The 54,092-nt window shown below is 60.5% G+C and overlaps 7 protein-coding genes across 14 annotated transcripts; 5 read left to right on the forward strand and 2 right to left on the reverse strand.

Annotated features, from left to right (window-relative positions):
* Positions 1-6,433: 6,433 nt before the first annotated feature.
* On the forward strand, positions 6,434-11,719 carry EIF5A (eukaryotic translation initiation factor 5A). Of its 3 annotated transcripts, none has more exons than XM_087867547.1 (6): positions 6,434-6,517; positions 9,030-9,215; positions 10,333-10,437; positions 10,623-10,754; positions 10,837-10,910; positions 11,066-11,719. In XM_087867547.1, exons 1-5 carry the CDS (start codon positions 6,449-6,451, stop codon positions 10,897-10,899), a joined length of 555 nt encoding a protein of 184 aa, XP_087723673.1. In that variant the 5' UTR covers positions 6,434-6,448; the 3' UTR covers positions 10,900-10,910; positions 11,066-11,719. The 3 variants fall into 3 exon arrangements, with proteins under 3 accessions (XP_087723673.1, XP_045653347.1, XP_045653348.1); XM_045797391.2 differs by lacking the exon at positions 6,434-6,517 and adding an exon at positions 7,005-7,168; XM_045797392.2 differs by lacking the exon at positions 6,434-6,517 and adding an exon at positions 7,417-7,538.
* Positions 11,355-14,654, reverse strand: GPS2 (G protein pathway suppressor 2). Of its 2 annotated transcripts, none has more exons than XM_045797388.2 (11): positions 14,520-14,654; positions 14,155-14,317; positions 13,694-13,803; positions 13,505-13,617; positions 13,290-13,369; positions 13,116-13,198; positions 12,761-12,914; positions 12,594-12,683; positions 12,441-12,485; positions 12,258-12,353; positions 11,355-12,072 (listed from the first exon to the last, which is right to left on the reverse strand). In XM_045797388.2, the coding sequence occupies exons 2-11, from the start codon at positions 14,246-14,248 to the stop codon at positions 11,729-11,731; spliced, it is 1,209 nt and encodes a 402-aa protein (XP_045653344.1). In that variant the 5' UTR covers positions 14,249-14,317; positions 14,520-14,654; the 3' UTR covers positions 11,355-11,728. The 2 variants fall into 2 exon arrangements, with proteins under 2 accessions (XP_045653344.1, XP_045653345.1); XM_045797389.2 differs by having other exon boundaries at positions 11,891-12,072; positions 12,441-12,520.
* Positions 14,655-14,774: 120 nt separating this feature from the next.
* On the reverse strand, positions 14,775-26,010 carry NEURL4 (neuralized E3 ubiquitin protein ligase 4). 3 transcript variants are annotated; one of them, XM_045797385.2, is made up of 29 exons: positions 25,549-26,010; positions 24,368-24,812; positions 24,080-24,145; positions 23,629-23,927; positions 23,350-23,461; positions 23,179-23,267; positions 22,575-22,647; positions 22,226-22,490; positions 21,802-21,983; positions 21,413-21,498; positions 21,131-21,293; positions 20,842-21,040; positions 20,677-20,753; positions 20,506-20,584; positions 19,969-20,138; positions 19,744-19,875; positions 19,236-19,381; positions 18,916-19,140; positions 18,722-18,820; positions 18,475-18,636; positions 18,130-18,294; positions 17,496-17,654; positions 16,974-17,153; positions 16,778-16,865; positions 16,587-16,694; positions 16,299-16,443; positions 16,049-16,161; positions 15,803-15,968; positions 14,775-15,437 (listed from the first exon to the last, which is right to left on the reverse strand). In XM_045797385.2, exons 1-29 carry the CDS (start codon positions 25,828-25,830, stop codon positions 15,233-15,235), a joined length of 4,680 nt encoding a protein of 1,559 aa, XP_045653341.1. In that variant the 5' UTR covers positions 25,831-26,010; the 3' UTR covers positions 14,775-15,232. The 3 variants fall into 3 exon arrangements, with proteins under 3 accessions (XP_045653341.1, XP_087723668.1, XP_087723669.1); XM_087867542.1 differs by having other exon boundaries at positions 19,963-20,138; XM_087867543.1 differs by having other exon boundaries at positions 19,963-20,138; positions 21,135-21,309.
* A 93-nt stretch (positions 26,011-26,103) lies between these two features.
* Positions 26,104-30,149, forward strand: LOC123792156 (uncharacterized). Of its 3 annotated transcripts, none has more exons than XM_045797387.2 (9): positions 26,104-27,483; positions 27,849-27,956; positions 28,085-28,156; positions 28,382-28,470; positions 28,568-28,819; positions 29,098-29,262; positions 29,354-29,485; positions 29,733-29,876; positions 30,010-30,149. In XM_045797387.2, the coding sequence occupies exons 1-9, from the start codon at positions 26,987-26,989 to the stop codon at positions 30,066-30,068; spliced, it is 1,518 nt and encodes a 505-aa protein (XP_045653343.1). In that variant the 5' UTR covers positions 26,104-26,986; the 3' UTR covers positions 30,069-30,149. The 3 variants fall into 3 exon arrangements, with proteins under 3 accessions (XP_045653343.1, XP_087723672.1, XP_087723670.1); XM_087867546.1 differs by having other exon boundaries at positions 28,568-28,812; positions 29,052-29,262; XM_087867544.1 differs by having other exon boundaries at positions 27,342-27,956.
* Positions 30,150-30,549: 400 nt separating this feature from the next.
* Positions 30,550-42,362, forward strand: ACAP1 (ArfGAP with coiled-coil, ankyrin repeat and PH domains 1). Its single transcript, XM_045797386.2, has 23 exons — positions 30,550-30,675; positions 30,790-30,897; positions 31,466-31,523; positions 35,431-35,550; positions 35,738-35,791; positions 35,885-35,943; positions 36,178-36,361; positions 36,500-36,544; positions 36,665-36,760; positions 36,891-36,965; positions 37,039-37,148; positions 38,137-38,188; positions 38,281-38,381; positions 38,710-38,833; positions 38,935-39,146; positions 39,583-39,652; positions 39,775-39,869; positions 39,977-40,146; positions 40,670-40,842; positions 41,247-41,356; positions 41,441-41,551; positions 41,904-41,953; positions 42,176-42,362. The coding sequence occupies exons 2-23, from the start codon at positions 30,845-30,847 to the stop codon at positions 42,274-42,276; spliced, it is 2,223 nt and encodes a 740-aa protein (XP_045653342.2). The 5' UTR covers positions 30,550-30,675; positions 30,790-30,844; the 3' UTR covers positions 42,277-42,362.
* Positions 42,363-42,497: 135 nt separating this feature from the next.
* Positions 42,498-45,846, forward strand: KCTD11 (potassium channel tetramerization domain containing 11). Its single transcript, XM_045797390.2, has one exon. The coding sequence runs from the start codon at positions 43,656-43,658 to the stop codon at positions 44,541-44,543; it is 888 nt and encodes a 295-aa protein (XP_045653346.1). The 5' UTR covers positions 42,498-43,655; the 3' UTR covers positions 44,544-45,846.
* A 30-nt stretch (positions 45,847-45,876) lies between these two features.
* Positions 45,877-48,163, forward strand: TMEM95 (transmembrane protein 95). The gene is made up of 6 exons (XM_087867548.1): positions 45,877-46,306; positions 46,511-46,567; positions 46,790-46,870; positions 46,973-46,993; positions 47,149-47,242; positions 47,375-48,163. Exons 1-6 carry the CDS (start codon positions 46,138-46,140, stop codon positions 47,670-47,672), a joined length of 720 nt encoding a protein of 239 aa, XP_087723674.1. The 5' UTR covers positions 45,877-46,137; the 3' UTR covers positions 47,673-48,163.
* Positions 48,164-54,092: the final 5,929 nt, after the last annotated feature.

A 54,092-nucleotide genomic window follows, 5' to 3' on the forward strand; every position in this document is an offset into this window, starting at 1 on the left:
GTGAGAGCAGGGCCCAGAGCCCCAGCCCGAAGGGTTCCCCATTTGCCCAACCTCAGGGTTCATTTGGAGTGTTTGACTTTTATGCAAGCCCTTGAGGGTAGAAGGAAGAATACAATAGTCCCTGCCCAGACCCCCCCCCCCAGGAATAAATTCTCATTGTGAAATGCTTGTACCCCCAGGGAGCCCCACCTTGACCCCCAACCCTTCCCTGTTTTCTTTCTATCTGGGAACTCCTTCTATTCATTGACTTAATTTACCACACGGAATCAGTTCATGGCGCTCTCAGATGGATCTTTTAAAAGGCATAGCACAAAGTTTGTAGGAAAATACAGTCAAACATGAACAGCAGCTGTCTCTGGGTATTGGGTGTATGGTTCATCTGTTTCTTATTTTCCACAATGTTTTTGCAAAAGAGTTCTATTTTCATAATAACGAGAATTTGACAGAATTTTTTTTAAAAAGATTTTATTTATTCATTTGACAGAGAGACAGCCAGCGAGAGAGGGAACACAAGCAGGGGGAGTGGGAGAGGAAGAAGCAGGCTCATAACAGAGGAGCCTGATGTGGGGCTCGATCCCAGAACGCCGGGATCACGCCCTGAGCCGAAGGCAGACGCTTAAGGACTGAGCCACCCAGGCGGCCCGACAGAATTTTTTTTCATCATTCTCTTGACACACCTGGAGCCCCTTCCCTTTCGGTGAGGGACAAGTTGTCCTGAAAAAAGGTTTGTCCTCAAACCCAGTCCCACCCACCTTCCCAGGCTAGCTTGGCTTGAGACTAACATGCACACCCCATCGACTCCGAGCTGGCTTCCCGAGAACCTCCGGATCCCAGAATCTTTTTTTAAAGATTTTATTTATTTATTTATTTATTTATTTATTTATTTATTTATTTATTTAAGAGAGAGAGAGAGCACAAGCAGGGGGAGTGGCAGGCAGAGGGAGAAGGAGAAGCAAGCTGCCCGCTGAGCAGGGAGCCCGACACGGGACTCGATCCCAGGACCCTGAGATCAAGACTTGAGCTGAAGTCATACCCTTAACCGGCTGAGCCACCCAGGTGCCCCAGCATCCCAGAATCTTAAGAGTATTTCCCAACCCCTGCATTTTCCTGCAGGAATGGCTGGGCTGATACGTTCTGTCCCCCAGCCACACAGACCGAAGGCACCGTTGACCTACTCTTCGAGTTCGTTTTCTTCATTCGGTTCGCCACTAAATTCCATCAGTGAGATCTCCCGGACGGCCCCGGTGCTCATCTTTTCCTCCCGGCCTCGCCACCAGTGCCTGGATCCGGGTCTTCTTTCTCGCTCACTTGAGCTACTATTAGAGATCTCCGCCAGTCTTTCACCTCCGGTCCAGCTCCATTCCCCGCCCCCCCCCCCAATATAGAATAGGTTGATTTTTCAGAGCAGTTTTAGATGCACGGCCAAAGGGCGCAGAAGCTGTGGATAGTTCCCACACACCTCCCGTCCCCGCACACAAGTGGGACATTTGCTACGGTTGATGAAGCTACCCTGACACGTCGTGATCACCCAGAGCCTGTGGTTTACGGCCCGGCTCACCCTCGGTGTAAGTTCTCGGGGTTTGGACGAACGTGGGAAACATGCATCCGCCCTTATAGGAGCACACGGAGTAGCCCCGTGCTCTGAACGCTCTCCGTGTGTGCGCTCCCTAGACCACAGCGCCATCAGTGACAGGCATTGCCTCTCCCTTAGCTGCGGAGGAAAGAGCCCCCTCCTCTGCAGGGATTCGACACTCCATGATCTCGTCTGGGCCTCTCTTCCCCCGCTCCACTTTGCTTTGCGATCTCTGGCCTCCACCCCGAACCACTAACATGACTCTTCCTGTCTTCACTCTGCACGTTTTTCCTTCCACGTTTGCCCTCCCTGCTCCCCTTTTCTGGACTGCTCTTTACTCTTTTAATTTAATTTAATTTTGAAGATTTTATTTATTAGTTTGACAGAGAGAGAGAGCACAAGCAGGGGGAGTGGCAGGCAGAGGGAGAAGGAGAAGCAAGCTGCCCGCTGAGCAGGGAGCCCGACGCAGGACTCAATCCCAGGACCCTGGGATCGTGACCTGAGCCAAAGGCAGATGCTTAATGACGGAGCCACCCAGGCACCCCAGGAATGCCCTTTACTGTTATTTCTACCTTTCCCCCCAGATTCCACCCATGTTTTAAGGTCCAGTTACTAAAACACTGCTTTCTCAGGAACTCCTAGACCAAACCCTCATTGCTTGCTATCTGAGCCACGTGACCGCTTCCTACGGTCCTTCTCACCTCCAGTCCCTTACTCCTTCAGCCCATCTCTGTCTTGGGCTATCTTGATCGAACACGACTCTGTATACATCAGAACCACCTTCCCTATCCAGCAGTACTGTGCTGCTCAAAGTTTAGCAACCGGGTCAGGGTACAGGGACCCCTGGATCAGCACACAGCACCTGCCAGTTTCCATGGTTTGAGTACTTCCATCACGGCCACGTTCAAACTACCGGCAAGACAGTATTGAACGTGTAGTTAGGAAGAGACATGCACAGGGGCGCCTGGGTGGCTCAGTTGGTGAAGCGTCTGCCTTCGGCTCAGGTCATGATCCCGGGGTCCTGGGATTGAGCCCCACGTCGGGCTCCCTGCTTAGCGGGGAGTCTGCCTCTCCCTCTCCCTCTGCCTGCCGCTATGCCTGCATGTGCTCTCTCTGTCTCTCTGTCAAATAAATAAATAAAATCTTAAAAAAGAAAAAAAGGAAGAGATATGCGCAATTGGTTCTTATAAACCTATACAAGCAGCCTTCACCACACCATCGGCTCCCATCGAAAACTTCCCTGTTGCTCCTTAACGTTCTCCTCATGCTACTGTACAACTCCTCTATATATTTAAAATTATTTCAAAATAGAAGGTTTAGAAAGTCTCCCAGAGTAGATGTAAACTCCTTTGGCAAACTTCTTTCTCAGCAGAACATAGGTGCCGTCCAAATGATTACCCTCTGAGAAAGAAATGAGACAATAACGAGCAGGATTGCCAGGACAGCATCCAACACCATGGGAAGTCTACAGAAAGGTCGCTGGAGAGTTCTTCCCGAATGTCTGACTTTCAATCTTGGTGAGTGGGTGTAACCCCAGAAGGTGGGAAAGAAGTGGGAATTGCCATTAAGGTGGGATCTGACCGACTGGATTCAAATCAGTTCTCAAGAAGGCAGCTTCTGTGGGAACTGAAGGGGGACACTCTGTATGTAAACCATACAAAGAAAAAAAATAATTTTCAGGGGAGTTCTGGCCCAGGATTATCACTGTCCCAGGATTCTTTTTCTTCTCCTTCTCCTTTTAAAGATTTTATTTATTGGGGCACCTGAGTGGCTCAGTCGTTTAAGAGTCTGCTTTCCCTGGGTCATGGCCCCGGGGTCCTGGGATCGAGCCCTGCATCGGGCTCTCTGCTCAGTGGGGAGCCTGCTTTTCTCGCTCCCTCTGCTTGCTGCTCTTCCTGCTTGTGCTCTCTCTCTCTCTCTCAATTTGAGAGAGCAATCAAGTTGGGGCAAGAGAGGGAGAGGGAGAGGATCTCAAGCAGACTCCCCGCCGAGCCTGGAGCCCGACCCTGAGATCCATCTCACAATCCTGAGATCCTAAGCCTGAGCCAAAATCAAGAGTCAGATGCTTAACCAGCTGAGCCACCCAGGCGCCCCTACAGGATTCTTTTTGATGTGGAGACAGACTGGCCTCTTTCACACTGAAGACAAACGCACTGTGCTCTTCGGGCCGCATGGTCTTAGTCATGAGGTACATGCAGTTAATTCCCTTGCCCGATTTCAAGGTTCCTTGACTCGATTTTGTCTTTCCACTTGTATTTTCTTATAGAAAAGAAAGGAGAGAGGGACTGGCCAAAAGCAATGTTCTATTGCCCTTCGCCATTTTGATCCATTTATAGATGAGTTGATATCGCCACTCTCGTGTCATTCTATCATGAGTCTGGTTACCTTGGGCACGTGCACCTTTACGCGACAGTAAACGGATCTTTACGGTGTACCAGATATTTGCCAGGCAGAATTTTGGGAGCTGTGAACACAGTAATGAGCAAAACAGACGGGTTCCCAACCCCATACAGGTTTTATTCTAATGGAGGAAGGCCAGACGTTACCAAAGCCACGACACAAATGGATATCAACAGTATGTGGCCAAGGCTGTAATGTTTGCTACGGGAACACAGAACACGAGATGCCGACTTAGGCTGGTAGGTCAGGAAAGGTTTCCCTCAAGAAGTGACTTGACTGGCAACATAACAGGTTAAGGCTTATGGCGCTGAGGACTCCGCCCTGGATCGTGGGGACCCCACGTGCAACGCTAGGAAGGTTCTCCCAGGGACTATCTCATCGCTCTACAATCCTGTACAGTATTTTGCCTTTTTCTTTCTCTGAGTGTGTATAACTCAGTCTTCTATCAAGATGATTTGTGCCTTTTCCAGTTTGAATGGGAGTTCTTAGGGGTTGTCATCACCCGGCGTCCTCCATGATATGGTTTACATATCATGGAACTTGCGCCTGAGGTCAGCTAGGATGCTTCGCCAGCGTCCCAGGGAAACGAACCAATGAAGACGGCCACACTATGCTCAGAAGGTAGTATTGCCGTGCAAACATGATAGTACTTTTTTTTCAAGTAACAGCTTTATTGGGATACAATTTGCATACCATACAATTCGATTATTTATTTATTTATTTATTTATTTATTTATTTATTTATTTTTTAAAGATTTTATTTATTTATGTGACAGAGAGACAGCCAGCGAGAGAGGGAACACAGGCAGGGGGAGTGGGAGAGGAAGAAGCAGGCTCCCAGCGGAGGAGCCCGATGTGGGACTCGATCCCAGAAAGCCGGGATCACGCCCTGAGCCGAAGGCAGACGCTCAACGACTGCGCCACCCAGGCGCCCCCAATTCGATTATTTAAAGCGTGTAATTCAGTGTTTTTTAGTATCTGAAGAATGCAACCTTTGTTCCAATCAATGTTGGAACATTCTCATCACCCTAAAAGTCATCCTCTGCCCCTTTCCCTGTACCCATTAGCCGCCACCCTCCGTCTCCCCATTTCCCTCTAACCTCTCAACACTAGGCAAAACTCCATGTCCATTGGGGCGCCTGGGTGGCTCAGTGAAGTGTCTGCCTTTGGCTCAGGTCATGATCCCAGGATCCTGGGATCGAGTCCTGCATCGGGCTCCCTGCTCAGTGGGGGGCCTGCTTCTCCCTCTCCTTTTGCTGCTCCCCCTCCTTGTGCTCTCTCACTGTCAAATAAACCTTAAAAAAAAAATAAAACTCCATGCGCATTAACCCCACTGTCCATTCCCCTCACCCACCCCAGTGCCTGGCAGCCACCAATCTACTTTTTGCTTCAATGCATTTACTTATTCTGGATATTCCATATCAATCAAATTGTAGGATATTTCATGTCATTCAAGTCATAGGATATGTGACCTTTAGTGTCTGGCTTCTTTCCCTTAGCATGATATTTTTGAAGTTCATCCAGTCGAAGCACATATTCGTACTTCCTTTTTTGGGATTGAATAATATTCCATGACATATACAGATCCACATTTGATTTGTTGATGGGTATGTGGGTTGTTTCCATCTTTTGGCCAGCGTGAATAGTGCCGCTGTAAATACTGTCCTGCCAAGATTTGAGTACCTGTCTGTAATGATTTGGGGGCTTACACCTAGGAGTGGAGTTGTTGGGTCGTGGGGACAATACATCTGTGGGGAGAGCAGGTTTGGGCTTTACACAATGCGCCCAGGCAGTTGGGGGTTTTCGTTTTTGTTTTTTTTAAAGGAAAAGGTAGAAATTTCAGACAGTGGAGTGGAGGGAACGGGGAGTGATGGTAAAACAAACTCCGTTAACTTTTAGTTCAAGCTGGTGTTTGCAGTTCACATGGACCACGTCATGGGATGCCTCCAAGCCCAGGTATTGGGCGGCTCGTCTTTTTCTACAGCACTGTTGGAAACCTGCAAACCGGAGGGAGGAGACTACAAAGTGTTGGGGAAAGCGGCAGCTTTCTTCCCTACAAGGAGGGCCGGGGAAGTGCATCCCGAGGCACAGGTCGTCTCCTGCTTCATGGTCCTCTGCCATGACTTCGGGAACGCCAGTGGAATTTAACGCGCCACTCGTCTTTACAGAGTTCGTTCTAAGGGTGCTCGAAGACAACTGATTTGGAGACGGCAGAGAGCAGCCGGGGGTGGGGGGAGAAAGGCCACGGAAAGCTCCCGGGCGCTCAGGGGTACGGCCGCCTCTCCGGCCGCCCCAGGGAGGCAGCCGGACCGAGCGCTTCGACAAGATGGTGGCCGCCAGGCGGCCGCTCTAGCTCGCGGCTGGAACTCTATGGCACAGCCGAAGCCGGCCGCGCAGAGCGGTGAAGCTGAGATGGGCGGTAACCCGACCACACTAGCGCGCTAGGAAGTGTGAGCGGAAAGAGCACTCCCGCGCATGTGTGGAAGGGGGGGGATGGGCTTTGAGACGAGGGGCCCACCCCGCAGTCCAAGTTTTCTGAAACGTGTGAGTCGTTTAAGTCCAGTTAAAGCCGAGGTGGGGCGTTCCCCAGACGCATGCGTCCTAGCCGAGACCAGCGCTACAGTGGCGTGGTCTTTTCAACGCCCGGCGTACAGACGACGTCTGAGGTGGAAGGGGCGGGCAGGATTCCCAAAACGCATGCGCTTTGAGGCCGAGGCGTTTCCTTCAGAGGGTGTGGAGTGCAGAGCTCCTCTTTGCGCAGGCGCAAGTCCTGTCTGGTAGGGCTAGTGGTCTATCACGGGAAGGGAAGAGGAGGTTGAAGGGCTTAAAAAACCGGCTGCGCCTGCGCACTGCTTACTGGTGGGAAGAGCTCTGGATTTGTGAGGGGCGGGGTCACGCATACGCGTCATTGGATGGGTAGGTGGGAGGGAGGGTGGAGCTCGGAGAGGATCTGTGCGCTTGCGCAGTGCGGGGGTGGAGGGCGGAGGGGATAGATAGCACGCTTGCGCGGCTGTCACAGGGCTGCTTGGTTGGTCAGTGGGGAGTCGGCGCCTGCGTACTAAGACCCGTGTGCAGCAGCGGCGGCGGCGGTAGAGGCGGCGGTAGAGGCGGCGGCGGCGGCGGCGGCAGCGGGCTCGGAGGCAGCGGTTGGGCTCGCGGCGAGCGGACGGGGTCGAGTCAGTGCGTTCGCGCGAGGTGAGAGCGGGCAGGGCGCGCGTGCGCGGAACCCTGGCTTGGGCCTGGGAGTGGAGGTGGAACTGCGCGAGGGTCGGGGAGGGGGCAGAGGGGAGCGGCGGCTGCCGCCGCCGCCGCACAGGACTCGGTCCGCGAGCCGCCCCAGGTGCGGAGAGGCGCGGGCGCGCGCCCAGGTTGGCGCGCGGGGTGACGGTTGGGGCCGGCCGGGTGACGTTGGAGCGACGCAGGGCGGGGGACGGCGAGCCGCGAGGCCGCCACGCGGGAGAGGCCGCCGGGCGGCCACGCCGGGGCGAGGGCCGGGGGCCAGATCGGCCCGCCGGAGCGAGGAGACCTGGGCCGTTGAGAACCGGGCGCCGCGCGGCCACGTGAGGTGGGGGAGGGGGCTATTCGGTGAGAGGGCATGGGGGGGGTTGGCGGCCGGCCGGGGGGGAGGGGAGGCGGCGTGGCTTCGGCCTGGCGCGGCCTTTGAGGAGGGGGTGCCGGCGGCACCGGAAGTGTCCCCTACCGGAGGCTGCCCTCGGGGTCGGAGGCCGCATGGCCGAACGTGGACGGGGGCCGCATGGCAGCGCGGGGACCCCTCCCCCCAGCTCCCGGCCACCGGAAGCCCCAGGAGGCCACATGGTGGGCGGGAGCCGGCAACCCCCCAGCGCGGGGAGAGGTAGTCCTCGCGGGCGCCCAGGGGAGCTTGGAATTTCGGGGAGGGGGAGAAGCCTGAGGCCCGGATCCTGATCACCCCGGAGAGCCCGCTGTGGGCATATGTTAGCGCTCCCCCGCCCCATGAGCCCCTGGAGCTCTCCCCCCAACTCTGATGTGAAGTGAGGCGGCCCGCCAGGTGTAAGTAGCACTCTTCGTGCTAGGTGGCCGGAGAAACGGGGAGACCCCGGCCGATTGGACGGCAGCCCAACTCTTGGGGGTCGTGCCGACAGTGCCTTCAAGTCCCGGGTGGAGAGTTCCCCGCCGTGCTTTTCACCTTGTTACTGCCTGCCCCGCTGTGTCGGGCTTGGGAGCGCTGACGCCACCAACCCGACAGAACTTACACTACTCACTACCGCCAGCCTTTTGCTTTCGTTTTATTGTCATTCACTCCCCACTCCTCCACTTTACACTGAGCGCACAGGCCCGGCCTGAAAAGCCGACAGGACCGGTGCATCCTGGGAAAGTGGGAGGGCCCTCGAGGAGAGGCCGGGTTCCTGGGTTCCTTTTGGGAAACGAGATGGAGGTGTTCGGCAGGGGAGAAGTTAGAAAACAACTTTACTTTCTCTCCCTCGGCTGTGTCTGCAAATGCATGTTGGAGAGGCGGGAATCCCCCAAAGAGGCCTTGTGGTTTCCTGTACCAATGAGTGGCTCGTGTGTGGATAGGGTGGGGGGTGTAACAGAGACGGGTGGGGCCCTGTCCTCCGGTCTCCACCCTCCCCTTCCCCCCCCCCACGATAGCCCCGCCCTTTTGCTGGCTCATGGCTGCTCACCTAATTATAGCCCTGGTTATGTGTGGGGAAGAGGGGTGGTTGGTTTCAGTGGCAAGTAACACCTGAGTCTTTCCCTCCCGGGAATCAGGCCTTTGCCCATCTCCCAGATTGGACATCCTAACTGCCTGGAGCCTTCCTTTCCCAAACCACCCCTTTAGCTTTCATTTGGGCTAGGGGTCCAGCTTCTGTCCCCCACCACTCGGACACACACCAGTTCTTAAGTATTTGTGGTCCCAGTCAGTATTTAATCTGGGCACGTTGACTCTCTTTTAGGTGAGTGATGGAAGAAAAGCACTGGGGGTAAAATGAAGCCGTGTTTCCAGAGAGGAGTGCGGCAGATTGAGAGCTCTGCTGACCTCCATCCTGACTGACTCGGGTTCTCTTTTTGACTCTAGTTGGAATCGAAGCCTCTTAAAATGGCAGATGATTTGGACTTCGAGACAGGAGATGCAGGGGCCTCAGCCACCTTCCCAATGCAGTGCTCAGCATTACGTAAGAATGGCTTTGTGGTGCTCAAAGGCCGGCCATGTAAGATCGTGGAGATGTCTACCTCCAAGACTGGCAAGCACGGCCATGCCAAGGTTAGAACTTGACCTCTCCACATCTTGCCTTCCCCACACTTCCCACATCCGTGGGGCTCCCAGCAGCAAGCTTTTCTCAGTCCCAGCCCCCTCCGTTCCTTTAGTGCTGGCTTACTGTCCAGTTCCTTGCATTCAGCCCTGGATACCTTTCACCTGCAGCTCTCTGAGGCCTTTAGCTCTTCCTGGGTGACCCTTCCCTTTCCCCACGCTTGTGTAAAAGTCTCTTAACTTCTCTAGGTGCTCTGTTCAGCTCTTCTACTTCCTTCTTCCTACTTCTTGTCTCTCTTCCCTTGACTGTTCATTCCCGACCTCTCTCCAGGTCTAATACTGAAGGCAGCCTTTCGTGGAGGGTGCCCGTGTACCTGAGCCCTGAGTCACCTTGCTGCCCCACACTCATGCCAGCTTTCCCTTTGGATCTCTGATGCCGTGTCAGCCGAGTCTCCGCCTGCCCCCTCCCTTTGAGTTCCCTGAGCCGCCCCCTAGCTTTCTAGGATCCTAACATTCTCGCTAGCACTTAGTTAAGATTTTTCTCCCCTCCAGAACTTGACCTGGTCCATCCTTGTTGGATTTCTTAGGGTTTTTTTCCCTGGTTGGGTTTGTCTTCTGTTGGCTTGGCATTCATCCTGGCTTCCCTTCTAATGTCTAGATCCTTGTCTGTGTTCTTTCCTAGTTCGCTTGTTTCCTGTTGCATAGTTCTCCTTGAAGTTATCATTTTCTCCACTCTCTCCCTTTCTCATTCTTTCTCGTTTTCCCAAGTTGTGCGTTTTTTATGTGGATGTCCAGACGCTCTTTCAAACGCTTTACCTGGACTCCTCCCATTCCGCAGGCTCCTTGGTCAGTGTTCCCATAGCTCAGGGTAACTGGCTGCCCCAAGCCTGCCCTACGGTTTCCCTTTTCAGTCACCCCCAACCTCAGCGGGAGTCTCTCAGCCTCCAGGTCTTGCTAGACACTTTATTCAGTACTTTTTCCTTGAGTCAATTGGCTCAATTCCACCTCCTCTGATTTTTGCCCTAACAACCTAGTCTGACTTCCCTTGCTTGTCAGGGGCACCACGCGCCTTTCTTTCTTCACCCTAGAGTTTGGTTGGGTTTCTCTTTCACGTGATGCATATATACAGGTCCACCTGGTTGGTATTGACATCTTTACTGGCAAGAAATACGAAGATATCTGCCCGTCAACTCATAATATGGATGTCCCCAACATCAAAAGAAATGACTTCCAGGTACGTGGGTGGGTTAGTGGTTTGTCGGGGAGGGGGGTCAACCAGAGGGGCTTGTGCTGGGAGAGAGAGGGAGCAACAGGACGAGGGGGAGTTTGGTGTTAGCAATTTGCCACTCCTTTGTCTTCAGACCCTTTATCCTCAACCTACCTGGGCCAACCTTAGCTTCCTTCCCTCTCTGCCCCCAGCTGATTGGCATCCAGGATGGGTATCTATCACTGCTCCAGGACAGCGGGGAGGTGCGAGAGGACCTTCGTCTGCCTGAGGGAGACCTCGGCAAGGAGATTGAGCAGAAGTATGACTGTGGAGAAGAGATCCTGGTACGGTGCCCCCCACCTTGTGCCCAGCTGCACTCTGTGCTTCTTCTGAGCTCCCTTCTGACTCTCCCCTTTGCACCCCCAGATCACGGTGCTGTCTGCCATGACCGAGGAGGCAGCTGTTGCAATCAAGGCCATGGCAAAATAACTGGCTCCCAGGTGACTGTGACGCACCCCGGCCCCCGTTCTGTTGTCCACATTGAAAAGCTGCTCCAGTTCCTAATCCTCTGGGCGTCCTTCCAGGCCCCAGCATGGTCCTCACTCTCCTGGGGACGGTGTTCTCCTGTCTCACCTGGTCTCTCTCTCCTACCCAGGGTGGCGGTGGTGGCAGCAGTGATCCTCGAGCCTGCAGAGGCCCCCTCCCCCAGCCTGGCCCAGCTCTGGCCCGGCCCTTGGCTGGACGACAACACCCACACAATTTATTTGACGTTTTATTTTGGTTTTCCCCACACCCCCTCAATCTGTCGGGGAGCCCCTGCCCTTCATCCTGCTCCCTTGGCCAGGAGCGAGTGCTCCATGGCCTCGGTGAAGCTGCCCTCCTCTTCTCCCCTCGCACTACACCCCTGATTGGGGAGAGGGGCGGGTGCTGCTTGTGGTTTAGTGGTTTGTTTTTTTTTGTTTTTTTGTTTTTTTTTTTTAATTCAATCTGGATTCAGAAAGCTGTGGATTCTGGCAAATGGTCCTTGTGCCCTCCCCGCACTCATCCCTGCTCTGGTCTCTTGTTTTCCCATGGCCCTTGACCCCAAGCACCACCCCACAGACTGGGGACCAGCCCCCTCCCCTGCCTATGTCTCTCCCCAAAATGCCTTTAGCTGGGGAGGGAAGAGGAGGAGAGGGGAGGGGACCTGTCCCCTCCTCAGGCATCTGGGAGTGCCCTGCCCCCATGGGCTTCACCTTTTCCTGTGGGCTCTCTCCCCGACACATTTGTTTAAAATCAAACCTGAATAAAACTACAAGTTTAATATGAAGGCCCCAACTCAGTTGCTTCTTTGAATTAAATGGGTAAGACTAGAATGTAAAGTTAGAAACCACGGACGCTGAACTTTGCTGCTGAGTTCGTTACCCACCCATTGTCTTCCTGGGACCTGCCCACCACCCTGTACCCTCCATACAGCCAGAGAGGGAGGCAACACAGCAGCCAGGGGGGGTGGCAGGTAGATTTTATTGGACTGGTACACACCAGGGGCCCTCACCCGTGGCAGGGGCTGGGGGTGAGCTTGAAGATAAAATCTGATGATCACTTGTGGTAGAATCGTGGGTTCTGGCTGTGCTGGATGAAGGGGAGCCGAGGGCCAGGCTGGCTGGTAGCTGCAAAGCCCGACTGGTGGTGGTGGAAGGGGGGCTCTGTTGGTGTGCGCCCTCCCCCTCAATCCACACTGGTACTCCCAACTGCCACCACCCACCCCCAGAGAGCCGGAAAAGGAGGGGTGGGGGGCCGCCTCTCCTACCCAGTCCTGTTTTCCCTGGAAGCGCAGGGCTTCAGACGGGTGGGATTCCCATCCTTACCTTTCCTGCTGGCTGCATCTGCACAGGGAGCTGGGGAGAGGCAAGGAGTCCAGGGGCTGGATGCAGAGCTTGGGGATGCATGGGGCGCAGGGAGGACTGCGGAGAAGAGAGTCAGGACCTGAGGCAGCCCGGGGCGCCCCTTGGCATAGCACTGCCCCTGACCTCCCGAGACTCCATACTCACGGAGTCTGAGAAACCGGTCTGCTGGTTGGCGTGTTCCATCTGCTTCTGTAAGGACAGGGCACCGCCAGGCTGGAGGAAGCCTAGGGAGGGAGGGGCGTGCTGCATGAGCAGAGCACGGGAAAGGGAGGTGGGGGGCACGAGGGGCGGCCTCACCTGTCTGGGCGGGCTGGAAGTGGCCGTGCACGGCGTAGGGCTGGGGCTGCGGCTGTGACAGGTACTGCACTGCCGGGAACGCTGAAGGCGCTGAGGAAGGCAGGGCCACAGGCGGTCGGCCTCCTCCCGCTCTCGAAGGAAGTGCCCCCCGCTCTCCCCCCACTCACCTCTGAGCTGCTGGCTGGGGCTATAGGCCGGCTGCGTGGGTCCGTAGTGGGGTGGGGGCTGGGCGGTCCCATAGGCACCGCCAGGGCTGCCTTGGAATTGACCGTGCTCCGGGGTCCCCGCGAAAGCAGCCGCCGAGCCCACGTAGTGCCGCGTCTGCGGAGGGAGGAGCGCTCACTGCTGCTGTAAACTCCTCCAGAGCAAACCCCAAGCGCCTCGCGTATGCCCCATTTTCGACCATACGGTAAAGCATCACACAACGTTCGCGACTCCAGCGCTCGTTTCACGAAGGCGCCTGGGTCTGCGGGGAAGTAGCTGGGAAAACCCGTGCATTCTGCACCCAGTCCTACTCCTTACTGTAAGCACTTGGGGTCCGAACATCTGTTTGGCCCTGTCGGCCGCCATGAGGGTGCCCGGGCGACTGTGTCCTCCAGGGCTCCCTAGACGGGGAGAGGGGCTTCGTGAGGCTGAAGCTGGGAGCTGCAACCCCCAGCAGGGCGCGTTCTAACCCACGCGGCCCTCGTGTCTCACCCTGCATGCTGAGGAGGTGAGTGCCTGTGTGCACCGTCAGGCTCTGCGGGTACGCGGCTGAGGTCAGAGTGGTCAGGTCGCTGTGGTGGAAGGCAAGCAGGGCAAAATCAAGGACAAGGACAAGTGCCCCCTCTTCTTCCATCAGACACCCATCTGTTGTTACCCGATCCCAGTTTCATTCTGCCCCGATTTTATTTTTAGCTCTCCAATCCCACCTCTGCTCCTTTCGCCTCCGTTTCTCTTCCTCGTGTAAAACTTTCTTGAGCTGCAGGAAGAGCTGGTGCTTCTCTTCCTGCAGGGCCAATAGCTTCTCCTGCAGCTTCAGGATCTGCGAAGGGAGAGGAGAGGAGCTGAAGACAGGAGCCAACGGAGGAAAGAGCTGGGACAGATCAAGCGCCGCTTACTTGTTCCTTGGTCTCCTCTAGTGACATTCTCTCCTCCATCTCCTTTTTCTTCCTCCTTTCCTGCTCTTCCTTCATCTTCTGTTCCATCATCTTGTCCACCTCTTCTTCCTCTGGAGAAAGAGGCAGAATAGGAAGACCACGGGTGGTTAGAATACTAGAATGTCAGAGACTGAGGACCTGCAAAACCCGGTTATCACAATGCTCCCTCTGCCCCCTCGGTAACCGCTCTTTCTCTGCGGAGGGGACAGGGAGGGAGGATCTCTTAGGTGCTCTCCAAGGTCCTTCCCGACCCAAGGGTTCTGGAGCTCAGTCCCGGCCTCCAGCTCCCACCGCCGGTGGGGCCGTCCCGTCCCATCCCTCCTCCGCGCGGCCGCGGCGCGCTGTTCCGCCCGTGGTGGGGGCCGGCCCCGGCGGAGCGCTGCCGCCCTGGGCCGTGTGTCCTCCCGCTCGGGCCCGCTCACCCTGCCGCTTGCGCTCCCGCTCCATCATGATGTGCCGGTGCAACGCCCGGGCCATGGCGTTGGAAAGCTTGGGGCGCTCCAGGAGCGCGGGCATGGTGCTGCCGGGGGCGCTCGGGCCGTGGGCGCCCGGCTCTGTCACGGACTGCCAGACTTCGGACCGGGCCTACCGGGAGGCGGGCGCTTAGGGGGGTCGCGCCGGGCGGGCCGAGGCGGAAGGCCGCCCGCCGCCGCCGCCCGGGTCACGTGCCCGGCGCCCGCCACCCCCCGCCTCCCCCCGGCCGACCCCGGGTGCTCCGCGTGTGCCGGCGGGCAGGGGTCTCCGGCCTCGGCGTCGCCCGCCCCCCGCCCCGCCGGCCCCTCCCTACCCGCCTTCGCTGCGCTTTCTCCGCGGCCCCTGCGCGCCTCGGCCGCGCGTCACATCCGGCCGCCGGGCCGACTCCTTCCGGAGCCGGGGCGGCCGGCGGCCTCGCGGGTCGGGCACAGGGAAGGGCGGAAGCGGCCGCGACGGGTGCCGGGGGCGGCCAAACCCCGTCGGCGCGCCCGGCGCCCCCAGCGGGGCGGGCCTGGGGCTGGTCGGGGAGGGCGGCGCGAGAGAGACAGAGAGAGGCCGAGGCGCGCGCTCCGGGACGGCGTTTATTGGCTCCTTGGAAACCCGCGTCCGTAACAACTGTACAGAGGCCCACCTTCCCCGCGCCCGCCCTCCCCTCTCCGCCCGGCGGCCCGGGAAGCGGCGGCGGCTCGGGGCGGGGCGCGGGGGTCCGGGGAGGCTCCTTGGGATTCACAGTAACAGGAACGAAAACGGAAATAAATTAAGTGATACGGGGGAGGGAGTCCAGGGAGTCGTGTTCCCCAAGTCAGTGCATGAGGGGGGCCGCCGCCCCGAGGCGGACTGAGCCCGGCTGCGGCTGCCCCGCCGGGGACGTGCGCCGCGCACGCGGAGATGCGCTCCCCTTCCAGCGGCGCGGCGGGCGGGCTCCGGGCGCATCCGCCGACGCGGCGGGGGTGCTGAGACGGGGCCGTGGTCACGCAGAGTCCGCGGGCCGAGGCCCCACTGTGCTTGTCGTCGAGACGCCGGTCCTCACTCCACCCGCACCAGCAGGGCATAGAGGAGCGTGGCCCCCTTCTCCTTGGTTACCCACTCGAGTTCAGCTGGGCTGAAGTGGGGGTCGGGAGGTTCTCGGAGGGCGGCCGAAGGGGGCCCGGGGGTGTAGGAGCCGGGGCGCACGCACACCTGGAACGCCACCTGGGCCTGGTGCGTCCGCTGGGACTTGGGGTCCCGGAATCTGTCCGGCAAGAAGCAAAAAGCCGGCCGTGAGGAACTCAGGCGCCCTCCACCCCGTGCTACCTGCACCACGGCTCCCGCCTTTGGGGTCACCCCCGCCTTCCAGGGTGGCCGGGCTCTGGCGGCCCTCCCAGCTTGCCGCCGTGTCCCCTGGCGCCCGCTCCCTGGCTTCCTTCTCCAGGCCTCTGCTCAAACCTTATTCAGGATGGCCACCCTGACCACCCTCCAAGCGCGCATGTGACCCACTGCGTCCCACGCTACTGTATTTCCATAGTACTAGTCACCTTCCAAGCTAAACGTTCTAGGGTGTCACGGTGGGAACGTGGACGGCAAGCCAGAGACCCCAGCCCCGCCCCGTGTACTCACTGCACTTTGGACGCCAGGGTCTCGGCCCCAGCATACTGGAGGGAGGGGGAGAGCAACACTGGAGGGGGCTGCTCCTCCCGCGGGGGTGCGCAGTTCTCGCCAGGCTCCTCAAACCCTACCCCAGGCTCTCCTTTCAAGGGTCGGCAGCTCAGGATGGAGGCGGTGCCTGTGGGGAGAGCCAGGTCAGGGCCGCCCTCCTGGGGCCCAGGCCCTGCGGCCCTGCCTCTGCCCCCATCCCGGTGGTACCTGCTCCCAGCTCCCCTCGGTCCAGCACCCTCCGGACGGCTGCCACATTGCTCCCATGATACGCCATGTGCCACTTCTTGGTCAGCGTCCCAGCTTCCAGGCGGGGATTCACCCTAGGACAGACCCAGGGCACACTGGACACAGCTGGCTCCCCGACATCACTCCCTCAGCTGCCAAGTCCAACACCTTCCACGCATGCTCCCGGGAGCCTCCCCGTCAGGGGGGAAGGGAGGCACCGCCCCTCCCGTACCTGAGGTTGAACCTGCACCAGCCCAACGGCAGAGCGTACTCCCGAGGGGGCTCCCCACGGCGCCTGTGGGCCTCGTCCCCTCGAAGCTTCCGGCAAGACTCACAGTAGCACAGGCTCCGCTTTGGCGGGGGCATGAAATAATCCTCTGCAGGAAAGCGAGGGGTGGTCTGGCTGCTGTGGCTCCCGCCCCGGGGCTCCGCCACACGGCCCCCTTCCCGCTGGGCCCTCGGGGTCTGGGCACAGCCCGGCCCCAGGAAGCGCGGCGGGACTGGAGGGCTGTGGACTCACCAGGAAGCAACAGCAGTTCTTGGAAGCGGGAGCAGAGGCCGTGGTACTCGCAGCTCTTGAGAGGGCTGGCGGCAGGCAGCGGGCCCCAGCACACGCTCTCCTTGATGCCTGCGAGGGCACAGGGGGGCAGGGTCACAGCAGCCGGCGCTGCGGGGCGGGGCCGGGCCCCTGGGGGCTGGGGGCTGCCTCACCGTCCACCATGTCCGCTTTCTCCATGTCACCCTGGGTTCCACCACTCTTCCCGCTGGTAGCCCCTGGTTCAGGACTCACGATTGTCACCTGCAGGGGAGGGCGGGATGAGGATGACCCAGCCCCAAGGGCCTGCCAACGCCCTCCCACACCACGGAGTGCCCGGCTCCCCCTCCACCCTGCCTCCGTCCCGCTAACCTGCTCACACTGCCCGTAGAGGTCCACGAGCGCGTGACAGGGCTGGGGGACGTCGGGCACAGCCACGCCCTGGTCCATGCCGTTGACGTGCAGATGCAGCCCACCCGAGCTGTCCAGCCGCAGTCCCAGGACGGTGCCTTCCGGACACGTGTCCAGATTTGGCCCAAACTTCTCACAGATCTGGGAGGAGACACCTACTGTCTTCCCAGAGATCAGACTCCCGCCAGCAGCGGCCACGCCGGACTTCTGTTTCCGGTTGCCTGAGCCTGGGCTTTGCCTCCCCGCTCTCCCCACCCCCGGCCCCCCACGCCACATTCTCAACGGCAAGGACGTAGGAGGCCGTGATAAGCCGGAGAGTCCAGACACCGACGTGCTCTTGATCACCTGCTATGGGGGGCTACCCGCACGGCCCCTTGATACCTGTAACCCCACCACCAGGGCTGGGTGCCCCTCTTCTCCCTTTGGGCCAGCCCCTCCCGACTCGAGTCCTGGCCCTGGCCCTTCCCTCTGCTCCCCACCCACCTTGAGACCGTTGTGGAAGATACCACGACCCCGTAGCAGCCAGGCCGCCCGCTTGAGGGCACAGGCAGAAGCAGGGAAGTTGAGCCTCTCGGGGGGGCAGGTGATGACTCCCAGAACCAGGGAAGATGTCCACTGTCGGTTCAGGAAGTCTATCCGCACCTGGGGGAAAAGGCGACTACTCCCCGGTCACGGCTCCCTGGCAAGAGGCCACCCACCCAGCAGCGCCGGGCTCCCTAACCCAGCCAGAGAGGGATGCTGGCCCTTCTGAGGCTGGAGAGAGCGCAAATTCCAAATTCACTAGTTTCCTTCCGTTTCAGCCTTGGTCCTGTTGTTGCCTGGGTAAGGGTTCCTGTAGGTCTCCCTCCTCTGGAAGGCCCTCTTGGCAGCCACATGTAGGACCCGGCATCTTTCTCAGGACCCCCAGCCCCTCCCCGTTGCTCCCCTCCCCAGTCCCGGGGGGGGGGCTTCCTGACGATCGATCTACAAATCCCACCTCAGGGTACGACCAAAGCCCAGTAAGCTCATCCAGCGGCTTGCCTCCACTCTGTCCTCACATGGGGAGGGGTTTCTCCAGGAGGGTTGGCCCTGGGTGACCCTGAGCAGGGGGAGCCGCAGAGGAGGAGGCGAGGCCCACCTGGACCAGCAGCTGGGGCACCAGGGGCTGGTTGACGACGACGATGCCCTGATTGTAGCTGGCCACCCGCGTAGCCGTCCGGTTCCCGTTGGACAGGAGGATGTTCTTCCCGTGGTTCTCCAGGAACTCGAGGGCCGTGGGCATAACGGCCACTTGATTCTGGCCCTGGTGTGGTAGACAGACAGAGCTGCTGGGGCTGCCCCTGCAAGGCCCAAGCCACCCCCTGGGCATTTTACACAGGGCTTGCGTCTACGCCTCTGTCCACCCAGGGCGGACTCAGAGAACCCCAGAGCACCCCGGTGTCCACAGGGTGGACATCCCGTGCGCCCCACCGTGGCCTCTCACCCTCAGGCCGTGCTCCTCCCCGTCGTTGTCTTCCTCGCCCTCACTGCCAGTGTCCGAGCTGGGAGACGGCGGCTGGGTGCCCTCCGGCTCCTCCAGCCTCGTGGAGCTCACGACAGACACGCTCCGCACCGGCCCGTAGAGATCCAGCACAGCCCACACGTTCTGGGGGCACACACGACGCAAGAGGCAGAGGTCCGTGGAAGGCCTCGAGCCCGCCGCCCAAACCCAAGAACTGTCTCGGACCTACCTTGGCGATGCCGGTGGCTGCGGGCCCCATGTCCTCTCCATCCACCAGGACGTGCATCGTGTCATCTGCGCCCCGACGGATGCCCACCCGGCTCCCCACCTAGGACCGAGGGGAGACAAGCAGAGGAGCTCAGCCACGTCTCCCCGCCACGCCCGCTCCCGCTTCCACCGCGCCCCGGGAGCCGGCTGCCTCACCCCCAGCCTCTCGAGGTTCCGGCCGTAGTTCATCCTCTGGAGCTGCCCGTCGCGCCTCACTTCACAGCTGGACACCATCCAGGTGGTCTTCGTCCGGAGCTCCGGGAGGGAGGGGGGCAGCCCCGGGCCCCCGCCTGCACCGGGCCCCATCTCCCCGGGCGCCAGCGTGGTCAGCCCGAGCCGCAGGGAGCCCGCCCACTTCTCGTCCAGCTCCTCCACCTTCACCTGAGGGAGAGACGGCACAGCCGCTGCCGCGGGCGCGGGGCGCAGGGCGCAGACGGGCGGCAGCCCGGGCCCAGGGCGGAGGGCCCAGCGCCCACCTCAAAGACCTCCTCTGGCTTGAGCTCCTTAGTGCTGAAGACGAGGCCGTGAGCGTAGCCGGCCGCGCGCACCGCCCTCGTGCCGTCCTCCTCCAGGGTCACGTTCTTGCCACAGGTGCTGTGGAACCGGTGAGCCACGCCGGCCACTGTGGAGAGACGGTACCACAGGAAGGGGTGGCATTGCGGCCACAGGCTTCAGGAGGGACAGGGAGCAGAGCTTTCGAGTGAAACAGGAAATCGCCCTAAAGGCCCATTTTGCCGTCACTCCTCCGACGCCTTTCCCCGCAGCCAGACCCGCTCCCGAAGCCCACGTGCCCGGCTTCCGGCGTCCGGGTGCGGCGGCAGGGGAGCCCCCTCCCCCATTCCCGGGGGCTTCGGACCCTGGCTTGTTCCCTGCCCTCCGTCTGCAGCTGCCTGGGCGGCCTTGTCCTTGAACAGCTGTCCCCCGCCCCACCCGGGGACACTGCGTCCCTCAGGCCCACAGCACACAAGCAGGGCCCAGCCGAACCTGGGGAGTGCAGGGGGAAGGACTTCTCGGTGGCGGTGTTGCTGGTCGCCAGGCTGTTGTCCATGGGGCCGGTGGCACTGGTGATGGACACCTGGACACACTGGCCGTACAGGTCCACCACCGCATACACCTCTGTGTGCAGAAGGAGGGCGTCAGAGGCCGGACGGCCCGGGCTGGGCTGGCGTGAGGCTGGCAGGCCGAAAGCCAGCGAGCAGTCACCTTTACCCGGAGGCAAGCCTGAGCAGGCGGCGCCCTGGTCCTGGCCGTCGATGAAGTAGTGCAGGTCGCCCTTGGCGGTACGCATCATCCCAATGCGCGCGCCCGTGCCCAGCGCGTCCAGGTCGCAGCCATAGTTGTTGCGCATCGTGTTCCCGTCCTGCATGATGGCCGTGCCGCTGCAGGGGCGACAGCAGGGGCCGCTGAGCCCCCGGTTCCCCCCACGCAGGCCCCCGCGCGCTCCCTCCTCGTCAGAACCTTCCAGGCCCCGGACCGGCATGTTGATCCGGGTGGGAGGCCCAGTGCTGTCTCCTACGCCTCTGGGATCCCCCCGAGGAAAGCAGGGGCTCCCCTCCAAGGAGAGAAGGCTGGGCGGCTGGGGGTGCGCGGTGACGTGGGAGGGCCTCCCAGAATCAAAGGGAAGGGGCAGCCAGAGCCCTCAGGCCTGTCGTCGTCCAGGGCCACCGCAGGCCCCAAACCCCGCTTCCCGCATGCGTGCCCGCCCCACCCAGCCCTGCGGGCCGGCCCCAGAGCCGGGAGCCAAACCTGAGCATCCACGTGTCGTAGTCGATGTCCGTCATGGTGTTGGGGAATTCGAGGTCCTCCGGCCGAATAGCGGTCACTCCTGGCAGGAGGCAGGGGCAGGTCAGAGCCGAGCCCCCTGCAGCAGGCAGGCCGCGGCCCCCTGGCGCACACAAGCTCGTACGCGCCCCTCACCAGCCTCGATGGAGCCTGACCAGCGGTCCACCATCTTCTGAATGACGATCTCAAACAGCTCTCCGTCCCGCAGGGCCCTGCCAGGACAGCGGCAGTCAGCCAGGCCCCGCGTGGCGGCTGAGGCCGGGCAGCAGGAGGCCGGGGCCGCGCCAGCGCGACACTGACCGGTTGGAGATGACGATGGCGTCGTTGAACTCGCTGCGGCAGTTGTGCCGGAGCGCGGTGCGGCCCCCGTTGGTGATGACGGCGTTGCTGCCATGCAGCTGGTGGAAGCGCAGGTCGGAGCCCCCGGCCCCCGACGACGGGGAGCTGGGCGACACCTGGTTGTTCCCTTCGGGGAGTGGCTCGGGCACCGGCGGCACCTCTGGGAGGCGGTCATCAGCCGTGAGGCCTCCGGGGGTCTCCGAGGCCCCCCCAAGGCCGCCCCAGACCCCAGCCCCGGCCCGGCCCTCACCCACGTCGTCCACGATGGTGGCCTGGGCCGCCTGGCCATACAGGTCGACGACAGCGTAGACGCCCGGGGGCACGTTCCAGGCCGCAGGGCCCTGAGTCATCCCGTTGACAAAGAAGTGCAGAGTCCCGTCCTCCCGCCGCACCACGCCCACCGTGTCCCCTGCCTTGGAGGAAGGGGGGCTGGAGTGAGGAGTCAGGCAGAGTTCCCGTGAGGGCTGGTCCTAAGCCGCCCCGCCGTGCCCACCCCTGCTCGCCAAGGCCCAGCGGTACCCCGCGCCCCCACCTTGAGGCGGTCCAGGTTGTGACCGTACTCGTCCAAGATGGTCGTCCCGTTGTGCATCACCCCGTTCCCAGTCATCATCCAGGTTCCTAGGGGGACAGGGAGCGGCAGAGGGCGTGAGCGGGAACCAGGGCTCTGCTCCTTTATACGGCAGTCCCCACGCCCCTCCCCAAAGCCGCTGGCCCGGCCTGCCCTGTCTGACGGCCAGCTTTCTTCCCAGGGCCGGGCAAGAAAACTCTGCAGGTCCCACACCCCACAAGCCCCATCCACGTGGCTCAGTGCTCAGCCCCCGAACCAGTCGTCACGAGCAGGACCAGTAAAGACAGAGCTGGGGACCAAGTGCCAGGGCTCTGGGGGCAGCTTCCTCCCTGGGACCCTCCCTGGGAGCTCACCGGAGCGCAAGTTGGTCATGGTGGAGGGCAACTGGAGGTAGGCAGGGTTGTGGGTGGTGACGCCGATCTCGATGGAGCCGGCCCACTTGTCCACCATCTTGTCGATGCGCACCTGGAACACCTCTCCGTCCCGCAGGGCCCTGCTGCTCAGCACCACACCGTGGTTGAAGTCATCGGTGGCACTGAGGACAGCGATCGGGGACTCAGGCATGAACACACTCTCCGAGCACGCCCAAGCTTCGCCTGGCGCTGCCCACCGGACGCCTGCTGCCCCCGGTCAACCAGAGAAACTTCCCTCTCCACGAGGCTGCCCCCTTTTCTGTCCAGGGCTCCCCAGGTCAGAATCCCTCTTCCCCCATGCTTCTCCGCGCCCCCACCCCATAGAGCCCCTTCTGCAGGCTTCTCCCCACCCCATGGGCCATACTGGGGCCTCAGGGCCGTGCGTCCCTCGTGGGTGATAGCTGCCTTCTGCCCGCAGTTGGGGTGGAAAAGCAGGCGCTCGGGCTCTGCCTGAGCAGCGGGGGCCGTGCGGCGGAGGGCGCCCTCGGGGGACAGCGCCCGCAGGATGGCATTGTTGCGGCGCAGGCGGTCGCTATGGTTGTTGTTGTGCACGATGGTCACCTTCACTGCCATCCCGTACAAGTCCACCACCCCGTACACCACCGGGGGCGTCAGTGGGGTAGCCACGCCTGCGGCGGGGAGGCGGGGAGACCACCATCAGAGACAGCCCCCGAGAGCCCTGGCCCAGCGGCCCGCTCTGGGCGCCCCCTTACCCTGGTCGATGCCATTAATGAAGAAGTGTAGGGCAGAGTTGGACTTCCTCGTGAGACCAATGTGGTCGCCTTCCTAGCCAAGGCAGAGAGACGAAGGTCTGGAGTCCGTCCCCCAGCAGGCGCCAGACTCGTCCTGGGGCCCCTGAGAACAGAGGGGCTCCGAGGCCTTCCCACCAGCCCCGGCCACAGGGGCACAGCTCCCAAGGCGCCGGAGTCTTGAGCCCCCGAATGCTCACGGCGGGAAGCCACCCTATAGACATCGCCTCACCCAGCTCTCCGAGCACGTTACAGAACACTAGCGGGCTCGGCTCAGACGTTAGAAGAAAAGGGGAAAAGGAAGAAAGCCCACCTACCAGAGACAACGCGCCAGTTTCTTGCCTCTGGTCACTACCCCACACGGCTGCACAGTGAGAGAAAGTGACCTTCTGACTCCAAAATCTCAGTGCCTACCTACCGGGCAACCCTGCCTTCTCAGAGGAACCTTCAGGCGACAGAGCAGAGGCCTTGCTCTAGGTCACGGCGGAGACCGTGGAGCCCGGGCAGGGATGCGGGGTGACGGGCTGCCGCGGACGGCGGCCCAGACTCTGCGCCCCGCCCCCCTCACCTGCAGCTCGTCCAGACTGAATTCACAGTACTCCCGGCGAGTGCCCTTGCCGTTGGTCAGGATCCCGCAGCCGCTCATCATGATGGTGCCTGGGGGAAGGCGGACACCCTAGCTAGGCCCCGGGCTTCCCTCGCCTTAGGAAGGGGCCTCCGCCCTGCCAGGGGCTGGTACCTGACTGCAGGTTGGTCATGGTGGCTGGGTACTCCAGGTTGTTGGGGTTGTGGGTGGTGACGCCGATCTCAATGGAGCCCGACCACTTGTCTACGAGCTTGTCGATGCGGATCTTGGGGGGAGCGACAGCAGAAGGGGGAGGCGGGGCGTGTAAATGCCGAGAAAGGACCCTTGGCCCTTGGCTGTTCCCTGGGCCCCACACTGCCACGGTCAAGGGTCCAGCCCCGTCTTTGGTTCCCGGAGGGTGAAGCGCCAGCCAGAGCCCGGGAGCTGGCACACCTCAAACATCTCGTTGTCCCGCAGCGGACGGTTGGTCATGACAACGCCATTGTTGAACTCGTCCAGGGGCCGGCGGCGCTCGGCGGTCTTATTGTTGTTGCTAAGCTTGATGAGGGTCCCGCACTTCTCGTGAAAGAGCAGGGCATCGTTGGAAGTGAGGATGGGCGAGGTGGCGGCACCGCCAGACCCCAGTCCGTCCCCTGCCGGCGGGGAGCTCAGGTTGACATTCAGGAGCCCCCCGTTGTAGGCAGACAGGATGGCGTTGCCCACCACCTCGGACAGCTCCATGCTGGCAAAGTCTAGGGTGGCGGGACGGGGGAGGGAAGCTGGCATGAGGCTCTACTCTTCTCAGGCTCACCACTCTCCCCCCAGCCCTCTCCTGAGGCCCCTCCCCTCCCCTCAACCACCTCACTTCCCACTCCCCTTCCCAAAGATTCCCGGAAGCCCTCACCATTGTGCGACTCAAGGCTGTTAGGAAACGTCTCCGGCCGGGCCTGCGCTGGGGACACCATGAAGGCTGGGGACCAGGCAGGATGGGAGGGGAGTAAGGGTTCAGCCCCTGCTGCAGGGCCCACAGCCAGGAGACCCCCCTCCTCTAGTCCCTGTTTTTCCCTTCAACAGATTCGGGGGGGGGGTCTGAGGGACCCTGCTCACACCCAGCCTCGTTGGTCACTTTGTCTCCCCCATGCCTTCAGCCCTCTGCCCCACCCCTCCACCACTACCCTAGCTGTGTTCTCACCTTCATCCCCAGAGGTCCCCTGTTCAGTCAAGGCGGAATCTTCGGGGGGCGCGGAGGGCTCAAGGGGAGGTGTGGGGATGGGAGTAGGGGGGCTGAAACCTGGCTCAGGGGGTAGCACGGTGATCTGGGTGCACTTGCCGTAAAGGTCCACGACGGCCCAGACACGAGCGGGAAGGCCCGTGGCAGCCACCCCACAATCCCGCCCATTCACCCAGAGCCGCAGCTCCCCGGCAACTGTGCGTTCCACGCCCACACGGTCCCCTTCACCAAGCTGGTCCAGGTCCTGACCGTACTCCTCCAGCACAGAACGTCCATCCCTCAACACCGAGCAGCCCGACACTACCCATGAGCCCCCCTTCAGCCCCGTGGCGCTGCTTGGGAAGTCCAGCACACTGGGGTCCAGTGCCGTCACCCCAATCTCAATGGAGCCACTCCAGGAGTTGACCTGTGATAAGGGTGGTGGACAGAGGCTCAGGATGGGTCACGATGGGTCTCCCACCACTAGGAATCCACATTTCACAGACAGCCATGTCCCCCTCTTCCCACATCTACGACAGCTAACTGGCTTTTCTCTCCTGAGACGAGAAACTCCAGGAGGCAGTGGCCTCAAGCACCCGGGGTTCACAGCTCTCATACACCACTCTCCTCCTCCCCCTGGCCTGATTCTCTCCGAGGCTCTGGCTCCACTCAGATCCCACCTCTTCCCAAATTCCATCCCTGTGCACCTGGCCTCTTCCCCAAATCACAGGCATGCACACCTCCCTCTCCCGGAGTATCTCTCTTCACCCATCTTTCCGCCCGAGTTTATCCTCCAATGGTTGGTTCTTTCCCTGGTTCTCCCCTCTCCTCCTATCACATCCCTGACATCCCTCCATCCTCCACCTCCCAGAAATGATTCCGGGAGATCTGGTCCCTAACCATTCCTGGGGACGAAGCCCCGTGTCCCTGCTCCGCTGCTCCTGGGTCTTGAGGAAACTCCAGTTCTCCTCATCCCTTTCCCCGTCAGAGCGAAGGTTTCTGCTCCATGCTCCCCTCCTGCCCGTCACCCGGTGTCCCGGTCTGTCGGTCCCCTCTCGGTAGCCGGCGATGTGGGCTGGCCTGGCTGTGCTACTACTCCGTGTCTCCCGCTCGCCCCCTCCCACCACCCTCCACATTTCGGTTCCGCGGGCCCCGCTCCGCACCTTGCGGTCGATGCGGACGGTGAAGACGCGTCCATCGCGCAAGGGTTCCCGGCTCAACACCAGCCCGTGGTTAAACTCCTGGCCCGGCTGCTGCCGCCGCGCTGTACGCCCACAGGCCGACAGGCTCACCAGGCGCCCAGTGCGCGGGTGCAGCTCCCCGCCGCTGCCCAGACCCCCGCCGGACCCCGACCCTGCGCCGCTCCCGCCGGGGCCCCCACCCCCACCCGGCCCCGGCCCGGGGCCTCCCCCAGAGCCCCCACTCCCACCCGACCCCGCCGCCATCGCCGCTGACACCGGGGCCGCGCGACAGCCGCGCTTGGCGGCACCGTGGCAACCGCGGTGCACAGACACCCGGAGGGAATAGGACTCGGGGCTGGGGCCGGGTATGCTTTACGGCACTGCCGGGCAATGGAGCATCCCGGGCTAGGGAACTAATGACCACCACGGTGGGAACGGAAGGACGACGGGGTCGGGCAGGCTTGCTTTACGGCATGGCGAGGTGACGGAGTGGCTCCGACCGCCGTGCAGACTTGGGCCGGGAGCTTTTGCGACAGTGGAAGAAACGACCGCCGCAGGCATCTTTACGACGCAGGGGGGTGCTGGCCCCCACTTTCAGCTTTGCGACAGCGGCTCCGACGACCCCGCCCTCGCCGAAGCAGGCGACACCTTGAAGTGTTCGCTTTACGGCTAGAGGAGGAGGAGTCTTCCCTTCGCTCTGCACCCTTTGCAGCGGGGTGAGCGGCGTCCGTAGGATTCAGAGAAGGGACTCGGTAGTTTTATAAATGAAAACCTCTGCCTGCGCTCCACCGAGATCGGATATGTTTCGCGACGGTGTCACCACCCCTCCACTTTGTATCACGTCTCGTGAGAGGCAAAACGGGCCGACTTTTGGGGGGGAGGGTGGGATAAAAAGGCTCGCGATATTTCTAAATAAGCCCACCTTGAACTCCAATCCAGCCAAACCCTTAAATCTTAAAGCCACGGATAGAGTCCAATGAAACCCTGGTAGGTGGTTTACAGCAACGGCCCTGACGGCCTCCCCCCAAAACTCCCGAGCTATGAACAAGCTCCCGGCCCAACTCTCCGAGCTCGCGCAGAGGTTGGAGGACTGTGACGTCACAATTGAGGCTTCTGGCCCCATGACCAGGACCACTGATTATGATTGGATAATTCGGATGAAGGCGGTGATGGGGAAGAAGGGCGGGAACAAGTCCCAGAGACAAAGGAAGAAAGCCTGTGGGTGGGACAGAGAGGGAGGGGCAACCCTAGCCCTGGGTCCCTATATAAAGCTTGATTCCGGGGCCGCGGTTCTAGGGAGCGGAAGGGGACCCGGGCTGAGCATCCCCAGCCCGGCGCGGTGGGGGCGGGGCCCCGGGGCGGGGCTATGTGGAACCTGGAGGCGGGGCGGGACAGCTGAGAGTGGCCCCCGGGTGGGGCCATGGAGAAGCAGGAGGCTCTGGGGACTGCTGGCGGCCTCAGTGGGGAATCCCCGGGAGAGGCAAGCAAGGGTGTGCCAGGAGGAGTCCGAGGAGTCGAGGCAGACGACGGGCCGCCCTCCGGCGTAGTCCTGTGTCACAGTTCTGGGCCCTCCCTGCACGCTGGGGGCGTCATAACTTGCAGTCCCGGTTCTAGCAGGCCCTCAGGGGGGGTAGCAGTCCACGGTTCCGGGCCCAACCAGCACCCTGGGGAGGTTGCGGACCTCAGCGCTGGGTCCCGCACCTACCCTGATGGATTAAACGCCCCCTTCCCTGGAACCAGTGTATCCGGGACCTGCAGCCCCGGGTCCGGGGGCTCTGGGGTGTACAACTCGGAATGCAGTCCACCGCGCTCCGGGCCAACTTGCTTGCACCCCCACAAACCTTGTGAGGACCGGCCCCGCAGTATCCTAAAAAACAGCACCTCCATCTTGATGCAGAAATCCCCCAGTGCGGAGAAGTAAGGAGTCCTGCTCAGCCGGCACCCGGCGCGCGGAGCCCGGAGGGAGGGGTTCCGGACACCGGCGGGGGCCGAGCTAGGGAAAGGGGTGGAGTCCTAAGAACCGAAGTGTGAGCAACTGCGGGTAATTGGGTGGGAAATCGGAGGTCCCAGGCCTTGGGAGGGCAGCAGGTACCCGATAAACGCTGGCTACACAGTACACGATAATCACGAGGTGTAACCCCATCCGCAGGCTCCTCAGCCCCTGACACGACGGGAGGGTACGAGGAAAAGTTTTTGGATGACTGGAAGAGGGAGGGAGGGCTGTGAAGAGGAGGTCGCTGGGAGGCTTCCTCCCCCTTTCTTGTGTCCTTCCCCTACTCCAGGAAAAAGTCCCAGCGGTGGGATGAAATGAATATCCTGGCCACATGCCACCCCGCTGACAAGGATTACGGATTTATGAAGGTGGATGAGCCCAGCACCCCCTACTACAGGTGCTGAGCCCTCAGCCCTAGCCCTCCAGCCCAGCCCCCTCCCTACTCAAAGGGGGTGGGGGAGGCAGAGAGGTCTCAGGGACTGGGTGCTGCCTGCCTCTCAGCACTGCTCCCTCCCTCCTCCGCAGGCTGCAGGACGGTGCTGAGGACCTGCCTGGGGCATCGTCTCACGCAGTGACTCCCCAGGCGCTGGCAGAAAGGTGAGAGGCCCGCCAGAGATCAGTAGGGATGTGGGGCCTCTTCCTTCCTCCACCTCTGGGGTCAGAGCCCGTTCTGCTTTTTGGCCACCAAAATGGGAGGTACTTCAATTCCCATCAGGACTGACCGAGGCCAAGGTGGGGGAGTCAGCCAGCTAGGCCCCATCTACCCCCTGGCCCCCGGTCCTCTCCCCTTTGGCGCCCCCAACTAGTCTCCCTCCCCTTCAGGTTTGCAACAATGGACAATTTCTACCCCAAGGTCCTGCAGTACGGTGATAACAGAAGCTCAGGGTCTTCAGACAGCTTTTCCAAGACATGTGAGATGAGGGGTGGGGACTGAGTGGAAAGGGGGTGTCAGAGTGAACCCTCGGCAGGAGCCTGGCAGGAAAGCCAAGCTCTTACAATGGCCCACAGACTCCAGTGATTTTGACAAGCACCGAAAGTCACACTACGATGAAGGAAAGTTCCTCAAGGCTCAGAAAACTCTTCCCTTCAGTAACAGCAAGCACAGCAACGGGGCTGGCACCAGTACGGGTGGCAGCAGTCGGAGCGTGATGTGGGAGCCAGAGCCCAGGCCTATGGAGAGAGGCTGGACGGGAGGGCTGGCCAGAGGAGTCAAAGATGAGATTGGTCTGGTGACCAGGAACCACGTCCCCGAAGTCAAGGGTTAGCCGTGGTGCCCGAGAGGGAGGCGATGGGAGGAGAACCCGGGGGAAGACAGAAGGCAGCTGGGGTGGGGTCCTCAGCACGACTGTCCTCAGGAAGCCCAAGAGAGGCGTGGGGGATGGGGAGATCACTGGCGTTTCCTAACATGGGAGGAGGGCATAGGATGGAGAGGAGAACCGGGAGCTTCTCCCCTGTGCAGGGGGGGCATCATGGACACCTGGGGATCCTGGAGGCCCCCGGTGGCCGTAAGACTCAGAGTGATTGGGGTGACCCTTCAGATTCCCCTACCTTCAGAAATCAGTCCCCACCTTCAGCCATCGTCGTGTCAGACCAGGAGGTCGATGTGCAGCGCAAGGAGTATTACAGCAAAGGAAGGTACCTCAGGTGCTCTCCCCACCCAGAGCTCGAGGAGGACCCCGAAGACGAGCCTCAGCAGCAGGCCAGTGAGAGCTGGGCTGGATTGGCCTGGGGCAGGGGCTGCTGACAACCAGAAGCCTGATGGGTGCCCCAGCCTTGATCCCCTGATCCTTCCAGGCTCCACGAATTTGAACTGGGTGATTGAGAATCCCATAAGCACTGAGGTCCGTCTGCTGGATCATACAGGAAGCCCTGTTCAGGATCGCCGGGCCTCTGAAGAGTCCCTGGCAGTGCCAACATGGCAGCCTGGTGAGGGCACCAGGCCACAATGGCTGGCTCTTGGCCAGCTCCCATCCCCCCATCCCCCCTCCTTTGCATACCGGTACATGGGCAACAGATGCTAAGAGCCGCCCCAAGCATCCTGGTGTGTAAGGCCCATGCTGTACAGAGAGGAAGGGGGGGTGCTCAGAAGGGGCTGGGACCCCGTCCAGCTTGGCACTACCTGCTGGCCCCACACCTCCTCCTTGACTCCTCTCTGCCACACACCCCACTCTAGGTGCTGCCTTGTCCTCCAAAGACAGAGCAGACTCAGGCTGGTGTCGGTGGCTGGTATCCAAGGGGCTCAACTGGCGAAGCCCGGAGAGCTTGGAGAAGGAACCTGGAAGCAGCCCACACTCCCCACACCAAAACCAATGCAGACGTGAGCCCAGGCGGGGGCTGGCCAGGGAGGGAGAGGGCCTGAGTGGGTAGGTTCTAGTGAGTTTCAGGGGGACACGGGCCAGATCTCCCACCTGTTACAAGAAAGCCAGTGACCCAGTCCTTTCTCTCTCCAGACGAAACCCTGAGGCTTCGATGGACACAAGAGGAGGAAAGCAGACAATGGAAAATGTAGCCAGCCGGGGATGGGGTGGGGGCCAGCCTCTCCCAGCCCTCACCACCCTCGAGGTGGACAATAAAGAGAAGTGCAGGAGTCTGGGTGCCAGGAATCGTTGGCGGAGGATGGGCCTGCTCAGTCACTGAGGACAGGGGAGGAGGGAGGGACCTCGGCGCACAGGAAACCACAGCAGGCAGAGCGGAGAAGAAAGCTTGGAGCAGCCTGGGGGACTGGACTCAGCAAGGGCCTTCGAGGCCCAGAAGGCCCGGGTGCAGCAGGGTGACAGCGATTGGTGTGGCTCGGCCAACCCTAAATGTACCACCTTTAGCATCTTGACCAAAAGTAGTAGCTTTCATTCTTCCAGCAACCCTGGGTGAGGGGTCATCGTCCCCATCTCCCAGATGAAGTAACTGAGGAATCAGCGAGCTTGCCCAGGGCCCCATAACCTCCGAGGGTCAGAATCGGGACTTGAGCCTATACTGCCAGACCCTGTCCCCAGAGGAGAAAGTAGCCGAGGGACTAGGGCTCCGGGTAGGAAGGGGACAGCAGAGTCTTGGTGGGCGGGGCTGTGGGTTCTCCGCCTGGCCCCGCCTCTGCCCCTCCCAGCGCTGCCAGCAAGTGTGAGGTGAGAGCTCCTCCTTGGACACCCCTTACCCTCAGGGAAGGAATTGAGCCCCCCCCCAGGCTCTTCCCCAGGGAGGACCCCCTCCTCCTTCCTCATCAACCCCTCCCGGGGCAGGGAGCGCCTCCACCTGCACTCCCACCCGTCCGGCCCCGGGGACAATCAAGCCGAGATGACCGTCAAGCTGGATTTCGAGGAGTGTCTCAAGGACTCACCCCGCTTCCGGTAAGTGTGTACAGATCTGGGGCGCACAGGGGGTGAGATCTGACCCCCCCAATACATACACGCACACACACAGACACTATGGACACAACAGACAACCTGCCCCAGGCCTGATGTCCTTCCAGGGAATGAGTTCGCAAAGGGACAAGATCCGCGCTCGCTAGTGGGCCAGGGCAGCACCTGTGCTGCGTAGCCCCAGGCTCTGGTGCTCTCCACCCCCTTTCTGGGCAGAGGGGGCCTCTCCAGCCCCTCTTACCTCCAGAGCTGACATTCCCTCCTCCTGCTCCTGGGGACCCCTGCCCCTCCCCCAGCACCTGCTGGGGCGGTTAGCAACTTCCTGCCCTCACCACATCCACCCTCCTTTTACCCTTCCTGCTCGGGCCTGCGCCCTACTGGCTCCCACACTGAGCAGACGAAGGGAGCAGAAGAGGGCGGGTGGTCGGGTCCTCTTCACCCATCAGCTTTTTCTGTCTGTCCCCTTACCCACGAACCCCCAACCCCAACCTTCCTGGGGCAGACAGACCCGATGGACCCAAGCTGTGTTCCCGTGACCCCATCCCTCTCTCCCCAGAGCCTCCATTGAGCTGGTGGAAGCCGAGGTGTCGGAACTGGAGACCCGGCTGGAAAAGGTGACATGGAGTGGTGGCCCAGGATGGCATTAAGATGAGAGGGGCGGGGCCAGGGAGAGAACTGGAGACTGCCAATGAGTTCCAAGCGTTGTTGAACGCTAATCGTGTGGGCAGATACTGTGGGGGCTACAGAGAAGGAAGTAGGGGCTCCGTACCCTCAAGGAGCACAGGATCTTGGAAGACCAAACTCCCTGTGGACTTCCTGGGTCAGCTGTGAACCCAGCCTTACGCTGGCCCTGGGCCTCCAGGGGTGGCAAGACGGTTCTGCCCCCAGGGAGCTCACAGAGGGCCTTGGGGAGATAAACCAGCGAGGCACTTAAGCCAGGGACAGGAAGGCCCTCCCCGGCCACTCTTCATAAGATGTGCACGCCTCCGCCCCGTCCTCGGCTTGATTTTTCTCTACAGCGCTCGCCCCGCTCCCACGTGGGATGTCTTTTTTTGCCACACTCGCTTTCTGCTGCCGTCTAAGGAGTTACTGCAACCGTAGTGACTGAAGCCAGCTCACGCCTGTTAGCACAGCGTCCGAGGCTCGGGAGGTGGACGCAGCCCCGCCGGTCCTCTGCTCACGGGCTCACGGGCTGCAGTCCCACCCGAGGCTCAGGGCTCCCCTCCGAGCTCGTGGGGGTGTTGGCAAACCCCGGCTCCTTGCTTGCTGAGGCCTCCACCTGCTCACGGCTGCCCACGGTCACCTGCCACGTGGCCCTGGCCCTGGGCAGCTTGCATCATGGTGGCTCGCTTCTCCAAGGCCAGCGGGAGGGTCTCTCTGGTGGGTGCTGCCAAGGTGGCATCAGTGTGCATCGAAATGCGGCCACAGGAGCCGCGTGGCTGTCCCCTCTGCCCCACGGCATGACCTGATCATGGGAGCACTGTCTTGTGGCCTTGGCCATGTTCTGTTGGGTAGAATCAAGTTGCATATCTCATGCTCTGGGGGGCGGGGAGGGGGTGATGCAAGAGAGGGGACCATCCGGGGTCTGAGAGTGTGTCTGTCACGCTTGCCAATTTTTGTTCTTGTTTGTTCGCCCCCCAACAGAACGTAAGTGCCATGAAGGCACTTTTATGTTCTATTTTTGCTCCTTCCCCAGTGCCTCTACCGGAGTCAGAAATTTAGCAGGTGACCAATGAATAGATACACATTTTTTTATATAAACTTCCTTATTTTTAAGTTTCTTTTTAAAGATTTATTTATTTTAGAAAGAGAGAAAGAGTGCGTGCAAGCGGGGAGAAGGAGAGAGACTCTCAAGCAGACTCCCTGCTGAGTGTGGACCCTCTCCCCTCCCCCCCTACCACATGGGACTCAATCCCTCAACCCCGAGATCATGACCTGTGCCAAAATCAGGAATCGGGCACTTAAGCGAATGAGCCACCCAGGCGCCCCTAAGCTTTTTTATTTTGAGTTAATTACAGACCTGCGAGAAGTTGCAAAGATTGTGCAGGGGGGTCGCACATACGCATCACCCAGCTTCCCCCAACGGCAGCCTCTTGTATAATGCTGGTCCGTTACCAAAACCAGGAAATTTGATGTGGGCACGATACGATGAACTGTCTACAGACCTTACTTGGATTTTACCTGTTTTGCATCTGCAGTTGGCCTTTGAACAACGTGAGGGTTTGCAGCGCCGACCCTCCGTACCATCGAAAATTTACATGTAACTCCTGACTCCCCCAAAAGTTTACTGATAGCCCGCCATTGACCAGTAACGTAAACAGTTGATGAACGCGTATTTCGTGTGGTATATGTATTATATACTGTTCCTACAATACAGGGAGCTAGAGGAAAGTGTTATTCAGAAAATCACAAGGAAGAGGGGCACCTGGCTGGGTCAGTCAGTAGAGCGTGCAACTCTTGATCTCAGGGTCGTGAATTCAAGCCACATGTTGGGTGGGGCGCCTGGGTGGCTCAGTCAGTTAAGTGTCTGCCTTCTGCTCAGGTCATGGTCTCAGGGTCCTGGGATCCAGCCCCATGGCGGGCTCCCTGCTCAGAGGGGAGTCGGCTTCTCCCTCTCCCTCTGCTTCCCCCCGCCACTGGTGTTCTTTTTCTCTCTCCCAAATAAATAAAATCTTTTTTAAAAAAAGCTACATGTTGGATGTAGAGCTTACTTAAAAAAATAATAAGTAAACAAAATTTTGAAAACAATGAATCGTAAGGAAGAGAAAATATTTGTCGGAAAAAAGTCCACTTAGAAATGGACCAGAGCAGTTCAAACCCATGTTCAAGGTCGACTGTACTCATTTTCCAGAGTCTTTGTGCATAATTCAATGGCACTTGATCACATGCATAGGTTCTTGTAACCAGCATCCCATTCGAAACACAAAACTCCTGGGGCACCTGCGGGGCTCAGTCAGTCAAGTGTCCAACTCTTGATTTCGGCTCAGGTCATGATCTCAGGGTCGTGAGATCGAGCCCTGCGTCCACCTCTGTGCTAAGCATGGAGTCTGCTTAGGATTCTCTCCCTCTACCCCTCTACCGCTCTCGCATAGTCTCTCTCAGAAAAAAAAATAGAAAAAAGAAAAGAAAAAGGGAAAAAAGGCACAAAACTCCTCTATCACCACAAGGCACTCTTCTGTGCGACCCTTGATCCTGATACGCTCCCCGCCCTCTCTAACCCGCGGCAAGCACTCATCTGTTCTTCTCCAGACTCCTGTCATTTCTAGAATGTTGCATAAGTGAAACCACACAGTATGTGAGCTCTCAAGGTTGGCTCTCTCTGTTTCTTCTCTCAGACTGTGCCCTTGACGTCCGTTCAGGTTGTTACGTATCAGTATGAGTAGTTCCTACGTGGATAGTCCGTTCCTTTCCGTTGCTGAGCGCTATTCCATTGCACGGATGGACCAGTTTATCCCTAGTTCAGTCTTAGAAAAGCTCACCTATAGGGAAAGGGTGGTGGGTAGAAAAAAACCCAGATGCTCGGGGCCCCAGCTGCCCCCAGTGAAGTTGCGAGCGTCTGAGTCCTGGTGCCTGATCACAGACAGCTCGTGGTGACATCTGATGAGGTTGGACTGTGGCCGGTTTCCTGACCATTACTGACCCTGTTGGCCACCTTCAAGTCCAGCTCTCGGGCCCAGCAGCCTTCGTCAGCCCTCGAAAGTGTCTTTCAGTTCATCGAAAGTTCACTGATAGCCCACGGCCCCAGCTTTCTGAGCCCCTGCTGCCCCGGGATTTCCACGCACAACTTCCCTGCTGGTCTCCTGTCCCCTGGGCTGACCCGAAGGGCTCCACAGACTCTTACCCCGTCCCAGCCGTGTTGACTCAGGCCAGAGCAACTGGTGTCACCTCGGGGCAGCGGTTCCCAAACTAGGGCCCAAGGTCAGGAGACCTCACTTTGGTTTCTGACCCAGCCGCCTGGCTCTTCCTAAAGGGACCCTCCTCGGGCCAGACGAATGGGTGCTCATGGAGCACCCTAACATGCCGTCTTTGCCCTGGCCCCGTGGCCAGATGGCTAAGGAATCTCTCTGAGGGGAATGCTCCGTGAGCACAGAATGGCACGACTGCAGACAGGAGGGACTGTCGAGCCCACCAGCCACCAGCAGCCGGGTGGCGCACTCATCCCCGAGCCAGACGCTGCACGAGGATGGGGTTCCTGGGGGGCGCTGGCTCCAGGCAGTTGGGGCAGGGAGGAGACATGGCAGGGGACAGAGAAAGACGTTTTGGAGGGGAAGCTGACCCTGGCTTTGGTGAGGGGCTGGGAGGAAGTTTCTGCGGGGCACGGAGCAGTGGGAGCAAAGACGCAGAGATGAGGAAGCAGCAGGTGTGTGGAAGCCCGGGAGCGCCCAGCTGGGCTGCAGAGAAGCAAGGGCCAGGTTGGGAAGAAGGCACAGTCCTGCAGAAGGGAGAGGCGGGGGACCAGTGTGGGGGTGCCGGCACGGATCGGCACACGGCATAACGCCCCGTCGCCCTGTTGCTTCTTAGCTGCTCAAGCTGGGGAATGGCCTCCTGGAAAGTGGGCGCCATTACCTTGCCGCTGGCCACACCTTCCTTGCTGCCATTTGTGACCTGGCCCGCCTGGGTCCACCGGAGCCCATGATGGCGGTAGGTAGAGCGGGCTGGGGTCTGGAATGCAGAGATCCTCCTGGAGGGGAGGGTTGGCCTGGGGTTTCCAGGTCTCCAGGTCCCAGGCCGGGGCAGGGCTGGGGCTGGGGACCGAGACATCCTGGCGGGCGGGGTGCAGAGACGGCGGCCTGCGCCTGGTACTCTCTCTCTGCCTCTCTGTGTCCAGGAGTGTCTGGACAAATTCACCGAGAGCCTCAGGCACAAGCTGGACAGCCACGCGGTAAGGGGGAAGCAGGGGGGCCTGGTGGTGGGGAGCAGGGCTTACTGTGGCCTGACCCTCACCTGCCCATTTCTGCTTCCCCCCACCCCCCAGGAGCTTCTAGATGCTACCCAGCACACGCTGCAGCGGCAAATCCAAACCCTGGTCAAGGAGTGAGTGGGGAAGGGAACCTGTCCTCCATCCCTCATCCCGTCACCATAGGGACCTCCCTGAACCAAGGAGCTGTGAGGTCGGGGGTTTCTGGTGGTCCGACTGCTGTCTCCCATCCCCGCACCCCCTTGGAGTCCCTTGGGGTCCCAACCGGAAGGCCCCGCGTGGGCCTCCGCCTGAGACTTCTCTGGGGGGGGGGTAGGGGTATCTGGTTCTGCATTTCCCCTCTCCCACAGGGGTCTCCGGGGTTTCCGAGAGGCCCGCCGGGATTTCTGGAGGGGGGCCGAGAGCCTGGAGGCTGCTCTTATCCACAACGCGGAGGTCCCCAGGCGCCGGGCCCAGGAGGCAGAAGAGGCAGGAACTGCACTGAAGACGGCGCGGGCCGGGTACCAGGGGAGAGCGCTGGATTATGCACTGCAGGTGCCCGCCCCGCCCCGCCCCCCACCTACCCTGGGATCCCAGGGCCTCCAGGCCCTTGAGGCTGGAGAGGCCCCTGTGTGCAGTGGGAGGGGGCGCTGTGTTTTCAAGACTGACCTGAGGTCTTTTGGGGCCCCTCAGATCAACGTGATTGAGGACAAGAGGAAGTTTGACATCATGGAGTTCGTGAGTTGCAGCGGTGGTGAGGGCGGGGTGGAGAGGAGCCTGCCAATGGGGGCAGGAGGGAAGAGGAAAAGACAGAGGAGTCCCCTGTCAGCTCGGCCCCCTGCCTGCCTTGTCGCCCAGGTGCTGCGTCTGGTGGAGGCCCAAGCTACCCATTTCCAGCAGGGCCACGAGGAGCTGGACAGGCTGGCCCATTATCGCAGGGAACTGGGCGCCCAGGTGGGGCCCCGGGGAAGGGGGGGGAGGGGCAGGCCGTGGTGGAGGGAGAGGAGGGGACTCTGAGATGCCTGGCCTGGCTTGGTTGGTGGAGACCAGGGCACGTCTGAAATGCCCCCTCTTGTCCGCCCAGTTGCACCAGCTGGTCCTGAATTCGGCTCGCGAGAGGAGGGACATGGAGCAGAGACACGTGCTTCTGAAGCAGAAGGTGAGGCCTCCGGGGCCATGGGGCATGGGCCTCTGCCTGCTCCAGCTGCCCTTTGACCCTCTTGTGCCCCCAGGAGCTCAGTGGGGAGGAGCCAGAGCCAAGCCTAAAGGAGGGGCCTGATGGGCTGGTCCTGGAAGGCCATCTCTTCAAGCGGGCCAGCAATGCATTTAAGACCTGGAGCAGGTGAGGGGGGGCACCCCAATCACCCAAACCCGCTCAATTCAACGTTTCTTGGGTGGTGACAGTGCGCTTAGCACAGTGAGAAAAACAGACAAAACCCGCTGCCCCCACGGACCTTACGTCCCATCGACAAAGACGCCCAGTAAATTCTGTTATGTTGGAAGGAAAGAGCGAGGCGGGGAAACATAGGAAAGCAAGGGGTGCGGACAGCTGGGGAGGGGCTGCAGTTCCAGATAGGGTGGCTGGGGCAGGCTTCTTGAGCAGGTGAGGACTTCTGAGAGAAGACTTGAAGGACATCTGGGGGCAGAATGATCTCGGCAGGAGGAGGAGCCAGCACCAAAGCTGGGAGAGTCCGAGGGACAGAGAGGGGAACGGGGTGTGGACAGAGGGAGGGAGGAAGACACGGGGTGGGCGTGAAGTGGGAGCCCACGGGGGTGTGCACCACGAGCGGGCCTTGTCGGCTTCCGTAGGGACTTAGGGGCCGTGGCAGTGCGGAGCAGGGGGTCCTCTGCTCTGACTCGGCTCCTTCCCACTGGGGATATTTGCGTAAATCGGAAAACTGAGCCCCTTCTATGAGAAACTTCCATCTGTCAAAAAAATTGTGGCAAAGGACTCGGGGCACCTGGTGACCCCGTCTGTGGAGCCTGTGACTCCTGATCTCGGGGTTGTGGGTCTGAGCCCCACGTGGGTGTAAAAAAAAAAAACTTAAAAAAATTATAGGAGACTAATTTTATTGGAAAAAGCATTTTACTGCCATCTGCTGGAAAGTTGTCTTCACAAATGATCAAATCTGGGTTGTCCGCGGTGTGAGTAGCGCCGCCTTCCGTGTCCTGGCCCCGCAGAGCCCTGTGCCCCGCTGACCAGGTGTGAGGGTCAGCCCGGCTCTCTCAGCACAGGCCTTCGGGGCAGAGGGCACAGCCTCTCCGCTGTCCCTGTCCCGAGCTCGTCCCGATGCCGCCCACGTCCACGACTCTGTTTCCGCCTCCCCCAGACGCTGGTTCACTATTCAGAGCAACCAACTGGTTTATCAGAAGAAGTACAAGGTAGGCAGGCCCGGGCCCGGAGGCCGGGGCCCAGGGACACAGCCCTTGCTGCAATTGGTGCACGGCTGCCCCTCGTCACCTTCCCCTTCCAGGACCCCGTGACCGTGGTGGTGGATGACCTCCGTCTCTGCACCGTGAAGCTCTGCCCGGACTCGGAGAGGAGGTTTTGCTTCGAGGTCGTGTCCCCAAGCAAGTGAGTGCCGACGCCTGACGTGTCTGAAGCTTTACCAACGGGAAGGCGGGCCGATCTTGAGGGCATCTTGGAGGCCCCCATGTAGCATCAGGCATTATCCCTTCCATGGTTGGATAGGGGGGCAGTATTGGGGGGTGTCCTGGGGGGAGGGGGGAGGGCGATGGGGGATATTTAGAAAGATCGGACCGATTGGTGTCAAATCTCTGTTCAGCTGGTATTTCTTATGTCAGGACAACTGGGACCAATTAAATAGTGTGTCAGCCAGCCTACCCTGCCTCTTGGCTCCCCGGGCCTCAGACCACCCCCTCTGCTCCCCGCTCCTGCCCAGGTCCTGCCTCCTGCAGGCTGACTCTGAGCGCCTCCTGCAGCTGTGGGTCAGCGCCGTGCAGAGCAGCATTGCCACAGCCTTCAGCCAGGCTCGCCTCGATGACAGCCCCCGGGGGCCCGGCCAGGTGCCTTCACGTGGGGGGTGCAGGGCCAGGCGGCCCCGGGAGGGGAGGCACCCCTTCCCCAGGCCCCATGGCCACTCTCTGTCTACCTCTGGCTCCCCCAGGGCTCGGGATACCTGGCCAGGAGCTCCTCGGCGACCCTGGGCTGTGGCGGGATGGCCTGGGGAAGGGAGCCCGGCGGAGTTGGGCACGTGGCAGCCCAGGTGCAGAGCGTGGATGGCAATGCCCAGTGCTGTGACTGCCGTGAGCCAGCCCCGGAGTGGGCCAGCATCAACCTGGGCGTCACCCTCTGCATCCAGTGCTCCGGCATCCACAGGTCACTCCCCGCCCCTGCTTCCGGCTGGGGGAGGGGGAGGGGGCTGGCTAGAGCCATCGCTCAGGCTCCTCCCTCCCACCCTGCCCTGGCTGGCACTGGTCACCCTGTCCTGGTCCGGCCAGAGGAGTGTATTGGCGTGACTGGAGGTGTGAGGTCAGGGCTCTTGAGGGCAGGGGAACCCATGAACAGCAGAGCAAGGGGAGAGGCCATGAGGCCTCAGCAAGTCTGGGAGGCCCTCCGCCTGAGTCCATCTGGTGGAAGGAGGGGAACAGCAGGGCAAGAGAAGGGAAGTGGCTGGAGAGGATGAAACCCTAAACCTGAGCTGTAGGAGAAAGGAGAAGAGGGGCCGGTGAGCAGGGCCAGAGCCTCTGCGTGGCCCCTGCGCGCCTCTGCCCACTGCCTCACAGAGGGCCTGACTCCCACTCTGGCCGTCCAGGAGCCTCGGGGTTCATTTCTCCAAAGTCCGGTCTCTGACCCTTGACTCGTGGGAGCCAGAACTGGTGAAGGTGACTTGGGGTGCCCCGATGAGAAGCGGGGGCGGGGTGAGTGCAGGGCTGCAGGGCCCCTAGGGCTCAGACACTCACCTCCCTCCCACATGTCTCTCTGCCTCTGCCTGGGCCGCTGGAAGCTTATGCGCGAGCTGGGGAATGTCGTCATCAACCAGATCTACGAGGCCCGTGTGGAGGCCATGGCCGTGAAGAAGCCAGGGCCCAGCTGCTCTCGGTGAGGTCGGGGTGGAGGTGCGGGGGCTGCCTACTTGCGGGGAAGGAAGAGGGTCTGGGACCGGAGGAGGGAAGACGGTCCCCCTCTTCCCCGCCATATTCTGCCAGGCAGGAGAAGGAGGCCTGGATTCATGCCAAATACGTGGAGAAGAAGTTCCTGACCAAGCTTCCTGAGATTCGGGGGCGAAGAGGTGGCCGGGGCCCCCCCAGGGGGCAGCCTCCTCTGCCCCCCAAGCCTTCCGTCAGGCCCCGGCCGGGGAGCCTCAGATCCAGGCCAGGTATAGCGTTGCTCGGACATTTACGGAGACATTTGAGAGCACGAGGCCCCAGCCTTCCCCTTGCCAGTGTTGGGGGGGCCCAGACCACACCAGCACAGGTTTTTTTTTTTTACAAGGCAAGATTTTCAGGGCATAAGTGAAGAACAGGAAGGAGCGTAGGGCTGGGGATAAGCAGGGAGGGTCTCAACAGCATGAGAAAGCTCAGGAGTGAGAAAGAACTCGCTGCCCCAGAGGCCTGTGGAGGGTGTGAGCTCGGCCGGAGCGGAGGGAACCTGGAAGCTGAGTCTGAGTGTCCGCTCACTTGTGACGTTCTAGGCAGTCCAGGTAGCTGAACAGGGAGAGGGGAATGATGCTATCCGTGCCCCATGTCCTAGGGGCCCTGCACACACACCCACACCACCTCCCACTGCAGTCCCCGGAGTCCCGAGGGCCTCCCCACAACTGAGGAATGACCTGGCCCATTAGAGCATCTGGGGACTGTGCTGAGGGTTTCGTACCAGACTCAGCCGATTCCCTCCACCAGAGCCCCCGTCCGATGACCTGGGCAGCCTCCACCCTGGGGCCCTGCTGTTTCGAGCTGCTGGGCACCCTCCATCCCTCCCCACCATGGCCGATGCCCTCGCCCACGGAGCCGATGTCAACTGGGTCAACGGCAGTCAGGAGAATGCCACGCCACTGATCCAGGCCACAGCAGCTGTGAGTCCCGCTGACCTCCCTACCCCACCCTTAGGCTCCTTCCCTCTGACCCCTACTCTGACTTAGGGCCCAGCTCTTATCCCTCCTCCCACCCCAAAAGGAATGATAAGCGAGAGAAACTGGTTGCTAAGGTTGTGATTTGGAGGCAGACAACCTGGGTTTGAATCCAGGATCCCACTATTCACAGGTTGAACCTCTCTGTGCGTCGGTTTGCTCATCTGTGAAATAGGGATAACATACCTCGTGAGGTTGTGCTGTGGACTTAACATACGAATACAGCTGAAGAGCTCTAGCAGAGCCTGGCACAGCCCTACCCCAGCCCCTGGACTGACCCCATCCTAAAACATCTTTGGTCTGCTTCTAAAGATGCCACCTTCTCTCCCGTTCTCAACCCCTCCATGCAGAATTCTCTTCTGGCCTGTGAGTTTCTCCTCCAGAACGGGGCGAACGTGAACCAAGCGGACAACCACGGCCGGGGGCCGCTCCACCATGCAACCATTCTGGGCCACACGGGGTAGGGGCGGGCAGGGATGATGGCTGCGGGAAAGAAGGGCGCGGGTGGGGTGAGTGGCCGGCTGGACCTGGCTATCCTTTCCAGGCTGGCCTGCCTGTTCCTGAAACGGGGGGCCGATCTGGGAGCTCGGGACTCTGAAGGCAAAGACCCTCTGACGATCGCCATGGAAACGGCCAACGCTGACATCGTCACCTTGTGAGGCTGCCCGGGGACGGGGCTAGCGCTTGCCCTACCCACCTTGGGGCGGAGCTAATGCTGGGACCTGGACCGGCATGTGGGCGGGGCTCGGGGAGCAGCGGGCCAGCTCCCGGACGTCGCGCACCAAGGCTGTTCCGAGTGTAGACTGGGGCGTGGAGTAGGGGGGGGGACGGGTAGGGTCCACGGATGGTGAGTTTCTCCCGAGTGAGGGGCTTTGTGGTTGTTAAGCGTCTTTAAGCACTGGACCCCGGGGGACAGGTGAATTAAACAATCCCAGCTCAGAGGATGGGAAGTTGGAGTGGGGACAGTGAAGAGAAAGTCACTGGGGCCTTAATTCCTTCCCCTTCAGGCTACGCTTGGCAAAGATGAGAGAGGTCGAAGCGGCCCAGGGCCAGACAGGTAAAGTTCCTCCAGGCCCGCCCCACACTGTACTTCTGGGCTTCTGGCCCCTGAAGGACCTGCCCGGCGGCGCCCGGCTGCATTGATCAATTCCATTACTTATTCCACAAATATGCATTGGGCGCATGCGAGGGCGCACGTCTTCGGAAGCACGCGAAGAACGCGCGAGCCAGCGCTCCGGCCCGGCCCGCGGAGCGCCCAGCCCTGCCTCCCTCCCCGCAGGAGACGAGACGTATCTGGACATCTTCCGAGACTTCTCCCTCATGGCGTCGGACGACCCGGAGAAACTGAGCCGGCGCAGTCACGACCTCCACACGCTTTGATCCCAGGCCTCCGTGGTTCCGCACCCCCGGCCGCCTCTCCCCCTACCCCCGCCGGCCCCTGGGCCATTAAAGCGTCTGTGCTTTAAGCTTCCCCTCGTGGTTCCTCTGCAGGAAGCCCCCCTCGGGCCGGGCTAGGGGCTGGGTGCTGCGGCCCCCGGGCGGCGGGAGCGGTAGGGGTTTGCGAGTTCGAGTCACGCGAGGGCCACTCCCGGACAGTGAGGCGGGGGCGTCGGCCGCAGCCCTAGCACCGGGCGGCCCTGGGGCGGGGCTCCCGGGCTCGGGCGACGTGGCCAGACGCGTCCGGCCGGGGAGAAGCCGCCCGCGTGGGCTGGGGGGCCGGCCTCCCGTAGGGGGCAGCTGGCGTCAGGCCGGGACGGAGAGGCTGGCTCCGGCCACCCCGGCCCGGAGGCATCCCCGGAATGCGGCGGCTCAGCACCCGCCCCCTCGGGAATTCCCGACGGGAGCGACTGGGAGGGCACCACCCCCAAGCCCGGGAAGGCCGGGCCTCGAGCCCCGGGCCGAGCTGCAGACGTGAGGTCGGGCACACCTGAGAGCCTGCGGGGCGGTCGCGGCCACATCCGGAGCGACGCACCTGAGTCACGCTCCGGACCCCACCCCCGCCCGCGTCCGCCCGTCCGGCCCGTCCGCCCCGTCTCTCCAGTTCCAGACTCTCGGCCCCCACCTCCACCCAGGCCGCGCGAGCACCGCGGGGGCGGGGGGCGGGGCGCCAAGGGGGCGGGGCTGTCCCTTAAAGGGTCCCGGCCGCTGCCCTTAGGCCACTTCCTGGGGGCGGAGAGGACTGCGGCGGCTGCGGCGACACCCGGGGAGGCGGCGGCGTCCGGGTCCCGAGACTCCCGCCTGCTTCCAGCAGAGCCCTCCGGTGGTCCCGGCTCGCGCTGAGCGCGCATCCCCGCTCCCCAGCGGATAGGGAGGCACCTCCGCCGCCCGCTCGCGTCAGCCCCGCCTCCGTCTCCTGAGACCTGCGCCGGAGCCGGGCCAGGCCTGGCCTGCGACTGGTCCCCGGGGCCGTGCGTGGACTCGCCCGCGGCGACAGCAGCGATCTTCCCGAGAACTCGGAAGCTGGGCACTTCCAAGTGTCGGCCTGTGCTCGCCACCGTCACCTACTGGTTGGATTCCGGAAGCCCGCTGTCTGAAGACCTCCGAGAGGAATTGCTGACCCTCCGCCCAGAATCGAATGCGTCTGGACCGCAATCTCCTTGCCCTCTCTGGCTTCTGTGCTTTTCAACCGTTCTCTCAGGCTTTCGGCCGTGTCTGTGACCGGAAACCGTCCCCCACTACCAAGGTAGCTGGGGTGAGCCCCAGATCTTACTGCCTTGTGCTCCAACCTGTGCATCCAACCCAGAGACAGTCTGAACTTTATGACCCAATTCTGCCCACACCCCGAGAGTTCTGCCTTTTCTTCTCTTTCGGTGTCTCCTGTACTCCCCAAAATTTCGCCTCCTCCGGTGCCCTCTTCGCCCCCCTCTTTTGGGGGCCCTGTGACCCTGAATGTGGGGGGCACACTATATTCCACCACTTTGGAGACCCTGACTCGCTTCCCAGACTCCATGCTGGGGGCCATGTTTAGGGCTGGCACCCCCATACCCCCCAACCTCAACCCCCAGGGAGGTGGCCACTACTTCATCGACAGAGATGGCAAGGCCTTCCGGCACATCCTCAACTTCCTGCGGCTGGGCCGCCTGGACCTGCCCCGCGGATATGGGGAGACAGCTCTTCTCAGAGCAGAGGCTGACTTCTACCAGATCCAGCCCCTCCTGGATGCCTTGCGGGAACTGGAGACCTCTCGGGGAAGCCCTGTACCCACAGCCGCCCTGCTTCACGCAGATGTAGACGCCAGCCCCCGCCTGGTGCATTTCTCTGCTCGCCGGGGCCCACACCACTATGAGCTGAGCTCCGTGCGGGTGGAGACCTTCCGAGCCAACATCTTCTGCACCGACGCCGAGTGCCTGGGCGCCATGCGGGCGCGATTTGGGGTGGCCGGTGAGAACAGGGCAGAGGGAGGCCCACACTTCCGTCTGGAGTGGGCCCCCTGTCCCGCGGAACTCCCCGAGGTGGAGTATAGGAGACTAGGGCTGCAGCCTCTGTGGACTGGGGAGCCGGGAGAGCTACGGGAGGTGGTGGGCACGCCAGGCTTCCTGGAGGAGGTGCTGCGGGTGGCCCTGGAGCACGGCTTCCGTCTAGATTCTGTCTTCCCTGACCCCGAAGACCTGCTCAACTCTCGATCTCTTCGCTTTGTTCGGCACTGAGCCCATGGCCCTCTCGTCCGACTGGGGTGGGGGGAGAGGATGGACAGCAAAGCGAATGAAGGCCCCCGTGAAGATTCTTCTTAGCTCTGCCTCTGGAGCTGTGAGAGTCAGGGGTCCCACTGCACCTGACTGGAGCCCAGGTGTGGGCAGCGATTCCCAAGTCTGAGCCCGCGGAGCGCTCACAAGCCACGTAAAGGGTCTGGACTGGTGCTAATCCTGGGAGGGGTGGGGAAGGTTCCCAGGCTTGTTCCTGCTTGAGGCTGGCGGCCTCACAGCATCTCCTTGTTGGAGCTCAGTATTCAAGGTTCTAGAAAAGTAGGGACACCTCTCTGCCCAGGCTAGGCCTAGCAGGACCCTGGAGGGACACTAAAGTAGGGGAGAAGAACTTTGGATTGCTGTAATGTGGTCTCCCGGACCATGGCTTCTCCTACCCCTGAATGGCCTGGCCCGGCCTGACCAAAGAGAGACCAGAACATTCTGGAATATGAGAAGGGGGATTCTTGGCTGTGTCTCAGGTCACTTACTGATCAAGACAAAGGCTACCCCACCCCCTACGCTAGGCTGGCACAAGGGAGCTAGCAGAATCCTCATTAACCATGAGGCTGGAGCCCCAGACTCTAGCGACCTAAGTGTTTTCAAGGGCCCCATATTGATGGCTTTGGCCACCGGCAAGAGGACGGCATCTTCTCGGGTCTTGGTCTTACTTCGTTCACGTGCGCATGTGTGTCACCCAGTGTGTCTGACCGACGTGTGGGTCTCTGCGTCTGCGTTGCCGGAGACAGTATCTGTGTGCCGGTCTTTCTGTGGTCTCTGCGTGTCCAGGCCTGTTTGGGGTTGCCCAGCAACTCTTTAGGCACCAGGGATGCGCGTGGTGTGGGTGTGAGTAGATTGAGAATTAGTAGTTTAATCAGAGGGGTTTGTGTGTCCGCGCAGGCATGTGTGTTCACATCACCACGTAGGCAGGAGGGGCCTGCCGAAGCTTGAGTCACTGGGATCTTCCTGGTGAAAGGTGAGAGAAGTCACTGGGCCCAGCTGGCCGGTAGAGAACTCTCCGTTGCTAAGGCAACCATGGGCATGTTGCTAGGAGCTGGCTGGGAAGGCCTGAGGCTGCCCAGGGAGAGGGGAGATGAAGAGAAGAGGTGGGGAGAGTGGGGGGACGATAGGGGAAGGGATGGGATTTCTGGGTCCCTGAGGAATGGGGTACTCATGCGCAACTTCTTCACTGGGGGAGTCACTCACTCATTATTTATCGCTGGTCATGATTTACAAGAAGGAAAATAAAATTGCTTCGTGGAACCTCAAACTTGTTAAGGCTCCTGAGGGCCAGGTTGGGGAGGGGGGGTTGCGGTCGCCTTTGCAGCAGAAACCCTGCTTTCTCTGCCCAGTCTTCTTCTGGTCCTCAGTCCCTTGGGCCTCCCCTTTGCCCCAGCCACAGATGGACCAGTGGTACCATTCCAGAATATTCTAGAATCCCCCACTGTTCTGGAACACGCTAGGCTCTCCAGGCAAAGAGTTGGAACCAGGATCGTAGCATTCGGAGGCCTTCCCAGCCTCAGTGGGGCCGGCCCCTGTCCGCCACTCGCCAGCAGGCCTCATGTGGGTGCTGGCATTGGGTGGGGTTTTCCTGGCAACTGCCCAGGGCTGTGTCCTCTGCCACCTCCCAGCCCGTGACTTGTCGGGCCGCCTGGCTCAACTCTGCAGCCGAGTGGAGGTTCTGTGGAAGAACTGTGGGGCCTCCTGGAGCTTCCCCGCCTTTGCCTTGGGTAAACTCAGACGTCCAGGGACAGGCCGGGCAACAGTCACCACCGCACCTGGAGTGGGGCAGCCTGTGGCTTCCCAGCCGGGACCCTCAGCCGCCCCCTCAGTCCACAGCCCTCCCTGGACACACCGGCCTCTCCCGGTGGGAGAGCTGCTTCAGGCCCTGGGAAAGTCAGGGAAGAATCACAGGTCCCTGCCCCTCTCCGCAGATGAGGCGTCCATGAACAAAGTCACAGAGAAGACTCACAGAGTCCTGAGGGTCATGGGTGAGGTCAAGGGCCAGGCACGACCCAGGGGCTCGGAGGGGCAGCGGGCAGCGGGGAGGGGAGGTAGAGGTGGGGGAGGCAGGGAAGGGTGGCGGGCAGGTGGAGACGGGAACGTGTGATCCGGGAGGTGCTGGGGGGAGGGGGGAGGAGAGCCGAGCGGGGAGGGGAGCCTGCCCTGGCGAGGCGCCCCGCAAAATCGCAAAATCGCTGCTGTCTCCCCAGAGATCAAAGGGTCTCCTTCCTCCCTCCGTTTATATTGGCATTGGCTGCAACACACCAAGCTCCCCGCGTACACCAGGGAAGGTACTGATGCAGGCAGGGATGGGGGGGTGCCTGGGCTCTGGGGCGAAGGAGGCGTGGCTGAGCGGCTCCCCTCCCCCCACCCTTCGTTGTCTTTGGTTTCAGCTCTCTGCGCTCCCGCCTGCCGTGAGTAGAAAAGGGAAGAGGAGTGAGGACAGGGGCACCTGGGGTACCCGAGGAGAGCCTGGCAGTTACGGCAGAGGCGGGCGGGGGGGGGGGGGTGCTAGAAGGCGGGAGCTGGGGCTTCCCCGCCCCAGCTGTGGTCCCGCTGTCTCCTGCAGGGGGCAGCACCATCCTGTATAACTGCTCCACCTGCCAGGAGTTCAAGGTGCGCTGCTGGCCCCGAAAGCGCTGCCTCCCAGGTTCTACCCCTCGGCCTGGCCTCCCCTCGCTCGGGTCTCCGAGCTCTCAGCGCCCCCCCCCCCCTGCCCCACGACGACTGGTGAGGTCCCTGGGATCACTCACTGCTTCCTGGGTTCCCTGCAGGAAGTCACGATCTTCGCGAAGCCAGGATTCTGCTCCTCTCGGTCTTAGTAGCTGCCCTGCTGCTGGGTGTTATGAGCCTCGTGGTGGAGTGAGTCCGGGGGTGCGGGGGGGGGGCGATAAGAGTGGAAACGCCCTCACCACTGCGGACCCCCCAGGACCTTCCACCACCGTCCCTGCCCCATCTCCGCCCTGCCCTGCCCTGCCCAGGCCTCCCATTCTCTGTCTCCCCTCAGGTCCCGTTACCACCTCGAAGCAAAAAGAACAAGTGAGGACACTGACAGCCTCCTGGCCGCCGGTTCTCAAGACCACGAACCCATAACCTCCACTTCCCCCGGAGGGGATCAGCCAGCCCCTTAGTTCCAATCCCACAGGTTCAGCCTTCCAGACCCCAAGCCCAGACGTCCCCAAGATCCCTGTGTCAGAGGGCCGCCAGGGACCCAGGCGCCCACAACTGGGAAGCTCCTCCCCCCCAGCCCTCAACTAATCAGACAGGAGCAGCCACTGGTTCCAGGAAAATATCTACAGAAGGAAAGAATCCCCTCCCCACACCACCCTTCCCACACCCCCTCCTGCCTGTTCTCGGAAAGCGGGGGCTGTCTGCCCCAGAAGCTCCTCTTGGCCCTCTCGTGACTGATTGGGAATCCGGGAATGGGTGTTTTGGAAAAGTCCCTCCCTTTAGAGTTGAGACCACATCAGTCAGCTGCTGGCATGCTATCCCTCCATTTAACATTGTGAAGCCTTGGCCTCCCACAGACGCGTCCCTCCTGCCAAGGCCAAGTAAACCTGTTGTCAAATGGCCTCCACCCCTGCCTGGCCTCTGTCTGCAACTGGGGAGGGCAGAGGGGGGACGGGAGACTTGGGGTGGCACAGTGGTTCTCAACTGGGGGGAGGGGGGGATCTTCCACCCCAAGAGACATTTGGCGACATCTGGAGACATTTTTGATTGCTTTCATAGGGGGATGTGCTCCTGGCATTTAGTGAGTGGAAGCCGGGGATGCTGGCCTCCATGGCGTCCCTGGCCCCCAGGATGCACAGGGGAGTCCCCCCAACATTTAGCCGGTCCCAGGACCTCGGCTGCGTGTGGTCGAGAAACCCTGGCGTTTGGTCCCTGGCTGTCAGGAGGCTTGGGTTGGGTAGGTGGAAGATGAAACGTAAGAGTTAGCCCGTCACCAGCCACAAGTCTCAGACCAAGGGCCTGGGCCCTGAAGGGATCCTGGCCTGCACCTAGCCTAGTGGTTTTCAAACTGGGTACCTAGAGGCTTCGGGGCAAAAGTTCTCATCCAGCTTCACATCGCAGTCATCTGGGCAGCTTCAAAAACTATCCATCCCGGGGTGCCTGGGTGGCTCAGTTGGCTGAGCATCTGACTCTTGTCATGATCTCAGGGCCCTGGGATCGAGCCCCGTGTCAGTCTCCCTGCTCAGCGGAGAGCCTGCTTCTCCCTCTCCCTTTGCCCCTCCCCACCATTCATGCTCTCTCTCACTCTCTCAAATAAATAAATAAAATCTTTTAAAAAAAGAACCCACCAACTCTCCATCCCTGGGCCTTATACCCAGAGATTCTGAATTTGGTGGTGTCAAATGGGGCCTCAGTTCATCTAACTTACAGCCAGCCAGCCAGGACCAGAACCGCTGTTTTTGGGTGCCCATAAAGGTCCTGGGGATGGAGAGAGGAACACCTACCCCTTCTAGGAAAGTGCCTTCCATTTTATTTTACACGTTCTAGTCCAATCTGTTCGTTTTACACTCAAAAAGAGAGAGAGAGACCCAGAGACCATCTATCAAGCTCCCACAACTTGCCCAAGGTCAGACAACAACTCACTGATCCATTCGTTTGACAGGCCTAGCAAGTGCCCAGCAGGCAGCTGTACTCCCCAGGCCCCAGGACTCCCCTCCCACCTGCAGCAGCTGCCTCTTTCCCCCCTACGCTGTACCCTCTTTCCAGGCCCAACATGTTGGAGCTATCCTTGTTTTCACACTCGACGCCCAGTGGGTCAACCTTTGTGCCCCTTCTTGAAGGACCTCCAGCCTACCTGAGCCCTCCTCCTGTCCTGTGGCCCTCTGACTGCAGACTCCAGTCTCCCAACAGTGCCATCGGACTGCCCAGTCCCCTCTCCGCCGCACCCTCCTCAGCCACACTGGTCTTCGCGAAATTCCACTCTGCGGACGACCTCCTGTCCGGCGTCAAATGATGGTTCAGAGTGGTCGGGCTGCTGGGGTTTCAGATCCTGGCCCTGTGTCTCACTGGGGCTCTGGTAAGTTACTGTGACAGCTCCATTCCTTTTTCCTCGTATTTGAAATGCAAATCATGTAATTCATTGATTCAATGGCTTTTTTTTTTTTTAATTCTGTTTACCTCTTAACAGCTCTGAAGAAGCCCCCTTAAGTCGAAGACGTGTCCCGGCATAATGTTCCACATTACCATCAGTGATCTCTCACCCTCGGTGAAGTGTGGCAGCACGGACCTCACAGGATTACTGCGAGGTCCAAATAAATTCATGGACGATGCTTGGGACGGTGCCCAGCATGCACTGGGCCCTCATGAAGCATGAGCCGTTCCCATCTCTTGCTTAAAGCCCTTCCCTAGCTCTTCCTATGGAATATGACCATGGCATACAGACCTGGCTGTTGACCCTGACATTCAAGGCTGTCCACCCGCAGCTCCCCACGTCTTATGGGGGCCTCATCCCAGAGCTGACCCAACACAGCTCTAAGTGGGATCTCCACCCGAAAGCCCCATGAGCCTCTCAGAGTCTCTGTGTCCAAACCCACCTCCCTCCCCGACCCTCCCTCCTCCTCGGCGTCTCAGCAAGGCCAAGAGTCTGCTGGACTTGCCCTTGCTCTCATGCCGCACACGTATTTCTCATCCGTAAGTTATCCTCCCTTGTGATCCTTGCTGGAACCCGGCCCCCATTGTCCCTGGGGCTTTGTGTCTCAGCTCTGCCCACCCCACAGCCACACTGAATCACTCATAGCTGCCCAAACCCTGTGTTTGCTCCTGGCTCCTTGCCTTTGCCTAGGCTTGTTCGCATACCCCGATGCCCTTCTCCCTCGGCTCAGACGTCACCTCTTCCGAGAAGACTGCTCTGAGCTCCTAAGGCAGAGAGGAGTGTCCCTCCCCCAGACGTTTCTCATGTGCCATCAGTTACATCAGGTTGGTGGTGTTTCCTTAAAAATCTTCCCTCTAGGGGGGGCCTGGGAGGCTCAGTCAGTTAGGCGTCCGCCTTCGGCTCAGGTTGTGATCCCAGGGTCCTAGGGTCGAGTCCTGCATCAGGCTCCCTGCTCAGTGGGAAGTCTGCTTCTCCCTCCCCCTGCTTGTGCTCTCTTGCTCTCTCTGTTAAATAAATAAATAAATAAATAAATAAATAAATAAATAAATAAATAAATAAAATCTTTTAAAAATCTTCGCTCTAGACCACACACCCCCCTCTAAAGCCACTCCCTAAGGTCTTGTCTTCGCTCCCCCAGAGGCTGGCACAGGGTGACACCAGGAATCGTCCCTGACAACTATGTCCCCATCGCTGGAGCTCTGTGACGCACGCTCCCCACGTGAGCTCCTCATGAGCACGCTGTGGAGTTTGTGTCTCTTTCCTGCGCACGGAAGGCCGACCCACCGGAGTGTGGTTTTCCTGAGCCCCTCACCCAACAGGAGAGGCTACGGGGGTCTGGCACTTTTAAACAATGGCCCCTAAATTCCTTGACATGTCTCCTGTCAAGAGGTTGGTTCTATGCGTGCCTCCCTCTATTGCTGGCTGACCAACTGAATATGGCAGGAGTGACACTGGGCCACTTCCTGGGCCATGTCCTGAAGAAGCTGGCGACTTCTGCCCTCTGCTTCCTGGGACACCGCCTCCGAAACCCAGTCACCATGCTGTGAGGAGGCCCAGGCTACCTGGAGAGTCCACATCGAGGGGCTCGGTCAAAGGGCAGCATCGACTGTCCCCATGTGAGCAGTAATATAGCCCCCAGCTGTCGACTCAGCTCCAGACCCGGTCAAGCAGAGAAAATCTATCCCCACTTTGTCCTGGGGTAACTCCAGATTCTTGAACTCCAGGAGCATGATAACATGGCCAGTCTATGCCGCTAGGTCTTCCTACTCGGCAGTAGGTCACTGGAACAGCAGGCAGGTAAAGGAGCCTAGGACTTGGCGCCGAAGGGCCCTGCGTTCACGGCATAACTGGCCGTGTCCTTCCCAGCTACGCGTCAGTCGCCAGCCTCAGACTCAGTCAGACGCGATTCCAAGCGTTTCACACACTTGTACGTACAGCTGTGTAACAAATTATTCCAAAGCTTAATCGTCTGAAACAATAAACATGATCTCAGAGTCTCTGTGGATCCGAAATTCAGGAGCAGCTTAACTGGGTGATTCTGGCTCACGGTTTCCCACGAGGGTGCCGTCCAGACGTCGGTTGGGGTCGCGGAGATCCAAGGTCTGACCAGGGCTGGAGGGTCATCTTTCAGGATGGCTCACTCGCGTGCCTGGCGGGTCGGCATTGGCTGTTGGCGAGAGACCTCCGTCCCGTGGTGTGGGGACCCTTTCCATAGGACCCCTTGAGTGTCCTCATGACCCAGTGGCTGGGCTTCCCCAGAGTGGGGGGTTCAAGAGAGGAAGGCAGAAGCCAGGCTGTCTTGGACGAGCTCGCTCGGAATCACACACCGTCCTTTCTGCAATATCCCTCTGATGACCCAGACCAGCCCTGTCCCCAGGGGAAGGCACTGTGCCTGGAAGTGCTCACGCCGAGTGGGGACTTCACCGGCCTCCACGCTGGCTGCCACACACGGCGACACACTTCATTCTCCAACGACACCAAAGGTAAATGCTTCTAATAGAAGCATCTTGAGGAGGACACAGGGGCCCAGAGATGGGAAGTCACTTGCTCAGAGTCACAGGATGGCAAGTGATAGAATGGGGGTTCCACCACAGGCAGTCCGACCCCGGAGGTGGGCTCTAAGCCACTGTGCCGCAAAGGCCCTGGGCTCCTCGGCAAGCCTGAAGGAACGGGGGGTGGGGGGGATTTAGGGTTGCTTCCACTTTGGAAAGCAAACCAGCAGATACATACAGCGTGGTGGGCTGGTGACTAAAAACTAGCGAGGCAAATCCACACGGGGAAAGGATGGGACCCCAGGAGCTGAGGGATGGAGATGGGGTGATGGAATGGGAGGGGTTCACCCCAGGGTCTAGGAAGAGCCAACCACGTGGGGCCAAACAGGGAGGGGGCACAGACGGGTTCACCAGAGAGTGCTTATGGGGGGTTCGGCCACTCCCCTCGGCAGCACTCCCCACAAAGGAGCTCCTGGTGTCAAAAGTCTCCTTGGCTTCACCCTACCCAGATGACACTATCTCACCCATTTGTTCAACACTTATCCCATGAGCCAGGCACTAGACTGGGCAGGAGGGACACAGCAATATCCAGGCAAGATCAAGTCTTTTTCTGCCTGGAGCTTGGAATGGAGCAGGGGAGACAGGCAAGTTACTGGCAAGGTGAGAAGAGCAACGAGAGCAATGAGGGGAAGGTGCAGGGGTCTTAGGGTTCAGGGCAAGGGACCTGACCAGGGAGGGATAGGCTTCCTGCACTTAGCCAGATCGGGATCAGGGCGGGAGGACTTCCAAGCAGAGGGAATAGCCACACACAGCCCCAGCAGAGAGAGAGGTACTTTCCCCTGGTGAAAGGTTGGCATAGGTAAGATGGCAGGGGACAGCCCCATGATCTCAGCCATCAGAGCAGGAAGGGAGGCGCTAAGGGGGCACTCCGATGGCTCCCAATAGGAGAGGAGAGTTTTCTGCAGAGCGATGGGCCCTCCCCCCTCCCCAAACCCTAGCCAGTAGGTGGAGAAGATACCAGGGGGCCTCCCTGCTTACCCTTCTGGTTCCCTGCCGTCTGGGGAAAGACTTGGCCGGTGGTGTGAATGTGTTCATCCTTCTCGGATTCAGAGCCCGCAGGGCAGGGCCGGGGTTGGGGAAAGGCAGACAGAGTGGGACTGGTGCCCGATCTGTGCCTCCGGGTTTAGCAGGACGCCCCATCTCAGCCTGGAAGGGGTGCTCCCCGAGGGTGGTCAGTCAGGGCTTCCCCACACAGGTGGGATGAGAGAAGCTTAACTCCAGAAGTAAGAAAGGGATAGGGAGAAGGGGAGGGATACAGTGGCCTCTGATACCCTGGGTGGGGCTGAGCCTCTGTGTCTGGTTTCCTGCTGGAGCATAGAGGACCTAGGCCTAGAGTCCTGTTGATAATCTTCACCTCTTCTCTATCTCATTGCCAAGGCCTACGCAGGGCCAGGCTCTCGCCCCTGAACCGAGGGGAAGAGCTTCTTCCCTGAGCTCCCTGCTCTTCTTCCCTCCCCTTTTCCCAGCTGCTCATGTCTCTCCTCTGCTAAAACCTTTCAGTGGTTATCAGAGCCCTCAGGTCAGCCCCAAGCTCCTACCCATGTTCTCCAAGGCCCTATAGAATGAATCCAGGAAGGCCAGGGATCATGTCTATTTGTTCGCCTGGGTCCCCAGAACCTGGCACAGTGAAAGCTTGCTGAAGGATGGACTGACTCCTGGCCCGGCTTCTGCCAACCTCTCTGGCTGCAGCTCCCTTCATATACCCGCATATCCTCTACATATATGGGTTCCACTCCCAGAGGACCTCTAGTGCACCCAGATCTGTGAAGACACTGGACATTCAGAGAAAAAATCAAGTGTCACGTGCTCTTTCCCAAAGAAGCTCATGGAACCATGTGATTCCCACCAAAAACTTGGACA

Source organism: Ursus americanus, chromosome 14 (assembly GCF_024610735.1).
Source record: "Ursus americanus isolate L20-20 chromosome 14, mUrsAme1.1.p, whole genome shotgun sequence".
NCBI classification, from domain to species: domain Eukaryota; kingdom Metazoa; phylum Chordata; class Mammalia; order Carnivora; family Ursidae; genus Ursus; species Ursus americanus.

Excerpts from the sequence above, each read along its gene's own strand:
- EIF5A (XM_087867547.1), top strand. The coding sequence starts at position 6,449 with ATGTGTGGAAGGGGGGGGATGGGCTTTGAGACGAGGGGCCCACCCCGC. Across the intron at positions 6,518-9,029 it reads GTCCAAGTTTTCTGAAACGT|TTGGAATCGAAGCCTCTTAA; the intron begins GTGAGTCGTTTA and ends TTTTGACTCTAG. Across the intron at positions 10,438-10,622 it reads TCAAAAGAAATGACTTCCAG|CTGATTGGCATCCAGGATGG; the intron begins GTACGTGGGTGG and ends CTCTGCCCCCAG.
- GPS2 (XM_045797388.2), bottom strand. The coding sequence starts at position 14,248 with ATGCCCGCGCTCCTGGAGCGCCCCAAGCTTTCCAACGCCATGGCCCGG. Across the intron at positions 12,915-13,115 it reads TCGGACCCCAAGTGCTTACA|ACGCGGCACTACGTGGGCTC; the intron begins GTAAGGAGTAGG and ends CTCCCTCCGCAG. Across the intron at positions 12,684-12,760 it reads CCCCAGCCAGCAGCTCAGAG|CGCCTTCAGCGTTCCCGGCA; the intron begins GTGAGTGGGGGG and ends TGCCTTCCTCAG.
- NEURL4 (XM_087867543.1), bottom strand. The coding sequence starts at position 25,830 with ATGGCGGCGGGGTCGGGTGGGAGTGGGGGCTCTGGGGGAGGCCCCGGG. Across the intron at positions 22,491-22,574 it reads CATTAATGGCATCGACCAGG|GCGTGGCTACCCCACTGACG; the intron begins GTAAGGGGGCGC and ends TCCCCGCCGCAG. Across the intron at positions 20,754-20,841 it reads GCCATCGTCATCTCCAACCG|GGCCCTGCGGGACGGAGAGC; the intron begins GTCAGTGTCGCG and ends CTGTCCTGGCAG.
- LOC123792156 (XM_087867546.1), top strand. The coding sequence starts at position 26,987 with ATGGAGAAGCAGGAGGCTCTGGGGACTGCTGGCGGCCTCAGTGGGGAA. Across the intron at positions 27,484-27,848 it reads AAATCCCCCAGTGCGGAGAA|GAAAAAGTCCCAGCGGTGGG; the intron begins GTAAGGAGTCCT and ends CCCCTACTCCAG. Across the intron at positions 28,157-28,381 it reads CCCCAGGCGCTGGCAGAAAG|GTTTGCAACAATGGACAATT; the intron begins GTGAGAGGCCCG and ends CCTCCCCTTCAG.
- ACAP1 (XM_045797386.2), top strand. The coding sequence starts at position 30,845 with ATGACCGTCAAGCTGGATTTCGAGGAGTGTCTCAAGGACTCACCCCGC. Across the intron at positions 36,761-36,890 it reads GCAGGGAACTGGGCGCCCAG|TTGCACCAGCTGGTCCTGAA; the intron begins GTGGGGCCCCGG and ends TTGTCCGCCCAG. Across the intron at positions 37,149-38,136 it reads GCATTTAAGACCTGGAGCAG|ACGCTGGTTCACTATTCAGA; the intron begins GTGAGGGGGGGC and ends CGCCTCCCCCAG.
- KCTD11 (XM_045797390.2), top strand. The coding sequence starts at position 43,656 with ATGACCCAATTCTGCCCACACCCCGAGAGTTCTGCCTTTTCTTCTCTT.
- TMEM95 (XM_087867548.1), top strand. The coding sequence starts at position 46,138 with ATGTGGGTGCTGGCATTGGGTGGGGTTTTCCTGGCAACTGCCCAGGGC. Across the intron at positions 46,871-46,972 it reads CCCCGCGTACACCAGGGAAG|CTCTCTGCGCTCCCGCCTGC; the intron begins GTACTGATGCAG and ends CTTTGGTTTCAG. Across the intron at positions 46,994-47,148 it reads TCTCTGCGCTCCCGCCTGCC|GGGGCAGCACCATCCTGTAT; the intron begins GTGAGTAGAAAA and ends TGTCTCCTGCAG.